Source organism: Tachyglossus aculeatus, unplaced genomic scaffold (assembly GCF_015852505.1).
Source record: "Tachyglossus aculeatus isolate mTacAcu1 unplaced genomic scaffold, mTacAcu1.pri scaffold_75_arrow_ctg1, whole genome shotgun sequence".
Taxonomy (NCBI): domain Eukaryota; kingdom Metazoa; phylum Chordata; class Mammalia; order Monotremata; family Tachyglossidae; genus Tachyglossus; species Tachyglossus aculeatus.
In genome coordinates, this window is record NW_024045092.1 from 1,121,817 (window position 1) to 1,193,905 (window position 72,089).

The following is a 72,089-nucleotide window of genomic DNA, read 5'->3' on the forward strand; positions in this document are numbered from 1 at the left end:
GCGGAGAGAAGTGGCTGCACAGCACACATCTACCTGTGCCCCATGGTTCCCCCTCCCTCCTTCTGCAACCATGTTTCTCAAGGTAGTTGGATTACTGCCGTAATCATAGCCCAGGAGAAGCCGATTCCTGTCCCCTCTCAGTCACCCTCCAGGGCCACGATGAGCTCAAACAATTAATTAATCATATTTATGGAACACTTACTTTGTTCAGAGCACTGTCCTAAACACTTGAGAGAATACAATATGGCAATATAAAACACACGTTCCCTGCCCACAACGAGTTTACAATCTAGAGGAAGGGACTAGACATATAGACCGTCTCTATATGTTGCCAACTTGTACTTCCCAAGCGCTTAGTACTGTGCTCTGCACACAGTAAGTGCTCAATAAATACGATTGAATGAATGAATGAATGACTACATTAATATGTGTAAGTAGGTCATTTATAATATATAATTTGAAGACATGATGAAGCAATCATCTCAACTCCCATAAACGCAGGATGGGTGGAGAGTGGAGATGGCAGCACTACAGAGATCACAGACCACTCAGGGTCACATTGGAGGTGGAGGCAGCACACAGCAGAGCAGTAAAGACAAGTTCCCTGCTCCTCCTATCTGCTTCCACACCTCTCCCTTAACTGACCTCTAGCTTCCCACATCATCTCCCAAACGTATCCTCTCTGCCCTACCTCCCTGCTCCGTTCCTTACCTCATGGCTGTTCTTATCTCACAGAATCAGATGACCTCATTCCCTTTGCCAATCGTCCCAACCATTGTGATAATCCCCCATCTCAGACTTGTGCCCTTCTCTGGAGGTGTGAGGAGACCTCGGGAAGGGCATACTCATTTATGAGAAGGTTCAGGGGACGGAGTCCCTTAGAACTGAAGCCTCAACCAAGGCCTGGGTCAGGGCTAGCCTGGGTGGACTGAGCATGCTCAGTGTGATCTCTGCGACCTAACATCACCTCTGTTCAGTGGCCCTGGTCTCTGTTTCACTGTCTACATTCCAGAAAAGAAAGAGTGTGAACGAAGCCAACCACAGTCTGCAGGAAGGTGGAGGTTCCCACAGTCAGGAAGAGATTTGTGTGCACCTCAGACTCTTTCGTGGATCATCGGAGGGAGAAGTTGGGGTATCAGAGTTAGGGATACAAGTCCTAGAGATAAATATTCCTATGGCTTTGGAGCTAGGACATGAGATGATCAATCAATTGATGGAGCTTTCATTGAGCACTTACTGTGTGTAGAGCACTGTGCTTGAGATATGGGAGAGTACCATACAATAGAGGTGGTAGTTGTAATCCCTGCCTACAAGGATCTTATAGTTTAGAGGGGGAGACAATAAAATAAAATACAGATAAAGGAAGTGACAGAGAAATGTGCCTGTAAGTGTTATGTGTCTGAGGATGAGGTGAATATCAAGTGCTTAAGGGGTACAGATCCAAGTACATAGGTGTTGTAGAAAGGAATAGGGGAGGGAGGAAAGATAGTCTGTGAAGAACGACCCTTTGGAGGAAATATGGTTTAAGCATGACTTTGAGTCAGCTGCTTTCCCCCTCGTTCCCACAAGGATAGGGTGCCCAAATGGCCTGATTTGGCTAGTACCATTTAGACTGGTCCCAGCTTCCTGCAGGCACAGCCACCTGATGCCCCGATACAGCCTGGCCAAAGTGACTCCATGTGCTAGGGTTGTGGTGGGGTTTCATAGTGTCCATATCCAGAATATTATCTGGTCCAGAAAAGCAGCCAGAGAAGCCACAGCCAGAGAAGCAGGGGTTGAAGTGTCTTTCTCTTAGCATTAAAGTTCTCACTGTGCCCTGGGGCAAGGCTGGTCTGAGAATGGGGGACAGGGAGGGGGACTGAGCATGCTCAGCATGTTCTCTGTGACCTGACATTACTGTCCAGTGGCTGTGTTTCGTAGTTCACCACCAACATCCCAGAAGTCACCAAGGGTGGACAGAGTGAACCATAGGTCGCAAGGAGATGGGCAAACCCTCCAGAAAGTAGGAACTGGATAAGCTTATATCAGCCTCGTAAGATAATATCATCCCAAGCACTTAGCATTGTACCTGGGACAAAGTAAGTGCTTAGCAAATATCATAAAGAAAAAATTGAATTAAATGAAAAAAAAAACTGGAGGTCTTCACGGTTGGGGAGAGCTATGCCCTAGAACTCGAACTCACATATCAGCCCCTTGGACCATAGTGTATCATCAGAGAGCATATCTTGGGACACCAAAGTTGGGGATAGATGTCCAAGAGGATGTCCAAAGTTCATCTAAGGGCCTTAGGAGCTGAACCAGAGAAAGAGCAATAGTGTCACCGAGGATGTCACTACAGCATGGCCTAGTGGCTACAGAGCATGAGCCTGGGAGTTAGAAGATCATGGGCTCTAATTCTGGCTCTGCCTCTAGTATTCTGTGTGACCTTGGACAAATCATTTCACTTCCCTGGGCCTCAGTTACCTCATCTGTAAAATGGGGATTAAGATTGTGAGCCCCACATGGGACAGGGCTCACAATCTCCAGTGGCTACCAATCAATCTGCGCATCAGACAGAAACTTCTCACCCTGGGCTTCAAGGCTCCTCATCACCTCTCCTCCTCCTACCTCACCTCCCTTCTCTCCTTCTACAACCCAGTCCGCACCCTCCGCTCCTCCACCGCTGATCTCCTCACCGTACCTCGCTCTCACCTGTCCCGCCATCGATCCCCGGCCCACGTCATCCCCCGGGCCTGGAATGCCCTCCCTTTGCCCATCCGCCAAGCTAACTCTCTTCCTCTCTTCAAGGCCCTTCTGAGAGCTTACCTCCTCCAGGAGGCCTTCCCAGACTGAGCCCCTTCCTTCCGCTCCCCCTCGTCCCCCTCTCCATCCCCCCAATCTTACCTCCTTCCCTTCCCCACAGCACCTGTATATATGTATATATGTTTGTACATATTTATTACTCTATTTATTTATTTATTTATTTTCCTTGTACATATCTATTCTATTTATTTTATTTTGTTAGTATGTTTGGTTTTGTTCTCTGTCTCCCCCTTTTAGACTGTGAGCCCACTGTTGGGTAGGGACTGTCTCTATATGTTGCCAACTTGTATTTCCCAAGCGCTTAGTACAGTGCTCTGCACACAGTAAGCACTCAATAAATACGATTGATTGAATGATTGATTGATTGAGTTCACCAAGGGAGTGAGTGTAGATAGAGAACGGAAGGGGACCAAGAACTGACAATTGAGGAACCCCTACAGTAACGGGATGGGAGGGGGAGGAAGAACCCGAAAAAGAGAGTGAGAATGAACGGCCGGAGAGATAAGAGGTGAACCAGGAGAGGAAGGGGTCTGTGAAGCCAAGGTTGGATAGGGTGTTGTGGAGAAGGGAGTTGTCCACAGTGTCTAAAGCAGATGAGAGGTCGAGGAGAATTAGGACAGATTAGGAGCCGTTGGATTTGGCAGCATGAGGTCATTGGTGACATTTGAGAGGGAAGTTTCCGTGGAATGTAGGGGACGGAAGCCAGATTGGAGGGGGTCAGGAGAGAGTTGGCATTGAGGAATTCAAGGCAGCGGGTGTAGCCGACTCGTTCAAGGAGTTTGGAAGGGAATGGTAGGAGGGAGGTAGGGCGATAACTGGAAGAGGAGGTAGGATGAAGAGAAGGGTTTTTTAGGATGGGGGAGGCGTGGGCATGTTTGAAGGCAGAGGGGAAGGAACCAGTGGAGAGTGAGCGGTTGAAGATGGAAGTTAAAGAGGGGAGGAAGGACGGGGCGAGGGATTTCATAAGATGAGTGGGAATGGGGTCAGAAGCACAGGTGTCCGGAGTTGCACTTGAGAGAAGGGAGGAGATCTCATTTGAAGATATTGCTGGGAAGGATGGGAGAGTAGTGCAGAGAGTTGACAGCCGGGGGTTTGGAGAAGGGGGAGGAGTGACTTTGGGGAGCTCAGACGTGATGGAGTTTTATTTTATTTCATTTTTCATTTACTTCATTTTATTAATGAAGTAGGAGGCCAGATCTTTGGGGGTGAGGGAAGAAGAAGGGGGAGGAACAGGGGGCCTGAGAAGGGAGTTAAATGTACGGAAGAGCTGACGGGAATGATGGGCATGGGTGTCAATAAGGAAGGAGAAAAAGTTTTGTCTGGCAGAGGAGAGGGCAGAGTTAAGGCAGGAAAGGATAAACCTGAAGTGATCAAGGTTGGCTTGGGGTTTAGACTTTTGCCATCAGCGTTCCGAAGCACGAGCATAAGAGCGAAGGAGGCGGACAGTGGCAGTGATCAAGGGCTGTGGGTTAGAGGACCGAAAGTGGCGAAGGGAAAGGGGAGTGAGAGAGTCGAGCTGAGTAAAGAGGGTAGAGTTGAGAGCAGTAATCTGATCACCAAGATATTTATTGAATACTTACTGTGTGCAGAGCACTGTACTAAGCGTTTGGAAAGTACAATTCGGCAACAAATAGAGCCAATCCCTTCCCAACAACAGTTTCACAGTCTAAAAGTGGGGGGATACAGACAACGAAACAAGTAGACAGACGCCAATAGCATCAATATAAACTAATAGAATTATATATACACGTCATTAATAAATAGAATAATAAATATGTACATATATACACAAATGCTGTTGGGGCGGAAGTGGGTTGGGCAGAGGGAGGCAGTTAGGGCGATGGGGAGGGGAGGAGAAGCAGAGGAATAGGGGAGTTCAGTTTGGGAAGGCCTCCTGGAGGAAGTGAATGGGATGAACACAGATAGATAATTAGGTAGATAATAGATAGATAATTAGGTAGATGGATGTTCTAACAAATGTTCTGTCCCTCTTGCTGTAAATATTGCAGTCCATGTATTTTCTATTGCTTTTCAGTTTTTACTGTTTATCAATCTTATACATCTGTAGACTTTCCCTTCTCTCTTTCCTTGTTCTTACATTGTGAGTCCCCTGGGGGCCTGGAACTGTGTTTAATTTTCACCTGTACAATTTTTCCAGACACTTAGTACAAGGTTCTACATTCTCTTAAGAGCTCAATCGATACCATTACTATGAATACTACTACTATGATGATGATCTCATCATCACACTGTTTCCATCTTCTCTACACTCACCTTCCCCTATCTCCTCTTCCATGTTGCTCTACAAGCTATTGACACCAGTTTGTACCGAATATTTAAGCCAATGAATTTCCATGGAGGTCTCTTTCAGGATGCTGATTTTCTTGCAATTCAGCCTTTAGCTCTTCCTGAATTCTGCCTCCTCCTGTTTTATGTCCATGTGGTCTCCATCAATCACAAGCCCAGTTCTTCCAACCAGATCCTTGCCCACCTAGCCTTGGCCAACACCATCATCCTCCTCACCAGTGGAATCTTAGAGACCTTGTCAGCTTGGGGGTTGAGAAATTTCCTGGACAATGTTGGCTGTAAAATCCTTATGTACCACTACCGAGTAGCCCGGGGTCTTGCCATTTGCATCACCTGCCTCCTCAGCATGTTCCAGGCTTTCACCATCAGTCCCATCACTTTCCGATGGGCAGGAATCAAAGTCAAATTACCCAAGTGCACCCTCCCCTTCTTCCTTCTCTCCTGGATCCTCAATATGCTCATGTAATTGGATATGCCGATATTCATGATAAACTCCCAGAACAACAAGTTTTCAAATCATGTAGGATCTCAAATATTGCTCAAAATTCAGTGACAGTGAAGAATCCACCCAGGTAATTACAGTGGTCCTTACCATGAGGGATCTCTTCTTTGTGGGGCTCATGAGCTCAGCCAGCAAATGCATGGTGTTTGCCCTGCACAGACACTATCAGCAGGTTCAGCAGCTGCAGGGGAACAGCCGCTTCCCCAGAGCAATGCCTGAGGTCAGAGCAGCCAAAGCAGTCATCTCCCTGGTCACCCTTTATGTCCTCCTCTATGGACGACAGACCATCTTGCTGGGTGTTTTAATAAACTTGAAAGAAAAATCTACTATGCTCGTGAAAGACCACATCGTATTTGAACTCACCTTTTCTGCCGTGAGTCCATTCCTGATGATTCACAGTGACAGGAGAATAAGGATATTTGTGAAGAGGCAACCTCCCATATCCAACCTGTTGCCTTCTACATTCCCAGAGTAGACACCTGCCCTCCCCGAGGATTCCCCTCAATACTCCCATATTACAACCCAGCCGACACATGTCACTCCTCTAATGCTAACCTTCTCATTGTACCTGTGTCGTCTATCTTGCCTCCGACCTCTCTGTCATGTCCTGCCTCTGGCCTAGAATGCCCTCCCTCCTCAATCCAACAGACAATTATTCTCCCCCTCCTTCAAAGCCTTACTGAAGACACAGCTCCTCCAAGAGGCCATCCCTGGCTAAGCTCTCATGTCCTCCACTCCCCTTCCTTTCTGCATCACCTCGATTTTCTCCCTTTATTCATCTCTTCTCCCATCCCCACAGTACTTAGGTACATATTCACATAGGCGCCCGGGACTCCGTTCCCGAGAGGCCCGCCCGCCATCACACCGCGTGGCCCCCGCTGCTCCCGGAAGGATCCTCTCCTCAGAGCGCCCCCATAGACGCCCCCTGCTTCCACCCCCTCACGTAAGCGACCTTCCTCAAAGTGCCCCCCATCCCCTCCTTCCCGGTCCGGACCTGACTGACTCTCCCCGCCCCAGGGAAAAAGGCCCTTGTTATAACCAAGGTACATTAACGACAACCTCATTCGCACCTACTCAGCCCTCCCATGTTATTTGGCTGTTCACTCCTCTCCCCATCTATCTCTACTCCCTGACTCCCCTTAACAGGTCCACCCTACTCCGGCGCATAATAGTTTGTATCTGTTCTCTGTGACGTCATTATCTGCCAATTTTATTATTGCCATAGCATGTTAATCGTTAACTACCCCCTGTGATGCCATTGCCTGTTTATATCATTGCTACTGTTTTATCGCTTCTGCATCTCAATTGTTAACCTCCCGCTGTACTGTCACTCGCCCTGTTGACCTCACCATGAACTTTCAATTCCCTTGCTCCCAAATGCCATTCCTATTCCTCACCTTCCCCTTCCCCTCTCCCACCCAGCTTTATCCCTCCCTCTCCCCCACCAAGACCACTCCCCCTCACCACATACCAAGGATCCCTCTGTACCAGCACCAATCCTCCTCTCCTCCCTCTCAGCCCCCTCCCTCCCCTCCTCCCCGCCCCCACCCCATCCCAGTTCTCCTTTCCCATCTCCACTCCACTTCCCTCTCTCCCCGCCTAGGCCCCCGCCAGCTCATCCCAATCCAAACCCTCCCCACCCCTCACACCCTTCCCCCTCCCTCCCCTCCCTCGACAGCTACTGCCAGGTGTGGCCTCTGGAGAAAGATCCCTTTCGTCCTGGACCTATTCCAGGATGAGAAGCAACGTGGCTCAGTGGAAAGAGCACGGGCTTGGGAGCCAGAGGTCGTGGGTTCAAATCCCGGCTCCGCCACTTGTCAGCTGTGTGACCTTGGGCAAGTCACTTCACTTCTCTGGGCCTCAGTTACCTCATCTGTAAAATGGGGATGAAGACTGTGAGCCCCACGTGGGACAACCTGATTACCTGTGAGAACAGTGCTTGGCACATACTAAGCGCTTAAAAATACCAGTATTATTATTATTATTATTCCTTTCCAGCTCGCTACTCCTCCTCACCCTAATTGAAACATGGCTGTCTCCGGACGACACGGTCTCTTCTGCTGCTCTCTCCAGTGGAGGCCTCTGCTTCTCCCTGTCCCCCAGCCTCACCGGAAAAGGAGGAGGTGTCGGTTTCCTTCTCGCCCCCCAATGTCTCTTTCGCACTATGCCTCCTCCCCCTTCCCTTTCCTTCCCTTCCTCTGAAGCCCACATTATTCGCCCCTACCACCCCCTCCAGATTCTTGTAGCCGTCATCTACCACCATCCCCGGGCCCCACCTCCAACTTCTTTACCGATTTTGACCCCTTCCTTACCTTACCTCTCTCCTTTTCCATGCCCACTCTGATCCTCGGAGACTTCAACATCCACATGGATATCCCTGGTTACTCCTCTGCCGCCCACCTTCTATCTCTCCTTGACACTGCCAACCTCTTCCTCGACTCCACCTCGCCCACTCACCAACTTGGTCATACCCTCGACCTCATCATCTCCTACCGCTGCACTGTGTCCACTCTCACCATCTCTGAAATCCCTCTCTCTGATTATAATCTTCTCACCTGCCTCCTCACTCACACTCCTTTCCCCTGTAAATCCATATTACTCCCTCACAGAGATCTCCTCTCTCTTGACCCCATCCATCTTTCTGAGTGCCTCACACCCCACCTTGTCTCCATCTCCTCTCAACCCAATCTTGATGATCAGATTACTTGTTCTCAACTCTACCCTTTCTACTCAGCTAGACTCACTCGCTCCCCTTTCCCTTCGCCGCTCTCGTAGCACAAACCCACAGCCCTGGATGACTGCCACTGTCCACCTCCTTCGCTCTTATGCTCGAGCTGCTGAACGCTGTTGGCGAAAGTCTAAACACCATGCCAACCACGTTCAATTCAAGTTTATCCTTTCCTGCCTTAACTCTGCCCTCTCATCTGCCAGACAAAACTATTTCTCCTCCCTTATTGACACCCATGCCCATTATCCCCATCAGCTCTTCCGTACATATAACTACCTTCTCAGGCCCCCGGTTCCTCCCCCTCCTCCTTCCCTCACCCACATAGATCTGGCCTCCTACTTCATTAATAAAATTAAATCCATCAGTTCTGAGCTCCCCAAAGGCACTCCCCTCCCTTCTCCACCCCGCCGTCTTTCGGCATCATTATCATCATCAATCGTATTTATTGAGCGCTTACTATGTGCAGAGCACTGTACTAAGCGCTTGGGAAGTACAAATTGGCTACATATAGAGACAGTCCCTACCCAACAGTGGGCTCACAGTCTAAAAGGGGGAGACAGAGAACAAAACCAAGCATACTAACAAAACAAAATGAATAGAATAGATCTATACAAATAAAATAAATAAATAAATAAATAGAGTAATAAATATATACAAACATATATACATATATACAGGTGCTGTGGGGAAGGGAATGAGGTAAGATGGGGGGATGGAGAGGGGGACAAGGGGGAGAGGAAGGAAGGGGCTCAGTCTGGGAAGGCCTCCTGGAGGAGGTGAGCTCTCAGAAGGGCCTTGAAGGGAGAAAGAGAGCTAGCTTGGCGGATGGGCAGAGGAAGGGCATTCCAGGCCCGGGGGATGACGTGGGCCGGGGGTCAATGGCGGGACAGGCGAGAGCGAGGTACGGTGAGGAGATTAGCGGCGGAGGAGCGGAGGGTGCGGGCTGGGCTGTAGAAGGAGAGAAGGGAGGTGAGGTAGGAGGGGGCGAGGTGATGGAGAGCCTTGAAGCCCAGCACCCAGCCCAGCCCAGCAGTGAAGCCAGCACTCTCTGCTACTCTCCCATCCTTCACAGCAGTACCCTCAGAGGAGCTCTCCTTCCTCCTCTCAAGTGCTACCCCGGCCACCTGTGCTTCTGACCCCTTTCCCTCTCATATCATGAAATTTCTCGCTCCGTCCCTTCTCCCCTCCTTAACTTCCATCTTCAACTGCTCACTCTCCACTGGTTCCTTCCCCTCTGCCTTCAAACATGCCCATATCTCTCCCATCCTAAAAAAACCCTCTCTTGACCCCACCTCACCTTCTAGTTATCGCCCCATCTCCCTCCTACCATTCCTTTCCAAACTCCTTGAACGAGTCATCTACACACGCTGCCTCGAATTCCACAACACCAACTCTCTCCTCGACCCTCTCCAGTCTGGCTTCCGCGCTCTACATTCCACGGAAACTGCCCTCTCAAAGGTCGCCAATGACCTCCTGCTTGCCAGATCCAACGGCTCGTAGTGTATCCTAATCCTCTTCGACCTCTCAGCTGCCTTCGACACTGTGGACCACCCCCTACTCCTCAACACGCTATCCAACCTTGGTTTCACAGACTCCGTCCTCTCCTGGTACTCCTCTTATCTCTCCGGCCATTCATTCTCAGTCTCTTTTGCAGGCTTCTCCTCCCCCTCACATCCCCTTACTGTGGGGGTTCCTCAAGGTTCAGTTCTTGGTCACCTTCTGTTCTCGATCTACACTCACTCCCTTGGTGACCTCATTCGCTCCCACGGCTTCAACTATCATCTCTACGCTGATGACACCCAAATCTACATCTCTGCCCCTGCTCTCTCCTCCTCCCTCCAAGCTCGCATCTCCTCCTGCCTTCAGGACATCTCCATCTGGATGTCTGCCTGCCACCTAAAACTCAACATGTCCAAGACTGAACTCCTTGTTTTCCCTCCCAATCCCTGCCCTCTCCCTGCCTTTCCCATCTCTGTTGACGGCACTACCATCTTTCCCGTCTCACAAGCCCGCAACCTTGTTGTCATCCTCTATTCTGCTCTCTCGTTCACCCCTCACATCCAAGCGGTCACCAAATCCTGCCGGTCTCAGCTACGCAACATTGTCAAGATCCGCCCTTTCCTCTCCATCCAAACCGCTACCCTGCTCGTTCAAGCTCTAATCCTATCCCGTCTGGACTACTGCATCAGCCTCCTCTTCTATCTCCCATCGTTTTGTCTCTCCCCACTTCAATCCATACTTCACGCCGCTGCCCGGATTTTCTTTGTCCAGAAACGCTCTGGGCATGTTACTCCCCTCCTCAAAAATCTCCAGTGGCTACCAATCAACCTACGCATTAAACAGAAACTCCTCACCCTCGGCTTCAAGGCTCTCCATCACCTCGCCCCCTCCTACCTCACCTCCCTTCTCTCCTTCTCCAGCTCAGCCCGCACCCTCCTCTCCTCTGCCGCTTATCTCCTCACCGTGCCTCACTCTCGCCTGTCCCACCGTAGACCCCCGGCCCACGTCATCTCCCTGGCCTGGAATGCCCTCCCTCCCAACATCCGCCAAGCTAGCTCTCTTCCTCCCTTCAAGGCCGTACTGAGAGCTCACCTCCTCCAGGAGGCCTTCCCATACTGAGCCCCCTCCTTCCTCTCCCCTCCTCCTCCTCTATCCCCCCCACCTTACCTCCTTCCCTTCCCCACAGCACCTGTATATATGTATAAATGTTTGTACGTATTTATTACTCTATTTATTTATTTTACCTGTACATATCTATTCTATTTATTTTATTTTGTTAATGTTTTGTTTTGTTCTCTGTCTCCCCCTTCTAGACTGTGATCCCACTGTTGGGTAGGGACTGTCTCTATATGTTGCCAACTTGTATTTCACAAGCGCTTAGTACAGTGCTCTGCACACAGTAAGCGCTCAATAAATATGATTGATTGATTGATTGATTGATATTCATTTGTAATTTATTTATTTATATTAATATTTGCCTCCCCCAGTAAACTGTAAGCTCACTGTGGGCAGGGAGCATGTTTGTTATATTGTTGCATTGTACACTCCCAGGCACTTGGTACAATGCTCTGCATACAGTACTTGCTAAATAAATATGATTGATTGATTGATTGTTTGATTAATCTCATTATGGGTAGTGATCTAGTCTACTAACTCTATTGTTCTCTCCCAAGCACTTAATAAAGAATTCATTTCACACAGTGGCAATTAATAAATAGAATTAATCAATTGATTGACTCTATGAGCTTAGTTTAATGTACTGAGCCCTTGGAAGAGTACAAAAGTATTTCATTTCCTCAAGGGTAACTTAATGGAGGAGTCAGCCTGACAAAACTGATTTCCAAATTGTGAGAGGAGAAGCTTGAACAAAGACCAAATAGTCAGTAATAGAAGATACTAGAAGAATAGAAGAAGAGAAGATAATAGAGAGGCAGAGTGGCTTAGTGGAAAGAGCACGGGTTTGGGAGTCAGAGGTCATGGGTTCTAATCCCTGCTCCACCATTCATCAGTTGTCAGTTGAGCAAGTCAGTTAACTTCTCTGTGCTTCAGTTACTTCATCTGTAAAATCGGGATCAACACTGTGAGCCCCACGTGGGACAACCTGATTACCTTGTATCTACCCCAGCACATAGAACAGTGCTTGGCGCATAGTAAGCGCTTAACAAATAACATCATCATCATTACTATCAGTAATATAGATTTATATATCAGAATAAACACAAAATGAAGCATACGAGATAAGTGCTTAGGTTTGTGCTCTGTCTATAGTAAGTGCTCATGGCTCAGTGGAAAGAGCACGGGCTTTGGAGTCAGAGGTCAGGGGTTCAAATCCCGGATCCGCCAATTGTCAGCTGTGTGACTTTGGGCAAGTCACTTAACTTCTCTGTGCCTCAATTACCTAATAAGTAAAATGTGGATTAAGACTGTGAGTCCCCTGTGGGGCCACCTGAGCACCTTGTAACCTCCCCAGCATTTAGAACAGTGCTTTGCACATAGTAAGCACTTCATAAATGCCATTATTATTATTATTATTATTATTATTATTATTATTTGTCTGATTAATGGATTTTAAGACTTTTCTTGAATATATTGCAATGCGTGTGTGTGTGTGTATGCATGTGTGTGACCTTGGGCAAGTCACTCCTCTCCTCTCTGCCTGTTACCTCATCTGTAAAATGGGGAATAAGAGTATGAGTCTCATGTGAGACAGGAATTGTGTCCAACCTGATTAACCTGTATCTTTGAAGAGTATTTGGTACATAGTAGGCACTTAAAAAGTACCATGGCTGTTCTTATGGGACATTTCTACCAATTCTATTTCATTATTCCCACCAAAGCACTTAATAAAGTACTCTGCACGCAGTAAGTGCACAGTAAAAAGCATTGACTGACTGATTGATTGATGTAAGATGATGGAAAGTATGAATCAGTAAGATGCGGAGAGACCCAAGTTTGGTCCCTGGCAGATCTAGGTTGTGGGTGAGAGCAAGGATGTCCCCAGGGCTGCAGGATATGGCACCGAGGATGACCTGCCTCTCCATGGGCAACTCTGATGGTTAATTAGCAACAGGTAATTATGGGGCAGAGAACAATACTTATCTTGTCTAACCTTGATGGGCAACAGGGAGCGTAGTCTGAGCACTTCCAGGTTTATCCCAGTCTCAATGTCAGAGAAGATTAGTGAGCTTTCCACACACATGAACACAGACACACAGAAACACACTGATCACACTTTGAGGGAGGGGAAAGATGAGGAAAGCTGCTGATAAATGCAGCTTCAGGCTTGTCCTGCCCAGAGTCTGATTGCCCATGAGCTGCTCTCCCAGCCAGCATGAGCGATGGAAATGGTTGAGTAGGATAAATCAGGCTTTCTCTGTTGCTGCTGTTTTGGGCTTTCCATAGAAACTCTGGGGCGTCAGACTCGAGCTCTGGGGTGGGGGCTAGGGATGGTCACCCCTGAAGAACCTTCTCCCATGGTTCCCACCTTCCCATTCCCAGGACCGTGCTCTTCAGCATTAGACTGGATTCCCTCTTCACTGATGTCTCAGAAAATAATCGGTTTCTAATCTTGATCTATAGGAGATGAAGTATAGCCATAGAGATGGCCACTATGAGCTCAGAGCAGCTCCCAGGTGTCAGTTGTCTGGGAGGACTGCGAAAGAAAGAGGTGGATAAACAGCACACATCTCCTTATGCTCCGTGCCCCCTCCCTCCACTCCATGCCTTCCTCCTTCTGCAGCTGTGTTCCCCAGTGCAGCGGGGCTGCAGTGACCATGGCCCGGGAGAAGATGATCCCTGCCCCCTTTCAGCCACCCTCCAGGACATCCCTGACCGAGCAACGATTCTAGCTCCCACTGGAGCAGGACGCGGGGTGGGCAGAGATGTCAGGGCCACCGAGATTGCTGCTTCACCCCAGGGGGCAACATCAGAGGTGCAGACAGCATAGAACACAACGATTAATGGCAATGCCCTGCTCCTCCTGTCTGTTTCCACTTCTCTTTCCTATCTGAGCTTCAGTCTCTCACTCCATTACTCTTTCATCCTCCAAACACCCCACTTGCCACCCTTCCCTCGCCGATTCCTTCCCTCACTGTTGTTCTGAAATAACAGAATTAGCTGACTCCATCCCCCTTTGCCGCTCGTCCTAGTGAGTCTGATAATCCCCCCTCTCAGATCATACCCTTCTCCCCAAAAAATGGTGCGGAGAGGGGAGACCCCAGCAGAGGCATCCTCACAAAAGGGGTGGTTCATAGGGGTGGGGTCCGGCAGGGTCTTTCTTCCTCTTCAAGCTCTCTGAGCAAGTCATCTACCACCACTGTCTCAAATTCCTCTCCTCCAATTCTCTCCTGGACCCCTTCCAACCTGACTTCTGTCCCCTTCCCCCGACTGAAACCACCCCCTAAAAAGGTCACCAATGATCTCCTACTTGCCAAATACAATGGCTCCTACTCTATCCTAAACCTGCTCGACCTCTCAGCTGCCTTTGGCACTGTGGACAACCCCTTTCTCCTGGATACGTTATCCAACCTTGGCTTCACTGACTCTGTCCTCTCCTGGTTCTTCTGTTATCTCTCTTGCCATTCATTTTCAGTCTCCTTCGTGGGCTTTTCCTCTCCCTCTCACCCCCTTACTGTGGGGGTCCCTCAAGGTTCAGTTCTTTGTCTATTTTCCATCTACACTCATTCCACTGGAGAACTCATTTGCTCCCACGGCTTCAACTACCATCTCTATGTGCATGATAGCCAAATCTACTTCTCCTCCCCGATCTCTTTTCCTCTCTTCAAGCTCAGATCTCTTCCTGCCTTGAAGACATCTCTACTTGGATGTTCTCCCGTCACCTTAAACTTAATATGTCCAAAACAGAGCTCCTTATCTTTCCTCCCGAACTCTGTCCTTTCCCAGACTTTCCCGTCACTGACGATGACACCACCATCCTCCCCATTTTACAAGCGCGTAACCCTGGCATCATCCTTGACTCCACTTTCTCAGTGAACCCACATATCCACTCCGTCACCAAATCCTGTCAGTGTCACCTTTACAACATCAGCAAGATCCGCCATCTAAACCGCTACCATGTTAGTACAGTCACACATAGTATCCTGCCTAGTTTACTGCATCAGCCTCCTTTATGACCTCCCAACCTCCTGCCAGGATTATATTTCTGCAGAACCATTCAGGGCATGTCACTCCCCTCCTCAAAAATCTCCAGTGGTTATCTATCCACCTCCTTATCAAACAAAACTCCTCACTATTGACTTCAAAGCACACCATCGCCTTGCCCCCTCCTACCTCACCTCCCTTCTCTCCTACAACCCAGCCTGAACACTTCACTCCTCTGGTGCTAACCTTTTCACTGTGCCTCAATCTCCCCTGAATCATTGCCAACCTTTGGACCATGTCCTACCTCTGGCCTGGAATGCCCTACCTCCTCAAATCCACCAGATAATGACTCTGCCCTGCTTCAAAGCTTTCCTGAAGGCACATTGCCTACAAGAGGTCTTCCAAAACCTAAAACACATTTTGTCTCATCTCCCACTCCCTTCTATGTCACCCCAACATGTTCCCTTTGTTCTTCCTCCCACCCCCCACCACAGCACTGATGCATATATCTGTAATTTTATTTAATTATATTGATACCTGCTTACTTGTATTGATGTCTGTCTCCCCCTCTCTAGATTGTGAGCTCGTTGTGGACAGGGATTGTCTCTCTTTATTGCTGTATTGTACTTTCCCAAGCGCTTAGTACAGTGCTGGGCACACAGTGAGAACTCAATAAACAAGATTGAATGATTGAATTAATAAATTTTAGGATTATAACGCCAACTGTGCCTTGGGGCAAGGCTGGCCTGACTAGGATGTGGGAGGAGGGAGACTGAATGTGCTTTCTGTGATCTGTCATTACTGTTCTGTGGCTGTGTTTCATAATTCTCTGTCCAAATACCACAAGTCACGAAGGGTGAATAGAGCCAACCACAGGATTTAGGGAGATGTCCCAAACCTCTGGAGAGGAAGAACTGGATAGGTTTACATTAACCTGATCAGTTACTATCAACCTGATAAGCTTATATCAACCCCAGCACTTAGTAGAGTATCTGCAGTACCCGGAACACTTAACAAATGCCACAAAGAAAAAATGCAATGAAATTAAAAACCCTGGAAGTTCTCATAGGTTGGGGTAGCGGTATGCTGGAACATGAGCTCAGATATCAGTTCCTTGGATTGTCAGAGGGCATAACTTGGGCCATCAGAGTTGGAGATGTATGTCCAAGAGGGAAGTGGTCGCACAGTTCCTCCAGGGACTTTTAGAGCTGGACTGGAGAGAGAGCACTAACTGATTGGATGCTTGGTCTGACCCAAGATGCCTTTGAAGCATGGTCTGGGACTCAGAAAATCATGGATTCTAATCCAGACTCTGCCACCTGTCTGCTGTGTGACCTTGAACAAGTCACTTCACTTCTCTGTGCCTCAAGTACCTCATCTGTAAAATGAGGATTGAGACTATGAGCCACTTATGAGGCAGGAACTGTGTTCAAACCAATTAGCTTGTATCCACATCATCATCAATCGTATTTATTGAGCGCTTACTGTGTGCAGAGCACTGTACTAAACGCTTGGGAAGTACCACACCAGTGCTTAGTACGTTGTCGGGCACATAGTAAGCTAAACAAATATCACACAACTATTATCATTATTATTATTACTGCTGTCCTTTATTTACTAGGAAGGGATCCCAGCAGATGCCACCCCCAATCTGGAACCCTAAAATAACAGGTTTCAGTGATCGTACCTCTTGCAGAACTACACAAAACATTAGGGATTTTTTTTCTTTTTCATGCCCTGTCAAATCTGTTGGATGCCCTTAATAGATAGATAGATAGATAGATAGATAGATAGATAGATAGATAATCTAGCAGAGGTCCTATCCTTCTTGCTGCAAATTTCACTGTGCATTTCCTTTCTGTTGTTTTTCAGTTTTTACTGTGTATTATTCATCCATCCGTAAGCTTCCCCTCCTCCCTTTTCATATTCTTATATAGGGATCCCCTAGAGAACTAAGAATATTATTTAATTTTCACCTACACAATTTTCCCCAACACTTAGTACAGTGTTCAACATTCCATTAAGGGATCAATCAATGCTATTTATATGACTAGTACTACTACGATGCTAGCTAACTAAACGCTTTCTCTCTCTTTATCGCACCCTCTCCAACTCCTCCTTTACACTTTCCTTCCTTTATGACTCTCTTCCTCCACGTTGTTCTATAAGTTATTGCCTCCAGTTTGAACTGAATATTCAGGCCATTCAGCCTTGGGCTTCCGGTGAACGTCTTCCTCCTCCTGTTCTATATCTGTGTGATCTCCACCAGTCACAAGCTCAGCTCCTCCGAATTGATTCTCACCCACCTGGCCTTGGCTAACACCATTATCCTCCTCACCGGTGGAATCTTAGAAACCTTGTCAGCTTGGGGGCTGAGAAATTTCCTGGATGAAGTTGGATGTGAAATCATTATTTATCTTTACCGAGTAGCCCGAGGTCTTTGCATATGCACCACCAGCCTCCTGAGCATCTTCCAGGCCATCACCATCAGCCACGGCACCTTCTGGTAGGCAGGAATCAAGGCCAATTGCCCAAGTACATCCTCCCCTCCTGTACTTGTACTGTACTTGGGTTTTCAATCTGCTCATAGACCTGGATATACCGATATACATGAGAAGCCCCCAGAGTAACATTGGTAGTGTACAAACCATATTAGATCTCAAATACTGCTGCAAAGTCATCGAAAGTGCAGAAACCACCTTGGCCTTTACGGTCATGCTCTCTTTCCGTGATCTGTTCTTCGTGGGACTCATCTGTGTGGCCAGCAGGTACATGGTATTTGTCCTGCACAGACACCACCGGCAGGTTCAGCACCTCCATGGAACCGGACGCTCCCCTAGGGCGATGCCCGAGGTCAGAGCAGCCAAGAGACTCATCGCCCTGACCACTCTCTACGTCCTCCTCTATAGAAGATAGACCACCATGCTGAGCATTTTAGTCAACATGAAAGGCAAGTCACCTCTGCTGATGAAGATCCACCTGGTATTTCTACTCACCTTCTCTGCCTTCAGTCCCTTCCTAATTATTCAAAGTGACCTTAGGACATTCTGGGAAAGGTAATCACCTGCCCCCAATCATCTGCCCCCAACCAAGATCCCTCCTAGTGTTCTAGGGTGGTTGCCCGCCCTCCCCAACTCCTCCTGTGAGCTCTGGGGATGAGTGGGTAGAATATGGGCCTGGGAGTCATAAGCGCCTGGGTTTTAATCTCAGCTCTGCTATTTCTGCTATGTGATCTCGGGCAAGTCACTTCACTTCTCTGGATCTCAATTTATCTCATATGAAAAATGGGGATTAATACTGTGACCTCCATGTAGGCCAGGGACTGTGTCCAACCTGATTAACTTTTATCAAGCCCAGCACTTAGAGCAGTGCTTGGCACATAGTAAGCACTTAACAAGTACTATAATCACAATTATTATTTTAATAGATGATTGGATCATAGCATGCTTGGTTGTGGGTATCACTCATTCCATGCATTTATTGGTATAATAAATAGCAATGTCCCCTTTCCTCAGCTCTTGTGTATATTTGTACATATTTAGTACTCTATTTTATTAATGATGTATATATATATCTATAATTCTATTTGTCTTTTTCTATGGTATTGACACCATCTACTTGTTTTGTTTTGTTGTCTGTCTTCCCCTTCTAGACTTGTGAGCCCGTTGTCGGATTGTCTCTGCTGCCAAATTGTACTTTCAATGCGCTTAGTACAGTGCTCTGCACACAGTAAGCACTCAATAAGTACAATTGAATGACTCAATAAGGACTGGTCTGAACTTTCGTGCTCCTCTTCCCGGCCAAATTACAAACCCCTCTACCTGGTCAGTGCATGGATCTCTGTGGGTGAGAGCTCCCCAGGTTCCCCAGCTTGGAGACATACTCCACGACCAGAATCTCCCAGGAAACAGATCACAGTAGAGGCAGCAGTCAAGGCATTAGAGATGCTAGGAAGGCTGATCAGGTGTTATGGAGTTTCAAATCACTCACTGGCTTTTGGGAAATGGTTCAGAATTTTCTGTTGCAGATAAAGCTGGTTATGGAACGTTCCTGAAGGGCTCCAGTATCTCCATAATCAGTCAACAGCTAAACGGACTACCCCTTATTCTGAGACTGTCAAATCTTTTATATTGTTTGTCCTCCTGGATAGAACGCAAACACCTTGATGGCAGGGACTATTCCTACTTAATCTACTGTGCTCATCCCAGTGCTTAGTGCTTTTCACCCAGGCAATATTATTAGACTGTAAGTCCCTTAATAGAATCCGCTCCTCCACCACTAATCTCCTCACTGTACCTCGCTCTCGCCTGTCCCGCCATCGACCCCCGGCCCACGTCATCCCCCGGGCCTGGAATGCCCTCCCTCTGCCCATCCGCCAAGCTAGCTCTCTTCCTCCCTTCAAGGCCCTGCTGAGAGCTCACCTCCTCCAGGAGGCCTTCCCAGACTGAGCCCCTTCTTTCCTCTCCCCTCGTCCCCCTCTCCATCCCCCCGTCTTACCTCCTTCCCTTCCCCACAGCACCTGTATATATGTATATATGGTTGTACATATTTATTACTCTATTTATTTATTTATTTATTTATTTTACTTGTACATTTCTATCCTACTTATTTTATTTTGTTGGTATGTTTGGTTCTGTTCTCTGTCTCCCCCTTTTAGACTGTGAGCCCACTGTTGGGTAGGGACTGTCTCTATGTGATGCCAATTTGTACTTCCCAAGCGCTTAGTACAGTGCTCTGCACATAGTAAGCGCTCAATAAATACGATTGATTGATTGATTGATTGATACAAAGAAGTTTAAGTCTACATAAGTGCATAAGTGCTGTACACACAATAGGTGTTCAATAAAGATCATTGTCTGGTTGTTTGATTCATTGTAAGAGTGCCTTCTTCTACAGTGTCATGTACTATTTTACATTTCCTCTATATCTGCTAAGGGCCAAGCTCAGTATTCAGTTAGTAGTGTCACTGAAGATAATGAGCAGGAGAGTGAGTGGAGTAATGATTGATCATGAAAACGATGATGATGATGATGGAGAGGAGAGGAGCAAAGAAATACATGAAAGAAAGTTGCTGATTCTCAGAACTAGGCTGAAGGAGGGGATACAAACGAGTCATGTGTCACCATCACTTGAGGAACCATAAACATACATAAATGTTAGACGTTGCTTCAATGTTTGAGAGCCACATATCCAAATTTTTAAAAGTCCAAATTTTGCATTCCTTCTCTCTTTCTCCATCCCTACACCAATTCACAGGGACTTCAGTATCCACACTGAGGCTCAAGACAACCTTCCAGTGGACTGCCTCCTCTCACTCCTCAACTCTACCGAACCTCTGCTCTACCCCACCTAACCCACTTATCAACATGGACACACTCTCAAATTAATCTACTCTAGTTATCGTACAATCTCTAACCTCGATAACTCTGAACTTCCACTCTATAACCATAACCCCCTCTCCTGAATTTTCTCCCATACACCCACTCCTTACAAACCTTTCCTCTTCCTACACAGAGAAGGCGAATATCCTGACTCCCTCCAATGCTCCAACGCTATCATGCCCTATTAGGTCTTCAAAACCAACCTACCCTCCCTTGACAAACAAATCAATGCCAATCTACACTTAAACATAACATGTCCAGAGAGCTGGCGTTAAGGAATTTGAGGCAGCGAATGTAGAAGGCTCGTTCTAGGAGTTTGGAAAAGAAGGGTAGGAGGGAGATAGGGCAATACCTAGAAGGGGAGGTGGGGTCAAGAAAGAGTTTTTTTAGGACGGGGGAGACGTGGGCATGTTTGAAGGCAGAGGGGAAGGAACCAGTGGAGAGTGAGCGGTTGAAGATGGAAGTTATGGAGGGTAGGAGGGAAGGGACGAGAGTTTTCATAAGATGTGATGGAATGGGATCCAAGGTACAGGTGGATTGAGTAGCACTTGAGAGGAGGGGGTAGATCTCATCTGAAGATACTTCTGGGAAGAATGAGAGAGTAGAGGAGAGGGTTGGGGGTGGAGAAGGGGGAAGGGTGGCTTTGGGGAGCTGAGACCTGATGGAAGTGGTTTTACTAGTGAAGTAGGAGACCAGATCGTTGTGGGTGAGGGATGGAGGTGGGGGAGGAACAGGGGGTCTGAGAAGGGAGTTAAATGTATGGAACAGCTGAAGGGGATGATGGGCATGGGTGTCAGTAAGAGAGGAAAAATAGTTTTTCCTGACAGAGGAGAGGGCAGAGTTAAGGCAGGAAAGGATAAACTTTCCCGTTTACTATTTCCTGTTATAATAAAGTGAACAAGTTTGGCTTGGTGTTTAGACTTTCGACAGCAGCGTTCAGTAGCTCGAGTGAAGGAGGCCCACAATGTCCGTCATCCAAGGCTGTGTGGGTAGCGAGCGAGTTAAGTTGAGTAGAGAGTGTGGTTGAGAGCAGTAATCTGGTCATCAAAAGTGGGTAGAGAGGATAGGGAGGCGAGGTGTGATGTGATGTGCTGAGAAAGATGGATGGGGTCCAGAAAGCGGAAGTCTCTGTGAGGGTAGTAACAGATTTAAAGTGGGGAGGAGTATGAGTGAGCAGGCAGGCGAGAAGGTTATGATCAGAGATAGGGACTTCAGAGTTTATGAGGGTGGAGAAAGTGCAGAGGTAGGAGATGATGAGGTCGTGGGTGTGACCAAGTGGGTGAATGGGTGAGGTGGGGTGGAGCAGGAGGTTGGCAGCGTCCAGGAGAGATAGAAGGCAGGCGGCAGAGGAGTCACCAGGGACATCCATGTGGATGTTGAAGTCTCTGAGGATCAGTTTACATGGAAAAGGAGAGAAAGAAGGTGAGAAAGGGGTCAAAATCGTTAAAAAAATGTTGGAGGTGGGGACAATTGAGGAGGTCTACAAGAATCTGGAGTGGGTGGTAGAGGCGAATAATATGGGCTTCAAAGGAGAGGAAGGAAAGGTTAGGGGGAGGGGAGATTGTGCAAAAGCGACATTGGGATGCGAGAAGGAAGCTCTTCTCCTCCTCTTTTTCCGCTGAGTCTGGGGGAGTGGGAGAAGAAGAGGCCTCCGCTGGAGAAAGCAGCAGAAGAGACCGTGCCATTCAGTGTGAGCTATGTTTCAGTCAGGGCGAGGAGGAGGAGGGAGCAGGAAAAGAACAGGTCAAGGATGAAAAGGAGCTTACCTATAATGGAGTGGGAGTTCCATAGGCCACACAGCAGCAGCTGTGGAGGGAGGGGAGGGTGGGAGAAGGGTGGGAGGGGAGGGAAGTGTTTGGACTGGAATGAGTTGGCGGGGGCCTGGGCGTGGGGAGGGCGAAAAGGGATGATGATGCTGGGATGAGGCGGTAGTGAGGAGGAGGAGAGGGAGGGGGTTGGAAGGGAGGGGTTGAGGGTTGGCGCTGGTACAGAGAGATTCTGCGGAGGGGATGGGGGAGAGGGGTGTGAGCGGGAGAAAAGGAGGGAAAGAGCTGGGTGGGAGAGGAGAAGGGGAAGCTGAAGACTGGGAAGGGCAGATGGGAGCAGGGGAATTGATAGTTCATAGTGAGGACAGCAAGGTCAATGACAGCACACCGAGTAGTGAACAATAAACATAAAGTAGCAATAATAAAATAAGTAAATGACATTACAGAGAGCAGTTAACAATTAACATGCGATAGCATTAATAAAATAAGCAGATGATGACATCACAGAGAGCAGTTAGCAATTAACATGCGATGGCAATAAAACAAGCAGATGATGGCATTATAGAGGGCAGCTAACAATCAAAATGCAGAAGCAACCATAAAATAGACAGATAATGCCCACAGCAGAAGCGTGACTTGTCCGTGGGTCAGTCAAATCAAATTAAAAAGGCTAATGGCAAGGAGAGTCCAGGGGCTCTTGGCAGAAATGTCTCCGAGGTGGTTGAGGATGGAGTCCTATGGATGGCAGTTCTGGAGTAGGGCGGAACTGTTAAAGGGGGTCATTCATTCATTCATTCAATCGTATTTATTGAGTGCTTACTGTGTGCAGAGCACTGTACTGAGCGCTTGGGAAGTACAAGTTGGCAACATATAGAGATGGTCCCTACCAACAGTGGGTTCACAGACTAGAAAGGGGAGACAGAGACAGAGAACAAAACATATTAACAAAACATATTAACAGAATAAAATAAATGGAATAAATATGTACAAGTAAAATAAATAAATAAATAAATAGAGTAATAAATACGTACAAACATATATACATATATACAGGTGCTGTGGGGAAGGGAAGGAGGCAAGGCGGAGGGGATGGAGAGGAGGAGGAGGGGGAGAGGAAGGAGTGAGCTCAGTCTGGGAAGGTCTTCTGCAGGAGGTGAGCTCTCAGTAGGGCATTGAAGGGAGGAAGAGAGCTAGCTTGGCGGATGTAGGGAGGGAGGGCATTCCAGGCCAGGGGGATGATGTGGGTCGGGGGTCAACGGCGGGACAGGAGAGCGAGAACGAGGCACGGTGAGGAGATTAGCGGCAGAGGAGCGGAGGGTGCGGGCTGAGCTGTAGAAGGAGAGAAGGGAGGTGAGGTAGGAGGGTAGTAGGTGATGGGGAGCCTTGAAACCAACAGTGAGGAGTTTCTGCCTGATGCGTAGGTTGATTGATGGATCATGGGAGAGAAGACGCCTGGGAATAGGAGTAAACAGCCAAATAGCATGGGTGGGCTGCCTAGGTGCTAATGAGGTTGTCGTTAAAGTAACTCAGTGATAACTAGGGCCTTTTTCCCTGGGGAGGAGAGGGGAGGGGAGAATCAGTCATGTCTGGAACGGGAAGGAGGGAGTGTGGGGGCTCCTCAAAGAAGGTCGCTTACGGGGTGGTGGGGATGGGAGCAGGGGACACAATGTCCCACGACCCAGTTGGCTACTTGGACAGAGGGAGGTCGCTTTGAGGGGTGAGTCTAGTAATGATGAGAGAGGATGGGGGCCCAGTCCAGGGGCCTCGGTGTCCTCGGGCGGGGTTGCAGAGGTCTGGGAGGGGGACGGCCACGAGCCCAGCCGCGGGTCATAGGAGCCCGATAGCAGGCTGCTCGGGGAGGGAGGGAGATCACCGGCCCTCGCGGCAGCGTCCGGAGGAGAAGGATCCATCTGGGAGCAGGGGCCCCGCGCTGTGATGACGGGCGGGCCTCTAAGAATCGTGGATTCCTCACCCTGCTGTCCAAATGATCTTCACACAAAACCTCTCGGTTTTCATCTTCCTACTACTTAAAACTTTGGCAAACTCATTCACTCCCACGGCTTCAACTATCAGATGACACCCAAATCTACATCTCCTCCCCCGTTCTCTCTCCTTCCCTCCAGGATCGTATTTCCTCCTGACTTCAGGACACCTCCAACTGAATGTCCGCCAGCTACCTAAAACTCAGCATGTTCAAGACTGAGCTCCTTAGACTCCCTCCCAAACCCTGTCCTCTCCCTGACTTTAATAATAATAATAATAATGTTGGTAGTTGTTAAGTACTTACTATGTGCCAAGGACTGTTCTATGCCCTGGGGAAGATATAAGGTAATCAGGTGGCTCACAGTCTTAATCCCCATTTTCCAGATGAGGTAACTGAGGCACAGAAAAGTTAAATGACTTGCCCAAAGTCACCCATCTGACAAGTGGCGGAGCCAGGATTAGAACCCATGACCTCAGACTCCTTAGCCCGGGCTTTTTCCACGGAGCCACGCTGGACTTTACCGTCACTGTGGATGACACTACCATCCTTCCTTCTCACAAGCCCACAACCTTGGTGTCATCTTTGACTTGGCTCTCTCATTCACCCCACACATGCAATCCATCACCAAAACCTACCATTCTCGGCTTTAAAACATCGCCAAGATCCGTCCTTTCCTCTCCAACGAAACCACCACCTTGTTGGTTCAATCTCTCATACTATTCTGAATGGATTACTGCATCAGCCTCCTTTCTGATCTCCCATCCTCCTGTCTCACCCCCTTCAGTCTATACTTCACTCGGTTGACCGGGTTATCTTTCTATAGAAATGCTCTGGGCATGTCACTCCCCTCCTCAAAAATCTCCAGTTGCTGCCTATCAACCTTCGCGTGAAGCAAAAGCTCTTCACTATTGGCTTCAAAGCTCTCCATCACCTTGCCCCTTCCTACCGCACTTCCCTTCTCTCCTACATCCCAGCCTGCACACTTTGCTCCTCTGCTGCTAACCTCCTCACTGTGCCTCGTTCTCACCTGCTCCGCTGTTGACCCCTTTCCCTCGTCCTACCTCTGGCCTGGAATGCCCTCCCTTCACACACCTGCCAAACTAGCTCACTTCCTCCCTTCAGAACGCTACTGAGAGTTCATCTCCTCCAGGAGGCCTTCCCAGACTAAGCCTTCCATTTTTTTCCTCTGTTCCTTCTCCCCTCCCCACCATCCCCACTCTCTCCCTCTTCCCCACCTCGTTCCCCTCCGCACAGCTCTTGAGTATGTTTGTATATTTTTATTACTCTTTTATTAATGAGGTTTATATAGCTATGATTCTATTCATCTATTTTGATGGTATTGACATCTGTCTACTTGTTTTGTTTTGTTGTCTCTCACCCCCCTCTAGACTGTGAACCCGTTTTTGGGTAGGGACCTTCTCTATCTGTTGCCAAATTGTACTTTCTAAGCGCTTAGTAAAGTGCTCTGCGCACAGTAAGTGATCAATAAATATGAATGAATGAATGAAAACCTCTAATGGTTGCTTAACCATATCCACCTGAAGGAGAAACACCTGCCCTTTTTCTTTAAGACCCTATATCTTCTCTCTCCATCCTACTTTACCTCACTGATCTCCCACTACTGCTGAGCCAACAAGACTTGCTCCTATAACACCAGCCTACTCACAGTTCTTCAATTTTGTAATTTTTCACTGCAAACGTTCTGCCGACATCCTCCCTATGGCTTGGAAGTCCCCTCCTCTTCGTTTCCAACAGATGACTACTCTCCTCTCTTTCAAAGACAAACTAAAACCACAATTTCTCCCAGAAAACTCCCCTGACTATACCTTAACAAGTTTTATGTATCATTTTGGCATGAACCCCTTGAACACTTAGATTTTCACCCTGTTGCATACCACTTATGTAAATATCCTCTTGCCATTTTAATGTTTTTCTCCGCTTATAGTTTGTGAGCTCCTTGTGGGCAGGAGCTTACGAACTCTACGAACAGGAGCTTACAAACTCTATTGGACTGTAACTCTTCCAAACAGTAAAATGGTCTTCACACACTACAAGCAACATGAATATCATTGGTTTGCTGATGGTTGGAAGAGGATAAGAAATCTGAACCATGGAAATAACATCACGGTGGATGCAGGCTTGGGTCTTGGCAAAGATAAGGATGGGAAGGGATGTTCCCAGGACAGCTGAATATGGTACAGGGACTGCCTTGTCCTTCCATGGACATCTCTGATGGTTAATTAGTAGCACATAATTAAGAGGAGAGATGTGGGCTAATCCTCTCCCAGCTCTGTGAGCAACAAGGAGCCTGTGTATTTCCAGAGATATCCCAGTCTGTGCTCAGTCACACACACACACACACACACACACACACACACACACACACACACACACACACACACACACACACACACACACAAACTAATCACTCCCTGTGGGAGGGGAGAGGTGAGGAAAGCAGGTAATAAATTCTCTGTCAGCCTTCTCCTGCCAGAGTCTGACTGCCTTCGAGCTGCATTCCCAGCCAGCACAAGCAATGGATTAGGGATGAGTAGGATAAGGCCATCTCTCTGTCAGTGCGATTTTCAGGCTTTCCTTAAGAACTCTGCAGCTTCAGATTGAGGCTCTGGAGAAGCAGTCAGGGCTGGTACCCTTGAAGAACCTTCTCCCAGGTTCCCACTTTCCCATTCCCAGGACATTTGGAGCAAAAGATCTTCAGTATTAGACTGGAACCCCTCCTGGCCGAGATCTCGGGGAAAGAATCAGTTTTAATCTCGATATGTAGAAGGCAAAACGTTGCCGTACAGATGGGCACTACAAGCTCATAACAGCTCCCAGTTGTCCCTCAGATATCGATTGGCTGGGAAGACTGGGACAAGGAGAGGTGGCTACAAAGCGCTCATCTCCCTGCGCCCCACGGTGCCACCCCCCTACTTCTGCAGCTGTGCTTTCTGGTGTAGCTGGGTTGCAGCAACCATGGCCCGGGAGAAGTTCGTCCCTGTCCCCTCTCAGCCACTCCCCTTGACACCTAACCAAGCAATGATTCCAGCCCCAGCTGGAACAAGTAGGGAGTGGGCAGTGATGGCAGGGCCACAGTAATCTCCACTTCAGCGCAGAGAGCCACACTGGAGATGGAGACAACACAGAACAGAGCAATAAAGGTGGGTGCCCTGCTCCTCCTGTCTGTTTCCACGTCTTTCTACTATCTGAGCTCCAGTCTCTCACTCCATTATCCTTTCACCTTCCAAACATCCCCACTCTGCTCTCCAGCGCTTGCCTATTCCTTTCCCTTGTGAGGCAACATGGCATAAATGGATAGAGCTTGGGACTGGGAATCATCCTGGGTTCTAATCCTGGCTCCACCACATGCTTTCTATGTGACCTTGGGCAAGGCACTTAACTTCTCTGGGCCTCAGTTACTTCATCTATAAAATGGGGATTAATAGTATTCTCCCCGTGTGGGACAGGAACTGCATCCAACCTGATTTACTTGTATCCACCCCAGTGCATAGAACAGTGCTTGACAGCACTTAACAGGTACCACAATTAATTAACTATTATTATGCTCAGTCGTGCTCTCTGGGACCCGACATTACTGTCGGATGGCTGTGCTTTGCGCTTCATTCAGTCGTTCAATCGTATTTATTGAGCACTTACTGTGTGCAGAGCACTGTACTAAGCGCTTGGGAAGTACAAGTTGGCAATATATAGAGACGGTCCCTACCCAACAGTGGGCTCACAGACTAGAAGGAGGAGACAGACAACAAAACAAAACATATTAACAAAACAAAATAAATAGAATAAATATGTACAAGTAAAATAAATAAATAAATAGAGTAATAAATACGTACAAACATATATACAGGTGCTGTAGGGAGGGGAAGGAGTTAAGGCGGGGGGGAGGGGGAAGGGGGAGAGGAAGCTTGGGGCTCAGTCTGGAAAGTCCTGCTGGAGGAGGTGAGCTCTCAGTAGGGCTTTGAAGGGAGGAAGAGAGCTAGCTTGGTGAATGTGCGGAGGGAGGGCATTCCAGGCAAGGGGGATGACGTGGGCCGGGAGTCGACGGCGGGACAGGAGAGAACGAGGCATAGTGAGGTGATTAGCGGCAGAGGAGCGGAGGGTGCGGGCTGGGCTGTAGAACGATAGAAGGGAGGTGAGGTAGGAGGGGGTGAGGGGATGGAGAGCCTTGAAGCCGAGGGTGAGGAGTTTTTGCCTGATGTGTAGGTTGATTGGTAGCCATGGGAGATTTTTGAGGAGGGGAGTAACATGCACAAGGCGTTTCTGCACAAAGACGATCCGGGAAGCGGCTTGAAGTATGGATTAAAGTGGTGAGAGACAGGAGGCTGGGAGATCGGAGAGGAAGCTGGTGAAGTAATCCAGTCGGGATAGGATGAGAGATTGAACGAGCAGGGTAGCGGTTTGGATGGAGAGGAAAGGGCGGATCTTGGCCATGTTGCGGAGCCGAGACCGGCAGGTTTTGTTGACGGATTAGATGTGAGGAGTGAACCAGAGAGCGGAGTCGAGGATGACACCAAGGTTGTGGGCTTGTGAGATGGGAAGGATGGTAGTGCCGTCTACAGTGATGGGAAAGTCAGGGAGAGGGTAGGGTTTGGAGGGAAGATAAGGAGTTCAGTCTTGGAGATGTTGAGTTTTAGATGGTGGGCAGACATTCAGATGGAGATGTCCTGAAGGCAGGAGGAGATACGAGCCTGGAGGGAGGGAGAGAGTGCAGGGGCAGAGATGTAGATTTGGGTGTCATCAGCGTAGACATGACAGTTGAAGCCGTGGGAGTGAATGAGTTCACCAAGGGAGTAAGTGTAGATAGAGAACGGAAGGGGAACAAGAACTGACCCTTGAGGAACCCTTAAAGTAAGGGGATAGGAGGGGGAGGAGGAGCCCACAAGAGAGACTGAGAATGAACTGCTGGAGAGATAAGAGGAGAACCAGGAGTGGAGAGAGTCTGTGAAGCCAAGGGTGGATAGTGTGTTGGGGAGGAGGGGGTGGTCCACAGTGTCGAAGGCAGCTGGGAGGTCGAGGAAGATTAGGATAGAGTAGGAGCCGTTGGATTTGGCAAGCAGGAGGTCATTGGTGTTGTTTGAGAGGGGAGTTTCGGTGGATTGTAGGGGACGGAAGCCAGATTGGAGGGGGTCGAGGAGAGAGTTGGCGTCGAGGAATTCGAGACAGTGCGTGTAGAGGACTTGTTCAAGGAGTTTGGAAAGAAATTGTAGAAGGGCGATAGGGCGATAACTAGAAGGTGAGGTGGGGTCCAGAGAGGGTTTTTTTTTAGGATTGGAGAGACGTGGGCATGTTTGAAGGCAGAGGGGAAGGAACCAGTGAAGAGAGAACAGTTGAAGATGGAAGTTAAAGAGTGGAGAAGGGACGGAGCGAGAGATTTCATAACATGAGAGGGAATGGGGTCGGAAACACAGGTGGCCGGAGTAGCACTTGAGAGGAGGGAGGAGATCTCATCTGAGGATAATGCTGGGAAGGATGGAAGAGTAGCGGAGAGGGTTGAGAGCCGGAGGGTTGGAGAAGGGGGGCGGTGACTTTGGGGAGCTCAGACCTGATGGATTTAATTTTATTAAAGAATTAGGAGGCCAGATCGTTATGGGTGAGGGAAGGAGGAGGGGGAGGAACAAGGGGCCTGAGAAGGGCTTTAAATGTACAGAAGAGCTGACGGGGATGATGGGCATTGGTGTCAATAAGGGAGGAGAAATAGTTTTTTGTCTGGCTGAGGAGAGGGCAGAAGTAAGGCTGGAAAGGACAAACTTGAAGTGAACAAAGTTGGCATGGTGTTTAGACTTTCACCAGCAGAGTTCAGGAGCTCGAGCATAAGAGCAAAGGAGGTGGACAGTGATAGTGATCCAGGGCTGTGGGTTAGTGGTACGAGAGCGGCGAAGGTAAAGGGAAGGGACCGAGTCGAGCTGAGTAGAGAGGGTAGAGCTGACAGCAGTAATCTGATCATCAAGACTGGGTAGAGAGGAGAGGGAGGCGAGGTGGGGTGTGAGGCGCTCAGAAAGTTGAATGGGGTCAAGAGAGCGGAGGTCTCTGTGAGGAAGTAATATAGATTTACAGGGGAAAGGAGTGTGAGTGAGGAGGCAGGTGAGAAGGTTATGATTAGAGATAGGGATTTCAGATTTGGTGAGGGTGGAGACAGTGCAGCAGTAGGAGATGATGAGGTCGAGGGTGTGACCCAGTTGGTGAGTGGGCGAGGTGGGGTGGAGAGTTTAACTCCGCCAGGAGGCCTGCCCATAATGAGCCCCCTTTTTCCTCTCCTCCTCCCCTCTCCATCGCACCCTCCCGCCCAACAGCACTTGTATATAATTGTACATATTTATTACTCTATTTGTTGTACATATTTACCACTTTTATTAACGATGTACTTATAGCTATAATTCTATTTATTCTGATGGTTTGACACCTGTCTACATGCTTTGTTTTGTTGTCTCCTACTTCTAGACTGTGAGCCTATTGTTGGTTAGGGACCATCTTTATATGTTGCTGACTTGTACTTGCCAAGCACTTAGTACAGTGCTCTGCATACAGTAAACGCTCAATGAATACGATTTAATGAATGAATGAATGTGTTTATAACCTCTGTTATATTGTGCTCTCCACGTGCTTAATACAGTGGTCTGCACATTGTAAGTGCTCAATAAATAGGATTGATTTCTTGTTTTATAATAGTTATGGAATTTGTTAAGCATTTACTCTGTGTTGTACCCAGGAATAAATTCAGGATAATTATTCCTGTTATTATTTTCATTATTCTATTTGTTAAGTCCTGTGTGCTAAGCCCTGTACTAAGTATTAGGATAGATAAAAGATAACCAGAACAGACTAGCGGTGTGATCCAGTGAATAAAGCATTGGCCTCTGAGTCAGAAGGACCAGGGTTCTAATCCTGGCTCCACCACTTGTCTGCTGCTTGACCTTGGGCAAATTACTTAACATAATAACAGTAATAACAATGACTTTTTTATGTACTTATTATGTGCCAAGCCCTGTTTTAAAACCTGGAGTAGATACAAACTAATCCAGTTGTACCATGTGTGGCTCAAAGTCCTAAGCCCCATTTTACAGATGAGGTAACTGAGGCACAAAGAAGTTAGGCTACTAGTCCAAAGTCGCGCTGGTGACAAGTGGCGGGGCCAGAATGAGAATCCACTACGCCTGACTTCCAACCCCAGACTCTCTCCACTAAACCAGGCTGCTTCAACATGTCAACATGTCAAGATGTGGGACACAGACCCTGTCCAACCTGATTAACACTGTCTCCAGTGCTTAGAACAGTGCCTGGCAAATAGTAATCACTTAACAAATGACATAAAAAATGGGGACACTGAGTCTCAGTAGGAGGGAGGTAGAATCTAATCCTCATTATACAGGTGGGAAAACTGAGGCACAGAGTCCTTAAATGAGTTGGTCAAGGTCACACAGCCGGTAGGTGGGAGAGCTGTAATTAGAACCCAAATCTTGTGACTCCCAGACCTGTGCTCTTTCCATTAGGCCAGGCTGCTTCTCTTGTGCCTCAGGTTTCTCCACTGCCAAATGGGGATACAATTTTCCCTCTCCCTTCTTCTTAGATGGTGAGCCCTATATGGAAGAAGGACTGTTTCCTATCTGATTAGCCTGTATTCTGGTATTTAACACAATGCCTGGCACATGGAGAGCTATTAATGAATAAAAATATTTTTTTATCTTCTCACTAGAAATGAAAGGGATGTATACGAGAAAAGATATAAAGTTTCTTATATACATTGACACAGTATTGTAAGTGATATTCAATTATAAGTCCAATGAACTGGTCACTGAACCTTTCTAAATATTATTTACGATGCTTCATTTTGCAATCAATTCAGGGAAATATTCTTCATTCCCAGGATAGAAAATAGGAACAACGTCACTGAATTTGTTCTTTTGGGTTTGTCTAGGGATAGAAATTTACAGATATTCTTCGTTGGGCTGTTCCTCTCCTGTTACATTGCAATCCTCAGAGGGAATCTCGTCATCTGCATCACCATCAGAGGCAGTTCCCTTATCAAACAGCCCATGTACTTCTTCCTCTACCACTTGTCCCTCATGGATCTCTGCTACACTTCCACGGTGACTCCCAAACTAGTCAGAGCCTTGCTTTCTGAGAAGAAAACCATCTCTTTCCCTACCATGCACTTATTTGGTGGGGTGAAGATCTTCATTCTCGTGGGGATGGCCTATGATCGCTATGTCGCCATCTGCAAACCCTTACACTATATGGTCATCATGAACAAGCAGCGATGTGTCGCAGTGGTTGGGTGCTGGGTAGGAGCATTTCTCCATTCCTTGGTCCAGTTACTCCTTGTCATTTTTTTGCCCTTCTGTGGCCCTAATAAGATTGAACACTATTTGTGTGATTTTCAACCTCTCCTGGAACTGGCTTGCTCAGATACTTACGTGACTAGATTTTTATTCCTCGGCAATACAGGGACAGTTGTGTCGGTTTCTTTAGCAATATTGGTCTTCTCTTACGTCATCATTTTAGCCAGTCTGGGTACTCACTCTCTGGAAGGACGTCACAAAGCCCTCTCCACCTGTTCTTCCCACATCACCATTGTGGCATTGTTTTTCTTGCCCTGCATCTTCATTTACCTCTGGCCATCCCAGACCTTCCCAGAGGATAAGGCGTTTAATCCGTTTTACACCATCATCGCCCCCATGTCTTACACCATCATCGCCCCCATGTTCAACCCGCTCATCTACATGTTGAGGAACAGAGAGATGAAAACAGCCATGAGAAAGGTGTGGTGTAGGAAGCCGCATTTGGAGGGAAAATCAGGCAGGTGAAATGGATGTCCGCATGTCCTGTCTTTCCCTCCTGCATTTGGCTTATTCTACCCACCCAGCTCTTCTCTGTACAACATCCCAGCTTTTCTCCCGGGGAGAAACCTGGAAAGGAGAATTCCTTTCAGGGGAAAGGAGAATTCCTACTGTTTAAACATCCCTTTCTCCACCTCAATGCCTATATTTAATATATCCATCCATTATATTATGCCATTTCAAATAAAATACTTTCAGGAAATGGAATAATTCCTGCTTAATGGGATGGAAAGCTAATTACGGCCTTCAGTTGATGTTAAAATTAATTCTAAGTTCCTAAGGAGAGGGAGTTTTATCTTTGATATGAGCTGTGCAGATTTGGGTTTTAGCAGTTATAGTTTTTACTAAATGCTTCTGTGCAAAGCAGATTTCTCAGTGGGTTCTACTCATACAATTGCCTCAGTTCCTCCTTGCTGGGAAATGAGGCATAGAAGGGGGTTTGAAAACTATTTTCATATGTGGGAGGACAGCATATATAATTTCAAATGGGAGGAAGTGTTCTCAGTGGAAAGACCACAAGACTAGTAGTCAGAGGATTTGGATTTAATCCTGTTTCTGCCACCTGCCCGTTGTGTGACCCTGGACAAGTCAGTTACCTTCTTCCTGATACCTCATCTGTAAAATGGAAACTGAGACTCTGAGCCCCATGTGGAATCTAGACTATGTCTAAAATGATTATTTTATATCTACCCCAGTAGTTAGTACAATGCTTGGCACACAGTAAGCACTTTAAAAAGATGACTAGAAAATCATCTTTACGATCCTTAGTGCATTTTATTGATGGATAGTATTGCTAAGGGACTAATTCATCAGGCTGAGATATTTCAAACACATTGGGGAGTCCTGGAATTGTTCAATGGAAGGGATTCATTTGAGATCACTTTCTTCATTGAAGGAAAGGGGGCAATATTCTCAGTGGTACCTTCTTCTGAAATTGAAACCATGATGTGAGGATTTAGGACTCGAAAGAAAAAGAAATTCAGAATAGGGAGATGGCTGACTTTAAATAAGATAAAATGGAAAACCTACTAGAATGGAAGCTAAATACTGGGAAAAATAGCTTTCAGAATGATTGAGACAATGTGCATATCCATGGAATTTGAAAAATATCATGTAGAAGTTAGAGGAGCAATAAGGAACTATCCCCCTAAGAATGTTCAGATATCTTTGTTGCAGTTTTATATTATAATGTGGAAGGCAATATGTCCCTCACTTGGCAGGTAGACAATCAGTAGTGTACTGTCAAAAAGATGAATTTTGCAAGCATGATACATGGTAATAGGGTCAGAGTTTTTCTTCTTGTTTTTCTAATGGCATTTGTTAAGTTCTTACTATGTGTCATGCACTGTACTTAAGCACTGGGGTAGATACAAGCTAATCAATTTGAACAGAGATCGTGTCACACACGGGAATAACAGGCTTAATCCCCATTTTACAGGTGATGTAACTGAGGCACAGAAAAGTTGATTCACTTGCTCAAGGTCAAAAACATTCATTCATTCAATCATATTTATTGAGCACTTACTGAGTGCAGAGCACTCGCAAAGCGTTCGCAAAGTTCAATTTGGCAAAAGATAGAGACGTTCCCTACCCAAGAAAAGGACACAGCTCCTACCGATTCCCTGGCCCTTATAATATCCTCTGGGCCAGGCCGCAAGAGTTAGAGCTATGATTCAAACTAGTGCTTTGGTTGGAATTTGGCCTAGATTTCAAGTTGTTTTTAGATCCCGAGAGAACTGGAATGGAATGTCAACCCCGGCTTCCTTTAAGGAGCATGGCGTGGCATGTATCCATACAGTAAGCACATAACAACTATGATAATAATAATAAAAATGAAGATCACTTACTTGCCGTGTGACTTTGGGCACGTCCCTTAACTTCTCTGTGTTTCAGTTTCCTCGTCCATAAAATTGGGATTCAATACTTGTTCTCCTTCCTACTTTGACTGTGTGTCCTTTGAGGAACAGGGACAGTGTCTGAGCTGATTATTTTATGTCTACCCCTATGCTAAATGCAATGTTTGACACATAGTGAGCAAGTACCATAATGATTATTAATATTCCCTTGGGAAAACAGTGCTAGGTGATAGTACCACAGTACATGAGCTCGGGAAGGGACGATGTTAATCAATCAATCAATTGTGTTTATTGAGCATTTCCCGTGTGTAGAGCATAAATTTATTTCATTCAGTTGTATTCATTGAGAGCTTACTGTGTGCAGAGCACTGTACTAAGCACTTGGAAAGTACAATACAACAATAGAGTCAATCCCAGCATACAGTAGTCTTCAATGAGTCTTATTTATTCATTCATTCATTCAATCGCATTTAATGAGCGCTCACTGTGTGCAGAGCACTGTACTAAGCGCTTGGGAAGTACAAGTTGACAACATATAGAGACGGTTCCTAGCCAACAACGGGCTCACAGTCTAGAAGGGAGAGACAGACAACAAGACAAAACTTGTCGACAGGTGTCATCATCAAAATAAATAGAAGTAAAGCTAGATAATAATAATAATAATAATAATAATGATAATGGCATTTATTAAGCGCTTACTATGTGCAATGCACTGTTCTAAGAGCTGGGGTAGATACAATTTAATCTGGTTGTCCCACGTGGGGCTCACACTCTTATTCCCATTTGTCAGATGAAGTCACTGAGGCACAAAGAAGTGAAGCACCTTGCTCAGGGTCACACAGGAGACAATTGGCAGAGCCGGGATTGGAACCAATGACCTCTGGCTCCCAGGCACATGTTCTATCCACTAAGCCACGCTGCAGTGCTCCGGGTCTCAGAGGGAGTCAACGACTTCCCTCATACCCTCCAATATTCCTGTCCCTTTTGTAAAGGTTCTATATAGTTACTGGAGGTCTAAGAGAAGCAATAGTTGGAGACGTGATATTTGTTAAGTGCTCACTATGTGCCAAACATTGTACTTAGCACCGGGGTAGACGGAAAATAATCAACTCAGACAAAGACTCTGTTTCTTATAGGACTCACAATCAAAGTAGGAAGGAGAACAGGTGCTCAATCCCCATTTTACGGATGCGGAAATGGAAACATAGAGAAGTTAAGAGATGTGCCAAAGGTCACATGGCAAGCAATCTTTATTTTTATTATTATTATAGTAGTTGTTATGTGCTCGCTATATGGATACAAGACGCCCCATGCTCCTAAAGGGAAGCTGGGGTTGACATTCTGTTCCAGTTCTCTCTAGAAATCTAGGCCAAAATCCAACCAGAGCCCTTGTTTGAATCATAGTTCTAACTCTTGCGGTCTGGCCTAGCGGTTATAACAAAGGCCTGGGAATCAGAAAGAACTGGATCCTGTGTAGGGACCGTCTCTATCTTGTGCCAAATTGTACTTTCCAAATGCTTAGTACAGTGTTCTGCACTCAGTAAGCGCTCAATAAATATGATTGAATGAATGAATGTGTTTGACCTTGAGCAAGTGACTCAACTTCTCTGTGCCTCACTTACATCACCTGTAAAATGGGACACGGGCTCTGTTCAACTTGATTTGCTTGTATCTACCCCAGTGCCTGACAGATAGTCAGCATTTAACAAATACCATTAGAAAAAAGACAAAAAGAAGAAAAACCCTGACCCTACTACCATGCATCATGCTTGCAAAAATCATCTTTTAGACAGTATACTACTGATTGTCTACCTGATAAGTGATAGGCCAATTCCCTTCCACATTACAACATAAAGCTGCAACAAAGATATCTGAATATTCTCATGGGCTAGCTCCTTACCGCTCCTCTTATTTCTACATCATATTTTTCAAACTCCATGGATATGGACATTATTGTATACATCATTCTGAAAGCTACTCTTCACAGTATTTATCTTCCATTCTAGTAAGGTTTCCATTTTATCTCATTTACAGGCAGCCGTCACCCTATTATGTTTCTTTTTCATACGAGTCCCAGATCCTCACATCATAGTTTCAACTGCAGAAGAACGTACCAAAAAAACACTACCCTCTTAACTTAAATGAAAACTATGTTCTCAAATAAATCCCTTCCATTGAGCAATTCCAAGACTACCGAACTTGTTTAAAAGAGCTCAGCCTAATGAATTAGTCCCTTAACAGTATTATGGACCAATAACATACATTATGCAATGTAAAGATGATTTTTTAATCATCGTTTTAAATGCTTACTGTGTGCCAGTTACTGAACTAAGCGCTGGGATAGAAATAAGATAATCATTTTGGACACAGTCTAGATTCCACATGGGGCTCAGAGTCTCCATTTTCATTATACAGAGGAGGTAATGGAGGCCCACAGAAAAAAGTTAAGTAACTGGCACAAGGTCACACAGGACACAAGTGGCAGAAACGGGATTACAACCCAAATCCTCTGGCTACTAGATTTGTGCTCCTGCCACTAAGCACACTACTTCCCATTGAAAATCGTAAATGCTGCCCCGCCCCCCCTTGTCTGAAAAGAGTTTTCAACCCCCGTTCTGTGCCTCATTTACCAGCAAGGAGGGACTGAGGCAATTGTATGAGTAGAAGCCACTGAGAACCCTGCTTTGCACAGAAGCATTTACTAGAACTACATCTACTAAAACCCATATCTGCCATTGCTGCACAGCACACATCAAAGACGTAACTCCCTCTCCCTAGATGCTTACAATTAATTTTAACATCAACTGAAGACCCTAATAAACTTTCCATTCCATTAAGCAAAGTGATATTCCTTTTCTTGAAAATATTTTATTTGAAATGACAAAGGATAATGGATGGCCGGATTAAATATAGGCATTGAGGTGGAAGAAGGGATGTTTACAGTCCGATAGACAGTAAGAGTTCTTACTTCCCCTGAGCCTAGGAGAAAACATGAGTTGATTGTACACAGAAGAGTTAGGTGGATAAAATAAGCCAAATTCAGGACATAAAGACAGAAGATGTGGATATCCATTTCACCTGCCTGATTTTCCCTTCAAACGTGGCTTCCAACACCACACCTTTCTCATGGCCGTTTTTATCTCTCCGTTCCTCAGCGTGTGGATAAGGGGGTTGAATATGGGGGCAATGATGGTGTAAAACAGAGCAAACACCTTATCCTCGGGGAACGTCTGGGCTGGGCAGAGGTAAATGAAGATGGAGGGCAAGAAAAGCAATGCCACCACGGTGATGTGGGAAGCGCAGGTGGAGAGGGCTTTGCAAAGTCCTTCCGAAGAGTGGGTCCTCAGACTGGCTAAAACGGTGACGTAAGAGAAGACCAAGACTGCAAAAGTAACCAACGCTATTGTTCCTGAACTGGTGAGGACTAAAAATCCGGTTACATATGTAAGAAATGCTCCTCCCCAGCACACTGCAACCACTGTGTCATACCGCTGCTCGTTCATGATGACCATATAGTGTAAAGGTTTGCAGATGGCTACATAGCGATCGTAGGCCATACCCATGAGAATGAAGATCTAAACCCCTCCAGATAAGTGCATGGTGAAGAGTTGTATCATGCAGTGTTCGAAAGCGATGGCTTTCTTCTCAGACAGCATATCTCTCTTACCAGTTTGGGAGTTACTGTGGTAGTATAGCAGACATCCATGAAGGACAAGTGGCAGAAAAAGAAGTACATGGGTTGCTTGAAGAGGGGCCTCCATTTGATGGTGATGAAGATGAAGAAATTGCCTAAGAGGATGACAATGTAATAAGAGAGGAACAGTCCAAAGCAGAATATCTGCAAATTTCTATCACTGGACAGACATAAGAGAACAAATTTGATGACATTGTTCCTGTTATTTTCCATCCTGTGAATGAGGAGTATTTATCTCTAATGATTGCAAAAGGAAATGTCATAGTATGTACAAAGTTGCAATAGTTTTTATTATACGTGATTATAGGCTCACATAAGCCTTATAACAAAACTGCAACAGGTGACATATTGGCAAAACTGGGAGCTTTCAAATCCAGATTTTCATATCTTCTCTATTCAACACATCTGTCCTTCGAGTGATAACATTCTGCAAATTGAGCAACATTCAAGTCCTGTCCGTAGTAAAAAAAAAATACCAAGGAAAGTATTGGCCAATGCCTTTCAAATGAATTTTAAAGTCTCGGTTGCCGTACCTCATTCTATTAGAAATAGCCAGCCGAAATATAACATTTTTGACTCATTTCAAGCTATTTCACATTTGAATTGGGAAGAAACTGCATACTGATATATAGAAAATCATGTTCTGTCACTGTTAGACTTCAGAGGAGTTGATGTGTTTGGGATTCCTTTAAAAACTGCCTGACGGTACTAGAATGTCTTCAGAGAATGATCTGAGGGGAGAAACATCATATTTCCTTTTACAATTCTTTCTTCGTATGTCACTGACTGACTTTTGAAATGACAAATAAAAAGAAGTGATTGATATTGTGTCAAATATTTAGGATTTTTTCTTACAAAGTTTGAGGATGGCAGACACAAGACACCATACTAACATAGAAAGGGGGTGATTCAAATCTGAAATGTGAATTTAGTCCAGATGAGTTCCTCCAGCCAAAGATACAGTTTAAAGAGCTTCATCCTATGTGCTAAAATAAGAACATATATGTGAGTTTCAAGGACCTTATGACAATTTCCCAGCAAATAAATGCTAGAACGAACATAATTTTATCCCAAGAGAACATATCTCTTAGCCAGGAATATCCACCAGTGCTTGCCAAGGAAATACTCTCTTGCTCAAAAGCAAACCTCGTTTTAGGCAGGGAATTCATTAATTCAATCATATTTATCGAGCACGTACTGTGTGCAGAGCACTGTACTAAGTGCTTGGGAAGTACAAATCAGCAACATATAGAGACAGTCCCTACCCAACAATGGGCTTACAGGAATTTCGCTGTTTATTGTATTGTACCTGCCCAAGAGCTTAGTACAATGCTCCGTGAACAGTAAGAGTTTAATAAATAAGACTGAATGAATGAACAAAATGGTTTTTTATACCTAGAACTAGAAGACAAAAAGAATAAGTATGGCAAACATACACCCCTACCGTCTTATTGAAGGATTTCTCAGTGGTTCTATGGTCAATTTACCAGTTCCTTTTTTGGGAACCAGTAAAGATTTTCAGGGCTACAAAGAGAGCACTGCTGGATCTTTCACTTGCTTAAAAAAAATGAAGTACTTACACAGGAGCAACCTCTTAGAAACTGGTGGTCCCGAGTATCAAGTAGCTTCTGGTTTTCATGAGCAAGACTAGGGAAAAGTCTCTCTGACGTTTTCCTTCATCCAGTTGGCTCTGAGCACAGAAAACACTCAATGAGGCTGAGCCAATAGCTCCCATCCTTGATTCCACTGATGCCCAGAGTAGAAACTGTCTTGGGACAATCTTTGCAGAATAGACTCCATATATTTAAAGGCACCTAAAGGACCAGGAAATTACTCCCCTCCTCAAAAGTCTCCAGTGGTTACCAATCGATCTGCGCATCAGGCAGAAACTCCTCACCCTCGGCTTCAAGGCTCTTCATCACCTTGCCTCCTCCTACCTCACCTCCCTTCTCTCCTTCTACAGCCCACCCCGCACCCTCCACTCCTCTGCCGCTAATCTCCTCACCGTACCTCGTTCTCGCCTGTCCCGCCATCGACCCCCGGCCCACATCATCCCCCGGGCCTGGAATGCCCTCCCTCTGCCCATCCGCCAAACTAGCTCTCTTCCTCTCTTCAAGGCCCTACTGAGAGCTCACCTCCTCCAGGAGGCCTTCCCAAACTGAGCCCCTTCCTTCCTCTCTCCCTCGTCCCCCTCTCCATCCCCCCATTTTACCTCCTTCCCTTCCCCACAGCACCTGTATATATGTATATATGTTTGTACATATTTATTACTCTATTTATTTATTTATTTATTTATTTTACTTGTACATATCTATTCTATTCATTTTATTTTGTTAGTATGTTTGGTTTTGTTATCTGTCTCCCCCTTTTAGACTGTGAGCCCACTGTTGGGTAGGGACTGTCTCTATATGTTGCCAATTTGTACTTCCCAAGCGCTTAGTACAGTGCTCTGCACATAGTAAGCACTCAATAAATACAATTGATGATGATGATGTTGCCAACCTGTACTTGCCAAGCGCTTAGTACAGTGCTCTGCACACAGTAAGCGCTCAATAAATAGGATTGATTGATTCCTGGGAGGACTCCATGGAGGAAATCTGGAAACTTGCCCCATCTCTATTGATATTTGTTAAGCTCTTACTATGTGACAGGCACTGTACTAAGCATTGGGAAGATGGAAACTAATCAGGCTGGACACAGTTATTGTGCCACATGGGGCTCACAGCATTAATTCCCATTTTACAAATGAGGTCACCGAGGCACTAAAAAGTTAAGTGGCTTGCCCAAGGTCTCCTAGCTGACAGGTGGTGGAGCTGGTATTAGAACTCACTCCCAGGGCCATTCTCTATCCAGTATCATCGGAAGTATCAGAACCAAACAAAATCACAATAATAATAATAATGATTGTTATATTTGTATGTATAGTATCAGAACCAAACAAAATAACAATAATAATGATTATTGTTGTATTTCTTAAGTACTTACTATATGTGCCAGTGCCTTTTGAGGGCTGGAGCTAACATGACTTTTTTTTGTCCATCCAGAAATCTTGTCTCATGCACTTAATTTGCATTTTAGTTAACTGTTTGACATCTGCCACCATTCCATCTCAGTCTTCTGTTTCTGAGCTCTGATTGAGGCAGACATATTATAAGGAGAGATTTTCTCCCTTACCCATCACTCTTACTGGAAACAGTCATTGGGAGCCACACAGCTGAAATCAGGCAGGTTCTGGGCAGCAGGCATTTATGAAGTTAAGGATTTAATTTCTTCGAAAGATATCAAAGATAATCTTGGATTCTTTTCTCTCCCAGTTTCTTTAATTACGATATTTTCTTTTGGTAAACCCCTCTAGAAGATGCAGAGTAACAAGGGCAATATATATCCAACCTTTATCCTTCCTAAATCTTCTCTTCCACCTAACTTTCCATAACAACGGACAGCACAGATACCCTCCCCGTTTCTAACACCCACAATTGTGGGTTTATCCTTTATTCCTCTCTCACTCTCCATAGTCATGTATATCCAAATCCTCCTTAAGAGATTCCTTCCCCCATAAGTCCAGGTACCTGGAGGAAGTCAGGAGGAAAGTTGTGAGTAATGGGGTCAATGCAGGAGAGGTGAGAGCAAGGCACAGTGAGAATCAAACAATCATATTTATTGGGTGCTTATGTTATGCAAAGCACTATACTAAGAAAAGAGTATAAGAGTCAGTGGTCACATTCCCTGCCCACAAGAAGCTTACAGTCTAGGGGGGGAGGACAAACATTAGTATACATTAAAAAATTATCGATATGTTCAAAGGTGGTGGAAGGCTGAGGGTGGGGTAAGTAAAATTGTGAATCCAAGTGCAAAGGTGATGAAGAAAATGAGAGGGAGTCGGGAAAATGAGGGCTTAGTCAAGGAAAGCCTCTTGCACGAGATGTGAGTTTAATAAGACTTGGAGGTGGGTAAAGCGGTGGTCTGTAGTATATAAAGGAGGAAGAAGTTCCAGGCCAGAGGCAGGATGTGGGCGAGGGGTCAGTGGTGAGACAGATGAGATCAAAGTTCAGTAGATAGGTTGGTGTGAGAGGATCGAATTGTGCATGCTGGGCTCTAGTAGGAAATGAGAGGTAAGATAGGAGGGGACAAAGTGACTAAGTGTTCAAAATCCAATAGTAAGGAGGCTCTGTTTGATGCAGAGGTGAATGGGCAAGCACTAGAGGTTCTTGTGGAGGGGTGAAACATGGATAGAATGGCTTTGTAGAAAAAATGATTCAGGCAATGGAGTGAAGTGTGGACTAGAGTGGAGAGAGTGAGGAGGAAGGGGGGTCAGCATGGAGGCTGATGCAGTAATCAAGGAGAGATAAGAAGAGCTTGGATCAAGATTTTAGCAGTTTGGATGGAGAGGAAAGAGCAGAATTTAACGATGTGAGAAGGTAGAACTTATAGGATTTGGTGACAGACTTAAAATGTTTGTTGAATAAGAGAAATGAGTTGAGGAGAAGGCCAAAGTTACATCCTTGTGAGACAGAGAAGCAACATGGCCTAGTGGATAAAGAACAAGGCTGGGAATCAGAAGGATCTAGGTTCTATTTCTGGATCTGCCACATGGCTGCTGTTTGACCTTGGGCAAGTCTCAACTTCTCTGGGCCTCAGTCTCCTCAACTGTCAAATGGGGATGAAATGCCTGTTGCCCCTCTTATTTAGACTGTATGTATGTGTCAGGGAATGTGTCTACCAACTCTGCTACAATATACTCTCCCCAGTCCTTAGAATAGTGCTTGACTCATAGTAAGCACTTAACAAACACCCACAAAAAAGGAAGTTTGGCTTATCACGCCTAACGCCTGGGCATCATACAAAGATGGGCAACTAGAAACTTCACCCTGCTATGTAACGTAGGGCTTTGCAGATCGCAATGTAATGAGTCATAAGCCATTCCCACTAGAATGAAGATCTCAACCCCGCCAAAGAAATGCACAGCAAAGAGTTGAGCCATAGAGTTGGACAAAGAAATTGTTTTTCTCTCAACAAGTAGGTTTCAGATCATCTGGGGAACAATGGTGGAGGCATAGTAGAGATCCATGGCAGACAACAAACTGAGAAAGAAATACATAGGCTGGTCGATCAGATGGCTACGTCTGATGGTGTGAAAATGAGAAGAGTTCCCAAGAAGACTATAAGCTATCATGTTAAGAGCAGGTCAGAGCACAGTGCTTGCACCACCAGGTTTAGGGAAATTCCCATGAGAACAAATTTAGTGACGTTGCTGTCCTTGTGTTCAGTGAAATCAATGAGGGGGCAAGAAAGCTTTGAATGATCTGAAATAATACCAAATATACAAAATTGATCATTTGTTTTCTATGTCTGGTTCATGTAAGTGATTCTTTACCTTATAGGACTGTGGTTCAAATCTCAGCTCCATCATGTACCTGCTGTGTGACCTTGGGCAAGTCACTTCACTTCTCTGGGCCTTAGTTTCCTCATCTAAAAACTGGGTATTAAGTACCTGTTCTCCCTTCTACTTAGACAATGAAGCCTATGTGGGATCTGTTTACCGTGCACTTACCACATTGCTTAGCACAGTGCTTAGCAAATACAGGCACAATTATCATCATCAATTATTATTAATAGATTGCTATGTTAGAATATTTTCATTCCAATTCAGAACTTCAATTCAACCTGACTGCTGCACCACTAAGCAAATTGCAATCATTTCTACAAATAGCAAAATAGAGAATGAAACAAAAATATTCCAATTGCTAAATGTTTCAAGAGGAATCCCTTCAGATACAAGAAGAGGTTCGTCATACCGATCCCTTTCAGAAGTGTTCATTTACCGATCCCTTTCAGAAATGTTCATTTGATGAATTGGCCTGCAGAGTGAGGGAGTAAGATGACTCACAAGATCTGCAATCCACAGAAGGTTTACTGGGGCATCTGTAGAAGTCCAGGGGAAAGACCTGACTTCCTGCCGACTGCCATCTTGGCTGCCTCCTCCCAGTCTTCTCCCCAACACGTTCAACCCCTGGCAGCTGAGCTCCTCATCTTCACTTTGGTCACTGCCCAGTGGTGGTGTAGCATATTTAGTTGGTTGTAAGCAGCTTATCTCAACCAATAGCCTAGGTTGGCATCTGTGGCCAGGAGGATCCCAGTGAAATCCGCAGCCTTGAGTGGCTTTCCACCGGCCAAGAAATTTGGCAATGAGAATAAGCGTGGCCTAGTGGATCGAGCATGGACCTGGAAGTTAGAAGAACCTGGGTAATAAACCCAGTTCTGCCACTTGTCTGTTGTGTGACCTTGGGAGAGTCACATAACTTCTCTGTACCTTTGTGACAACATCTGTAAAATGGGAATTAAGACTTGTGAGTCCCATGTGGAATGGGGACTATGCTCAACCTGATTACCTAGTACCTACCCCAGTGCTTAGCACAGTGACTGGCACATGGTAAAGGCTTAACAAATACCATAAAAAGAAGAATGAAGAAGAGAAAAGATTTGGAAGAGGAGGAAGAGAAAGAGGAAGAGGAAGAAGAAGAGGTCCCCTATAAGAATTTCCAAGGCTTGAAACTTCCTTTTGAACTAAACAAGAATGACATAGAAAAACAGAGAGATAGCATATTTCCAAAATTCTCTTTACCTTTTAGATGAAAAAATTCCAGTTATGTAGAGTACACGGACTTTTTTTTCTGGGGAAAAATATTCTAGAAAGGCTGATTTCCATGCCCCAGGATGGCTAGTAAGGCTTGTGTGGGAAAGGGGATAAGACTCTCCTACAGTGAGGTTTCTAAACACTGCACCTGTCAGCTCTGAACAGGTATTTAGGGACGGCTGTGGTAGCGCAATTTTTAAGCATCCACTTCCTCCTTCTTGGTCATCATCCACATGAACAGCAATACCTGAACATTGGGTCTGAGCAGCTGTGATGGAAAGTTCCTCCCAGGACCCTGTCAGTCGTGGCTAGTCATGAAGAGAGTCCATGTGGCAGAGAAAATTATTGCAACGTCTGAACAGACCCTGGTGTGTTTAGGGGGGTGAATGAATATAATTCTTTGTCTCATGGGCCAAAGTCTTGAAAGTCTTGTTCTGCCCATGTAAAATTACTTTAATGAATTGCCCCCCTCTAGTCAAACATTAATATTCTTTTCCTTGAAATGCAGCCTCTGAGGGCAGGAAAGATGTCTGTTCATTGTTGTATTGAACTCTCCCAAGTGCTTGGTACAATGCTCCGGACACAGTAAGCACTCAATAAATACATTAGACTGACTGACTGACAGATCCATCTTACTCTTGAGCCAGGCAAAGTGCCCGTCGCTCCTAAAGAACAGAAATGAACTCTTAGAAGCCAAAATGGCCTGAGCCTGCTGAGTAAATCTTTCTCATCCTCCTAAGCTCAAGAAGAACAGAAACGGTGTTAGGTGGCACGGACGTCTCTGCTGAACCAGCCCAAAAAATCCTCCTGAAAATACTTAAAGGCATCTGAAGACTCAAGGGAACCAGTCTCCAGGGGACCTCATAACTGTCCAGCTATGAACTCTAGCTAATGAGTCTAATGAACTAGGTATCCGTTTCATCATCTGATAAAGAAAGCTTATTTATTTTCCTTTCCAGTTGCTTCCTTGCTAATTCAGGTAACCAAATCTCAGTTACTTTACATACTAAGAAATGCATAAAAGCCAAGTTAAATAATAATGGTATTTGTTAAACACTTCCTATGTGCAAAGCACTGTTCTAAGCGCTGGGGGGATATAAGGTGATCAAGTTGTCCCACATGGGGCTCATAGTCTTAATCCCCATTTTACTGGTGAGGGAACTGAGGCACCGAGAAGTTAAGTGTCTTGCCCAATGTCACACAGCTGACAAGTGGCAGAGCTGGGATTAGAACCCATAACCTCTGATTCCCAAGCCCGTGCTCTTTCCACTGAGCCACACTGCTTCATCATGATGAGTTTTTTTCCTCATCTCCTGCAACTCACCCTTCCACTCTCTCTCTCTTTTTCTTAATGGTATAAATTAAGTGCTCACTATGTGCCAGACACTGTACAAAACACTGGAGAAGATAAAAGATCATCAGGTAGGACACTGTACATGTCCCACATGGGGCTCACAGTTTTAATCCCTATTTTATAGATGAGGTAACTGAGGCACAGAGAAATGAAATGACTTGCCTAAGATCACACAGCAGACAATTGGAGAAGTCAGAATTAGAACCCAGGCCTGTGCTCTTTTGACTAGGCACACGGCTTCTCTTTTTCCTTATCCCTTCTAGCTCCCTTCATTTTTATACTACGTATATTGTTGCTGCTTTCTACTAATCAGTTCCTTCCTTCTTGCTTCATCTCAGCCTCCCCTCAAATCCTCTTGATCTAGTGCTCCCCTAAACTCTTTGAAGAGGTACAGGTTTGTCCTGAGAGAGCAAAACATCTCATTCACTTAATTGAAATCAGGTGCTCGGTGGCCAGGTTAACATGAGAGATCTGATGGATTTGGATTGTCAAATCCCTGAGGGACAGAGTCAGGGTCCAATTCCCATCTGTGGATTTTCTCCCAGACCTTAATACAGTGGCCCACACAGTGAGTGCTTAATAAATGCTGTTACTGCTACTGTAAACCATTCCTTTGATTTCAAATGTTAGAAAGAGTCAGTATCTTCTTGCAAATGTATCTGTTCAGGTCTTAATTCCTTGATAATGTTGTGTTCTTGATGACCGTGACAAGATTCCATCATAGAACACCCTATAAATGCAGACAATTTGCTTTCTCATTGATTAATCTCTATACGCAAGTTCCCATTATTGCCTAATACCATATGCACGTGGCTGGTTAATTAGTGGTGCTTGAATCTTTTCTGGCCGTTTGTGAACTACCATGGGCTTAGGTTGTAATAGGTTTGTACTTTAAAGCTAAAAAGAACCATCACTGTAGGCTTAACCTAAATATTAGTTATAATCTAAACCTAGGAATAGTCAGACAGTGTATAAAGACAGAGAGAAAGAGAGAGGGAGGAAAAGAGGAAGGGAGAGAGAGAGAGAGAGAGAGAGAGAGAGGGAGAGAGAGACAGAGAGAGACAGAGAGAGAGAGAGAGAGAGAGAGAGAGAGGGAAGAAGGGAGAGAGGGAGAAAGAGAAAATGTATTCGTTCAAAGGTAGCACTCTCACCTATTATATTGCTATACTGTACTTTCCCAAGCTCTTAGTACAGTGCTCTGCACATAATAAAGGGCTCAATAAGTACAATTAATTGATTTCTGGGTTCAGAAAGTATATAAATACATATATTTATGGTAGGGAAATAGGAAAGAATAAATGATCTGTTTCCAATTCTGCTCTGAGAGATTAATATAGTCCCCTTTTTTAGTAATGGGAAATTGGATAATAACAATAACATTAATGATAATAATATTCATTCAGTGCTTAGTAGGTGTCCAGTACTTTGCTCAATGTGGGGGTAAAGACAAAATAAACAGATGGACATACTTCTTGTGCTAGGCAGGTATCACAGTCTAAAGGGTTGGGAAATAGGTTTCTGATTCAGCTTTTCAGATGAGGAAACTGAGGCAAAGAACAGTTAAGCAACTTGTGGACAGTCACACCTGGGACTCCTAACTCTGAATCCTGTACTTCTTTCCATTTGGCTACACAATTAGATTAACGGGTTCCAGTCATAATACCTTCCAAGGTAATGCCTACTTCCTTTCATCCAGTGAGGGAGAAAAAATCATCCAGTCTTACGAATCTTAAAGGCAAAACAGGGACAGAATGCAAGCAGTTCTCCTCTAACAATTTCCTTCAAGATTAGATTTCATGTGAATTCACGCTGGGTTTGCAAGCTTTAGCATATTAACAATCATAATTAATTACAATTATTTGTTAAGCACTTACTTTGTGCAAGGTACTGTACTAAACTCTGGAAACTAGTTTTCTAACGTTATGGAGCCAGTGTCAGAAGTGTGAGGGTGGAATTATGGTAAATGCAGGCAGGGCTTATGCAACATTTGCACAGCAAATGAATTTTTCAGGTCTGAATATTTTTGAAAGTTATTTGCAAAGGTAACTTACTGTCTCACCAAGAGGAACCATTATGCCACAAGCACGTTGAAATGAATCACACAAACCACCTGCTTTTATATTTTAATTACTAAATGATGACTGTTCTAGAAGCCATTACACATGCAAATGACTATCATTGAAAATTATTCTCAAGAAAGACATGAAGATTTCCACGATCTTGAAGATTTTGGAAGAGGGGAAGCCTTGGCAGAAGCAGACCATAGAATGGTTGATAGCAGTGTGATGTTAACGCTGCCACAAACAGAGGGGACATGCTGATGATCATTTGATCTACACTATATCAAGGATCATGTCTACCAACTCTGTGGTACTGTACTAGCCCAGGCACTTAGTACATTGCTCTGCACACTGAAGGCACTCAATAAATACCACAGATTGATTGGTACAAGAAGGGGGCCTGGAAATACAACCTGTTAGTGTGTTAATCTGGAATAATGTTAATGCTAATTCATTCATTCAATCGTATTTATTGAGCACTTACTGTATGTAGAGCACTGTACTAAGTGCTTGGGAAGTACAGATGGGCAACATATACAGATGGCCCGTACCAAACAACGGGCTCACTGTCTAGAAGGGGGAGACAAACAACAAAACAAAACAAGTAGATAGGTGTCAATACCATCAGAATAAATGGAATTATAGCTATATATACATCATTAACATAGTGAATATAGTTAATAATTTCAAATGAAACAGAGTAATAAATGTGTACAAATATATACAAGTACTTTGGGTAGGGGAAGGGAGTAGGGAAAAGGGGGGTGGCAACAGGGAGGGGAGGAACAGGAGGAGAGGAGAGTTAATGCACAATGCTATGCTAAAATGTACAGAAAACATAAGAAATGGAAGTCGATTTTATGCATGCATTTTCTTTCTGATAACACTTTCCTACACCATACCTTTCTCATGGCATTTTTCATGTTGGTGTATCTCACCGTGTAGATGAAGGGGTTGAACATGGGGGTGATGATGGTGTAAAAGAGGGCAAACACTTTATCATTGCTGACGGAATAAGCCACGGGAATATAAAAACAAGATGAGGAGCAAGAAAAACATGAGTGCCACGGTGATGTGCGAACCACAGGTAGAGAGAGCTTTGTGCCAACTCTCTGTGCAATGTTTTCTCAGGACAGATAAAATGATGAGATAGGAAATGACCAAGGTAAACGAAAGTTAGTAGAAACAGAACACCAGTGATTGCAATGATTAAGACGTTGACAAAATAGGTCTCAGTACAGACGAGCTTCAGCAGAGGAAGCACATCACAGAAACAGTGGTCAATCTGATCGGGGCCACAGAAAGGTAGCTGTACCATGATGAAAATCTGCACGATCGAATGCAAAAAAGCCCCTACGAAAGAGGCCAAGACCAACGTGTGGCAAGCCTGCCGGCTCATAACCATCAGGTAGTGGAGAGGCTTGCAGATGGCGACGTGGTGATCTCTTGGCATCGCTGAAAAGTGAGCGCCAAAGGGTGGCACCATGCAGGAGGTGCTTTTTCTTTCCACCAATAGGTCTGCGATCATCTTAGGAGCAACTGTGGACGTAAGGCAGAGGTCCATAGTGGACAAGGGACTGAGGAAAATGTACATAGGCTGCTAAGATGGCTGTTTCTGATGGTGATGAGGATAAGAAGGTTGCCCAACAAGATGGCTAAATAATAGAGTGCGAACAACACGAAAGAAGTTACCTTCCCCTCTTGGTTTGGGAGCAGACCCCAGAGAACAAACTCTGTGATGTTGTTTGAATTCTCCATCAGGTCGGCCAATGTGATGAGTGTACAGCAGGTGGATATTTACCTGAATCAGCCAATTGAGAAATATCTAGCATTACTAATTTTGAAACACTAGCTCAGAACACAGGTTCTCATTCTGAATAGAAATGGAGGGACTACTATACTATTAAGAATACATTAAAATATGATAATAATGATGACCATGATTATTATGAAGGGAGTGAGAAAGGCACTAGGAAGTTTCCAGTGCTATGCAAAATTAGGTAATAATAATAATACTAATAATGGCATTTATTAAGCGCTTACTACGTGCAAAGCACTGTTCTAAGCTCTGGGGAGGTTACAAGGTTGTCCCACGTGGGGCTCACAGTCTTCATCATCATTTTCCAGATGAGGCCCCTGAGGCCCGGAGAAGTGAAGTGACTTGCCCAACGTCACACAGCAGACATGTGGGGGAGTCGGGATTCGAACCCACGACCTCTGACTCCCAGGACCGCGCTCTTTCCACTGACCAACGCTGATAATCAAAGCAGGTAGGCACAAAGTAATCAACTCAGACACAGCCCAGATTTGGTCAAGTCCCTTATTTTCTCGGTTCCTCAATTTCTTCATCTGCACAATGAGGGTAAAATACCTGTACCCCCTTCCTCTTAGACTGAAAACCGCCAGGAGATATTTTATTCCCATTGTGCAGATGAAAAAACTGAGGCAATGAAAAGTTAAGGAGCTCACCCAAGGTCCCACAGCAGGCAAATAGCACAACTAGGATTGAAAGCCAGAGTCCTGGGCTCTAACTAATTAATACCTCATCCCTTAATATTTGCTGAGATCATTTCTCTAAGTGAAAACATACTAGAAAGGTCATTGGATCTCCCACAATTCATTGTTTAGAAATTCACTGTAAGCAGTTCAAGATATAAATGGAGTCTATAACGTTTCTCAATCTCACTATCATTAAGTATTCTAAGGATGCATTTTTTTCACCAGCTTTTACAAGTTCAATATTACTTGGTAGTTATATAGAGATTCTCCTAGTATTTCCACGTATGAGGAAATCTGACATGCAGGTTGCTTTGCACGCAGTAAGTGCTCAATAAATACAACTGAATGAATGACTGCCAGGGCCAAAAAGAAAGAGAATTAAAGAGAGATGCTTAAGCAGTCATAAAAACAGAAAAATAAAGAGAAAGAGATAAAGGAGGCAGGGCAGGAGAGAGCTGTCTGATAAACTTAGATTCATCCTAAGAAGAGTCCTATTTACAAGACTATTCAGGTACAGCCTTACAGTAATATAAAAATAAAATATTTGACAAGTGAATAGCTGTGGGTAGAACATTCCAGAGGCGTGATCTGGGAAACAGAGTGAAGTATGGACCAGAGGAAAGAGAGAAAGGAGGCTGGGAAATCAGTGAGGATGGCTGGTAGAGTAGCTATGTCAGGATAAGACAAGTGCCTAGACCAGTGTGGTGGTCATTTGGGTGAAGAGGAAGAGGCTGGTTCTGGGAATGTTGTAATAGTAAAACAAAAGCATTTGTCAACAGCCTGAATATTGGGGTTGAAAGAGAGGGAGGAGTTGAAGATGTTGCTTATGTGGCATTATTCTTACGTAGGTAATGCATCCATAAACATGATTTCAGCTACTCCCTGATAACCCCAAACATGACCTCCCACACCCTAGCCAATCTCTCATCTCCTCCTGCATCCATATCATGTCCATTTGTCCAAGTCTAAAATTAAATTTCTCAGCTTCCCTTCTAATCCTCTTCTCTTCCATTCTGTCCATCTATAATCAATCAATCAATCAGAGGTATTTACTGCACACTTACTATGGGAGAAAAATATATACTAAACGTTTAGGAGAGTACAATAGATTTGGTTAACAGGAAAACAGTAAGGGAAATACATTAAAATAAAGTACAGGTAGGGGATGCAATGGTATATGCATCAGTGCATCAAACCCCACCTCGCCCCCCTATCCTAGCTACCCAATTTTGATGACGAGAGTACTGCTATGAACTCCCCCCCTCCACTCCATTCAACTCGCTCACTCCTCTTTCTCTTTGCTGCTCTCGTACCACTTGCCCACAGCCTTGTATCACTCCCACTGTCCGTCTCCTTTGCTCCTATGCTTGAGCTGCTGAACGCTGCTGGCAAACGTCCAAATACCAAGCCAACCTCGTTCATTTAAAGTTTATCCTTTACTATCTAAACTCTGCCCTCTCCTCTGCCAGGCAAAATTATTTCTCCTCCCTCATTGATACCCATGCTCATCATCCCCATTAGCTGTTCCATATATTTAACACCTTTCGCAGGCACCCTGCTCGTCTCCTTCCTCCATCCCTCACCCCCAGCGATCTGGCCTCCTACTTCATTAGTAAAATTAATCTCCATCAGGTCTGACCTCCCCAAAGTCACTCCTCCCCCTTTTCCATCCCCCCAGCTCTCAACCCTCTTTGCTACTCATCCTTCCCAGCAGTATCTTCAGATGAGATCTCCTCCCGCCTCTCAAGTGCTACTCCATCCACCTGTGCTTCAGACCCCATTCCCTCTCATTTTATGAAGTCTCTCGCCCCTCCCCTCATCCCCACCTTAACTTCCATATTGAACCGCACACTCTCCACTAGTTCCTTACCTTCAAACATGCCCACGTCTCCCCATCTTAAAAAACCTTCTCTTGACCCCACCTCCCCTTATCGCCCTATCTCCCTCCTACTCTTCCTTTCCAAATTCCGAGAACGAGTCGTCTACACCCGCTGCCTCGAATTCCTCAACGCCAATGACCTCCTTGACCCCCTCCCATCTGGCTTCTGTCTCCTACACTCCACAGAAATTGCTCAATCAAAGGTCACCTATGACTTCCTTCTTGCGAAATCCAACGGCTCATACTCTATCTTAATCCTCCTCGACCTCTCAGCTGCCTTCAACACTGTGGATCACCCTCTTCTCCTCAATACGCTATCCAACCTTGTCTTCACAGACTCCGTCCTCTTCTGGTTCTCCTCTTATCTCTCTGGCTATTCATTCTCGGTCTCTTTTGCGGGTTCCTCCTCCCCCTCCCATCCCCTTACTGTAGGGGTGTCTCAAGGGTCAGTTCTTGGTCCCCTTCTGTTCCCTATCTACACTCACTCCCTTGGTGAACTCAATCGCTCCCACGGCTTCAACTATCATTTCTACGCTGATGACACCCAAATCTACATCTCGGCGTCTGCTCCCTCTCCCACTCTCAAGGCTCATATTTCCTCCTACCTTCAGGACATCTCCATCTGGATGTCTGCCCTCTATTCAAAACTCAATATGTACAAGACTGAACTCCTTATCTTCCCTCCCAAACCCTTCCCTCTCCCTGACTTTCCCATCACTGTCGCCGGCACTGCCATCCTTCACATCTCACAAGCCCGCAATCTTGGTGTCATCCTCGACTATGCTCTCTCATTCACCCCGCACATCCAATCTGTCACCAAAACCTGCCGGTCTCACCTCCACAACATTGCCAAGATCCACTGTTTCCTCTCCATCCAAATCGCTACCTTGCTGGTTCAATCTCTCATCCTATCCCTACTGGATTACTGTATCGGCCTCCTCTCTCATCTATCATACTCCTGTTTCTCACCACTTCAATATACACTTCACACTGCTGTCCGGGTTATCTTTGTGCAGAAACGTTCTGGGCATGTTACTCCCCTCCTAAAAAATCTCCAGTGGCTGCCTGTTAACCTAAGAATCAAGAAAAAGTTGCTCACTCTCGGCTTGAAGGCTATCCATCATCTCACCCCCTCCTACCTCAACTCCCTTCTTTTCTTCTACAGCCCAGCCTGCACCCTCCGCTCCTCTGCCAATAACCTCCTCACTGTCCCTCGTTCTCGCCTTTCCTGCCGTCGACCCCCGGCCCACGTCCTTCCCATGGCCTGGAATGACCTCCCTCCACACATCGCCAAGCTAGCTCTCTTCCTCCCTTCAAAGCCCTACTGAGAGCTCACCTCCTCAAGTAGGTCTTCCCAGATTGAGCCCCTTTTTTCCTGTCCTCCTCCCCATCCTCCGCCCTACATGCTTCCCCTCCCAGCAGCACTTGTATATATTTGTACAGATTCATTAATGTAATTATTTAATTCGCACATATTTACTATTCTATTTATTTCATTAATGATGTGCATATGGCTTTATTTGTATTTGTTCTGACGATTTTAACTCCTGTCTACGTGTTTTGTTTTGTTGTCTGACTCCCCCTTCTAAACTATGATCTCATTGTTGGGTAGGGACCATCTCTATGTTGCCGGCTTGTACTTCTCAAGCGCTTAGTACAGTGTTCTGCACACAGTAAGTACGACTGACCCAATGAATGAATATGAGGATATGTGCAATACCGTCTGGGAGTGAGGGTTGGATGAGGCTCAAAGTGCTTAAATCTCCATTGACAACGTTACCCTCCTCCCAGTACCTGAAAGTAACATCCTTGGTGCCTTCTTCAGTTTCAGCCCATATGCCACGTTGTTTCCTAAATTGTCTTCCTCTTTACTGTAAGCTCAATGAGGACAGGGAACATGTCTACCAACTCTCTTACATTGTTTGCTCCCAAACACCTAGTACAGTGCTCTGCACACAGTAAGTGCTCTGTAAATGTAATTTATTGATTGATTGATCTTTATGAAACTAAGTACTTTTCCTCTCTCCTCAAAACTCTCCAATGTTTGCCCACTTCTCCCTGCATCAGACAATAAACCCCTACCATTGGTGTTCCCCATTTTACATATTGGCCCTTCTAACTTGCTACACTCCAGGTTTTTTTGTTTCATTTTGGTTTTTATGGCATTTGTTAAATACTTACTATATGCTATGTACTGTACTAAGCCTGGGAGAGAGACAATCTAATCGGGTTGGACACAGTCAATATCCCACATGGAGCTCACAGTCTTAATCCCCACTTTACAGAAGAGGTTACTGAAACACAGGGAAGTGAAATTAGGTGCCCGAAGTCCAAAGCAGACAAGTGGTGGAGCTAGGATTTGAAGCCACATTCTCTCACTCCTAGGTCCGCACTCTATCCACACAGCTATGCTGCTTATCAATTGATACTCTTCCTCATCTAGAATCTTTGCCCTGTTCCAGTCTATCAATCGCAATTATTGAAATCTCCTATCTCTTGCTCTCTCTGCCCCCACAGCTTGAAATTTCTTTCCTCCACAAATCCATCAAAACTCAACAATCTACATGTTAATAGCCAGCCTAAAATCCCACCTTCTCCAAAAGCCTTCCCCAAATTTTTTAACCAACCACTGAGTGGCATAAACCTCACAGCCAACTCTAACACTAGTGCATTTATTTCTAAACCAACCTCAGCAAGATATAAATCTTCTAACCCATGTTTAGCATTTTAATGCGATATTCAGATATTTTGTTTTGACTTCCCACTTAGTAAATATTATTATGCCTGTTTCCCTTATAGAGGCGGCAGTTCCTGTAGACAAGGAATGTGTCTTCTGCTCCTATCAGCTTAGCACTGTACATTGTTCTCAGCAGGATCTCAATAAAAACATTACTACTACAGCTACTACTGTTACTACTTCTACTTCTAAATGAGACACAGATATTTCAGAAAACTTACAGTTTTGGTATCTACCAACTCCAAGACATTTAACTGGCTTCTCCAACTCTTTCATTCATTCATTGCATTGTATTTATTGAGCGCTTACTGTGTGCACAGCACTGTACTAAGCGCTTGGGAAGTACAAGTTAGCAACATATAGAGATGGTCCTTACCCAACAACGGGTTCACAGTCTATAAGGGGGAGACAGACAACAAAACAAAACATGTGGACATGTGTCAAGTCATCAGAATAAATAGAAGTAAAGCTAGATGCACATCATTAACAAAATAAATAGAATAGTAAATATGTACAAGTAAAATAAATAGAGTAATAAATCTGTACAAACATATATACAGGTGCTGTGGGGAGGGGAAGGAGGTAGGGCGGGGGGGGGCGGTAGGGAGGAGGAGAGGAAAAATTCCCTCGCTCCCAACTGCCATTCTCATTTCTCACTTTCCCCTTCCCCTCTCCCACCCAGCCTTTTCCCTCCCTCTCCCCCATCAAGACCACTCCCCCTCACCCCCTACCAAGGATTCCTCTGTACCAGAGCCAATCCTCCACTCCTCCTTCATAGCCCCCTCCCCCCCCCCCCCGCCCCCACCCCATCCCAGTTCTCCTTTCCCATCGCCACCCCTCTTTCCACTCTCCCCGCATAGGCCCCCGCCAACTCATCCCAATCCAAACCCTCCCCACCCCTCGCACCCTTCCCCTTCCCTCCCCTCCCTCATCAGCTACTGCCAAGTGTGGCCTCTGGAACCCCCGCTCCGTTATAAGTAAGATCCCTTTCATCCTGGACCTATTCCTTTCCAGCTCCCTACACCCTCTCGCCCTAATTGAAACATGGCTGTCTCCAGACGACACGGTCTCTTCTGCTGCTCTCTCCAGTGTAGGCCTTTTCTTCTCCCACTCCCTCAGACTCACCGGAAAAGGAGGAGGTGTCAGTTTCCTTCTCGCTCCCCAATGTCTCTTTCCCATTATCCTTCCTTCCCCTTCCCTTTCCTTCCCTTCCTTTGAAGCCCACATAATTCGCCTCTACCACCCCTTCCAGATTCTTGTAGCAGTCATCTACCGCCCCGCCCCTCGGCCCCACCTCCAACTTCTTTACGGTTTTGACCCCTTCCTCACCTTCCTTCTCTCCTTTTCCATGCCCATTCTGATCCTCGGAGACGTCAACATCCACATGGCTATCCCTGGTGACTCCTCTGCCGCCCGCCTTCTATCTCTCCTTGACGCTGCCAACCTCTTGTTCCACCCCATCTCGCCCACTCACCAAATTGGTCATACCCTCGACCTCATCATCTCCTACCGCTGCACTGTGTCACCCTCACCAACTCTGAAATCCCTCTCTCTGATCATAATTTTCTCACCTGCATCCTCACTCACACTCCTTTCCCCTGTAAATCCATATTACTCCCTCACAGAGATCTCTGCTCTCTTGACCCCATCCATCTTTCTGAGCACCTCACACCCCACCTCGCCTCCATCTCCTCTCTACACAATCTTGATAATCAGATTACTGCTCTCAACTCTACCATTTCTACTCAGCTAGACTCACTCGCTCCCCTTTCCCTTCGCCTCTCTCGTACCACTAACCCACAGCCCTGGATCACTGCCACTGTCTGCCTCCTTCACTCATATGCTCAAGCTGCCGAATGCTGCTGCCGAAAGTCTAAACACCATGCCAACCTCGTTCACTTGAGGTTTATCCTTTCCTGCCTCAACCCAGCCCTCTCCTCTGCCAGACAAACGTATTTCTCCTCCCTTATTGACACCCATGCCCATCATCCCCGTCAGCTCTTCTGTACATTCAACTCCCTTCTCAGGCCCCCGGTTCCTCCCCCTCCTCCTTCCCTCACCCCCAACGATCTGGCATCCTACTTCATTAATAAAATTCAATCCATCAGGTCCGACCTCCCCAAAGTCACTCCCCACGCTTCTCCAACCCCTCAGCCCTCAACACTCTCTGCTACTCTCCCATCCTTCCCAACAGTATCCTCAGAGGAGCTCTTCTCCCTCCTCTCAAGTACTACTCCGGTCACCTGTGCTTCTGACCCCATTCCCTCTCGTCTCATGAAATCTCTCGCTCCGTACCTTCTCCCCTCCTTACTTTCAATCCTCAACTGCTCACTATCCACTGGTTCCTTCTCCTCTGCCTTCAAAAATGCCCATGTCTCTCCCATTCTAAAAAAAACCCTCTCTTGACCCCACCTCACCTTCTAGTTATCGCCCCATCTCCCTCCTACCATTCCTTTCAAAACCCCTTGAAAGAGTCGTCTACACGTGCTGCCTCGAATTCCTCAACACCAACTCTCTCCTCGACCCCCTCCAGTCTGGCTTCCGTCCCTTACATTCCACCAAAACTGTCCTCTCAAAGGTCACCAATGAGCTCCTGCTTGCCAAATCCAACGGCTCATACTCTATCCTAATCCTCCTCGACCTCTCAGCTGCCTTAATCACTGTGGACCACCCCCTCCTCCTCAACACGCTATTCAACCTTCGTTTCATAGACTCCGTCCTCTCCTGGTTCTCCTCTTATCTCTCCGGTCGTTGATTCTCAGTCTCTTTTGCAGGCTCCTCCTCCCCCTCCCATCCCCTTACTGTGGGGGGTCCTCAAGGATCAGTTCTTGGTCCCCTTCTGTTCTCGATCTACATTCACTCCCTTGTTGACCTCATTCGCTCCCACGGTGTCACCTATCATCTCTACGCTGATGACATACAAATCTACATCTCTGCCTCTGCTCTCTTCCCCTCCCTCCAGGCTCGCATCTCCTCCTGCCTTCAGGACATCTCCATCTGGATGTCTGCCTGCCACCTAAAACTCAACATGTCCAAGACTGAACTCCTTGTCTTCCCTCCTAAACCCTGCCATCTCCCTGACTTTCCCATCACTGTTGACAGCACTACCATCCTTCCAGTCTCACAGGCCCGCAACCTTGGTGTCATCCTCGACTGCGCTCTCTCGTTCACCCCTCACATCCAAGCCGTCACCAAAATCTGCCGGTCTCAGCTCCACAACATTGTCAAGATCCGCCCTTTCCTCTCCATCCAAACCGCTACCTTGCTCATTCAAGCTCTCATCCTATCCCGTCTGGACTACTGCATCAGCCTTCTCTCCGATCTCCCATCCTCTTGTCTCTCCCCACTTCAATCCATACTTCATGCCGCTGCCCGGATTGTCTTTGTCCAGAAGCTCTCTGGGCATGTTACTCCCCTCCTAAAAAATCTCCAGTGGCTACCAATCAATCTGTGCATCAGGCAGAAATCCTCACCTTCGGCTTCAATGCTCTCCATTACCTCGCCCCTCCTACCTCACCTCCCTTCTCTCCTTCTACAGCCCACCCAGCACCTTCCGCTCCTCTGCCGCTAATCTCCTCACCGTGCCTCGTTCTCGCCTGTCCCGCCCTCGACCCCCGGCCCACGTCATCCTCCTGGCCTGGAATGCCCTCCCTTCCAACATCCGCCAAGCTAGCTATCTTCCTCCCTTCAAGGCCTTACTGAGAGCTCACCTCCTCCAGGAGTCCTTCCCAGGATGAGCCCCCTCCTTCCTCTCCCCCTTGTTCCAATCTCCATCCCCCTCGTCTTGCCTCCTTCCCTTCCCCACAGCACCTGTATATATGATTGTACATATTCATACTGTATTCATTTATTTTACTTGTACATATCTATTCTATTTATTTTATTTCGTTAATATGTTTGGTTTTGTTCTCTGTCTCCCCCTTCTAGACTATGAACCCACTGTTGGGTAGGGACCGTCTCTATATGTTGCCAACTTGTACTTCCCAAGTGCTTAGAACAGTGCTCTGCACACAGTAAGCGCTCAGTAAATACGATTGATTGATTGATTGATTGATTGAAAAAGGTGACTAAGCCTGGGAAGGCTTCCTGGAGTAGGTGAGCTCTCAGTATGGCTTTGAAGGGAGGAAAAGAGCTAGGTTGGCGGATGTGCGGAGGGGGACATTCCAGGCCAGGGGGATGACGTGGGCCAGGGGTCGATGGCGGGACACGTGAGAACGAGACACAGTGAGGAGGTTAGCGGCAGAGGGGCAGAGGGTGCGGGCTGGGCTGTTGAAAGAGAGGGGAGGTGATGTAGGAGGGGGCGAGGTGATGGACACCCTTGAAGCCGAGAGTGAGGAGTTTTTGCTTGATGCGTAGGTTGACTGGTGGCCATTGGAGATTTTTAAGGAGGGCAGTACCATGCCCAGAACGTTTCCTGAAGGCAGGTTAAAACTTCTATTTCAGTATTAAAACAACACCAGAAAAAACGTCTGGACTTGACAGCCATATTCGCAACAGAAAAACATTTACGTCATTTGATCTCAACAACTGTCCCTTTAATTCATTCAGTCAGTCAATCAATAAATATTAATTGGGCACTTACTGTGTGCAGAGGACTGTACTAATTTCTTGGAATGGTGCAACAACCGACTCTCAGATTTGATTTCCAGGCATTCCTGGTTGAGAGGCAGATTTTAGAGAGTAGCAAAGGTTTGAACCTTTTGAGCTGATGTTTGTCGTGCAATTATCTCTTCACTCCCGAAACAGCAATAGCTGTTCATAACAGCAGTCAGTATGCCTCAGAACCCACAGACTTTGGAGTTTCTGTGAAAGCCTGTGTTAAGTGGATAGAGAGGGATATTTAGAGGGAAATATTTAAATTCTCTTCAGGGATCTTGACAGTTATGCCTGAGAGTATTTCACACCTGTGTCTTCTGAAAGGTTGGGTAAACCATTGTACCGTGACACCCCAACCACCCAACTCGTGCCCTACCTCCTTTCCCTCCCCACAGCACTTGTATACGTTTGTACAGATTTATTACTCTATTTATTTTACTTGTACATATTTACTACTCTATTCATTTCGTTAATGATGTACATATAGCTATAGTTCTATTTATTCTGAAGGTTTTGACACCTGTCTACATGTTTTGTTTTGTTGTCTGTCTCCCCCTTCTAGACTGTGAGCCCGTTGTTGGGTAGGGACCATCTCTATATTTTGCTCCCTTGTACTTCCCAAGCAGTTAATACAGTGCTCTGCACGCTCAATCAATATGATTGAATGAATGAATGAATCAATTAGTTGCAGTATAGAACTAATCTTTGATTCACAGGGGATCTTAACACAGCTTTTAAGCCTTCCTTACTCATGTTTACAGTCCACTTCACATGCACAGTAGTGGTAATAATATTAAAGTTCTTACCGTGTACTCTACTACTGTTCAGTACTGTACTAGGCCTTGAGAGAGGTGGGAATTAGACAAGGTTCCTGTCTCATTAGGGGATCATAAAGCACCAGTTTTATACATCATGTTGTTTCATTAAACTTTCAAAGACAATCCTTGATTAAAATAATTATATAGCAATAATAATAATAACTGTGAGATTTGTTTAAACACTACTCTGTGCCAAACACTGTGGTAAGCTCTTGGATAGATTCAAGGTAATCATTCTCGTTAGGTGTTTTCAACTTTAATACTAATCTCGGTAAGGATAGTTTGGAATGCAATGAGATATATTGGTGATAATTAATTTTTAAATTACAAGTAATTTTTAAGGGAAAAGTCTCTTAGAAAGAGTCTTTTAGGCAATAATCCCATTTCAAAGATGAGAAAATGGAATTACAGAGAAGATGAATGTCTTATTCAAGGTGAAACAACGGAGGGCTGTTCAATTTGAAATTAATATGCAGATTTCTGCCCCCAAAGACCTTGCTGTCACTCTGCTCAATACCTGTTCCGTAAAAAGTGGCTTGCTGACCTTGAACCTCATTTAAGTGGGTGCACCCTTATTCTAGTATTCAATCACTGGTATTTTGTGAGTGTTCCTTCTGTGAAGAATACTGTCCTAAGTGAATGGAAGAATACAATAGAGAAGCGGTGTGGCTTAGTGGAGAAAGAGCACGGGTTTGGGAATCAGAGGTCGTCGGTTCTAATACTTCCTCTGCCAATTGTCAGCTGTGTGACTTTGGGCAAGTCACTTAACTTCTTTGTGTCTCAGTTACCTCATGTTTAAAATGGGGCTTAATATTGTGAGCCCCACGTGGGACAACCTTATTAGCTTGTATCTACTCTAGTGCTTAGAACAGGGCTTGGAATATAGTAAGCGCTAAACAAATGTTATTATTATTATTATTATTATTATTATTATTATTATTATTATCACTGGGCATGATCCCTGCCCTTACGTTGCTGACAATTTAGTGGAGGAGACTAAAATAAATCACGGTAGAGGGAAGCAACGTAGTGTGCTGGGATGTTATACTGTTCAAACTTGTTATGATTTGGGTGGAGCACCGAGTGAATTTTAATAACCTGTTGAGTGCCCCGCACAAGAAATTAAATACAATAGGAAAGTTGCCATGTCTATTCAATTCAACCTTTCCTTCCATTGGAGGTCAAGGTTCTCGGACTTTCCAGCTCAGATAGGAAGAAGTCGGGGTTTGAGTGGTAGTAGCAGCTGCACTCTCACCTACCTTGCAACATCGTCTATCTACATCGATCAATAATGTCATATTCACTGAGCATTTACTGGATGCAGGGCACTGTACTAAGCGCTGGGGAAGAGAAAATTTAACAGAGTTGTAAACACATTCCCGGCCCACAGTGAGGTTACAATCTAGAGGTTTATAACAATCACGGTCAGCAATGAATCCTTCTTCCCTCCTCCACCCTCTGCCATGCTGTAGCCCTCAGCTCTATGCTCAAAGAAGTGCCATCCTGAGCCCTCTCATAACCATCATCATCATGATCAGCACTGAGCCTCTTCTGTACCAGTTGTTTAAGGGCACAGGGTAAAAGTAAGAGGCAAGGCTCCTGCCCTCATGGAACTTACACTCTAAAGAGGTAGAGGAGAAAACACAAAGTAATCAGTTAATCAGTCAACCAACAAGCAGAGCAATGCAGAGCACTGTTCTAGTGACCTGGGAGAGTACAGTGAAGTTTTTGTTTTGTTTTATTTAGTTTTAATAGTATTTGTTATGCACTTGTTATATGCCATGCACCATTCTAAGCACTGGGGTTGATACAAGTGAATCAGGTGAGGTACAGTCCCTGATCCGCAAGAGATTCACAGTCTAGTAAGAGGGAGAAACGGTATTGAATTCCCATTTTGCAGTTGATGATACTGAGACACAGGGAAGTTATGTAACTAAGCCAAGGACACACAGCAGGCAAGTGGTGGAGCCAGGATCAGAATTTGGGCCCTCTGGCTTCCAGACCCGTGACATTGCCATGCTGCTTCCTACCATGAAAGGCAGGATCCCTGTTCTCAGTGATCTTTCAAACTAAAAGGGAAGACATATAAACTCATTTACAGGTAGGAGGAAGACAAAAATGGAAAGATAGATATGAAAATGAGTAACTGCTTCAAAACTAAAGGATGTAATTCAGTCTTTATAGAGGCCGTTACTGTTTGTGCATGTAAGTGTACGGATGCAAATGTTGGAATTACATGACTTAAGGAGAGGAAAATTATCTGGGGAAATTGCCCAGCATAAAATAGCTAGAAGAGAGCATAACTTCAGAAAGATATAAATATCTTTGTTTAAGGGTCAAACTCTGGCCTGGAGAAGAAGCCCATATATTTGAGGAGGGAGAACATGGAAGGAAAGTATAGAGCAATGAACTGCATAGCTAAGCCTGTGCTCTGCCCTTTATTAGGCAGTGATAATTCAATGACAACAATTCATGCTAACATTCACTGGGTTGGGCATGATTTTAAAAAATCTAACACATCAGCCCTTGACTGTTGTTGCTTCTTGCTTTGTCTATAATTACTTTAAACTGATCCAGACCTCTCTGACTGCTACATATCAAAATAACTGACTGATAGTTTCTTAGCTATGCCCCACTGCACCACACTGGTCAATCAATAGCATGTACTGTGCAGAACACCGCATCAAGTGCCTGGGAGAATACAACAGAACTAGAATACATGATGCATTTTGGGTAAGACAAATCTCTTGCAGTCCTACCACAGGAATGCTGTCAGAAGCCTAGGAACACAGGAATTTACAAAGCCCCCTCAGGGACAAAGTTTCTCTGCTCTACTTTGCTTCAGAAATAGACACATGAAATCAGGACACTTTCTGAAATTTACATTCTGAGACAGTAGGGAATAATATCAAACAGTGTCAGCAGTGAGAATCAGAAAGAACAAGTGAGAAGAAAGATAGGCAAAAAAAAAAGAAAGCTTCTGATGAGGGAGAGGAAAAATAAGGTGACCTGTGCTTCCTGTTGTTTCTTCTTTCTCCCAACCTTCCAGTCTAATGAATTTGGAAGCTTAGGAAAATTACAGGACGAAGCTAGCCCCTAGAGAGTCCTCTGGACCACTGGGACCAACTGGGGATTAGTTCTCTTGGCATGACCCTGGGTTACCATTCTGGCAACTCCAGAAATGATTCAATCTCTAGACAAAAGAGCAGGTGCCCTAAGAGACCCATTGTTTATCTGAGTGGCTACAAGCTGCGATGGGAAGATCTCCTTTTGGTACAGTGCCATACCATTTTAGGGAACCCTGCAACGGTCCTTGCTGGGATAATAGAGCAATGGTTAAAATCATTAAAATTCCTTGGGAAACATAAAACATGTGACCTGCAGATAGTAGGGAGTGGACAGAATTTTTTTTAGTGCTTACTTTATGTTAGGGACTGTATTAAGTGCTGAGGTAGATACAAGCTTATCTGGTTGGACACTGTCCGTGTCCCTCATGGGGCTCACAATCTTAATCTCCATTTTACAGAAGATGTAACTGAGGCCCAAATAATAATAATGATAATGGCATTTGTTACGTGTTTACTATGTGTGAAGTACTGTTCTCAGCACTGGGGGGGATACAAGGTGATCAGGGTGTCCCCTGTGGAGCTCACAGTCTTAATCCCCATTTTACAGATGAGGTAATTGAGGGAACAGAGAAGGTAAGTGACTTGCCCAAAGTCGCACAGCTGACAAGTGGCGAAGTCAGAATTGGAACCCATGACCTCGGACTCCGAAGCCCAGGCTCTTTCCAATGAGCCACGCTGCTTCTCAAAGAAGTGAAGAAGTTACGTGACTTGCCCAAGGTCCCACAGCAGACAAATGGTGGATTAAGAATTAGAACCCAGGTCCTCCTAATTTACAGGATGGTGCTCCAGCCATTATACCATGCTGCTTTGGTGTGAACAAAGAGATTAGGGTATGATGAAGGACATTCTTGACTGTGAGCCAGTTGTGGGCAGGGATTGTCTCTCTTTGTTGCTGAATTGCACTTCCCAAGTCCTTAGTACAGTGCTCTGCACACAGTAGGTGCTCAATAAAAATGGTTGAATGAATTAATGGGAGCGTGCGATGGGAGTCACAAGCAAGAAAACTTTTATTTCCCCCCAGAAAGCACCCTCCTCGACCACAGCTTCCTGATGACACTTTTCATCTCTGTATTTCTCAGCGTGTAAATGAGAGGGTTGAACATAGGTACAATTATGGTGTAAAACACAGCAAGTACTTTTTCTTCCATGAAGGTGGTGGCTGAACCGAAGGTGGTGGCTGAACCTAAGTAGATGTAGATGCACAGCCCAAAGAATAAGACCACCACGGTGATATGGAGAAGCAGCGTGGCTCAGTGGAAAGAGCACAGGCTTGGGAGTCAGAGGTCATGGGTTCTAATCCCGGCCCCGCCACTTATCAGCTGTGTGACTTTGGGCAAGTCACTTAACTTCTCTGGGCCTCAGTTACCTAATCTGTAAAACGGGGATTAAGACTGTGAGCCTCACGTGGCACAACTTGATTACATTGTATCTACCCCAGTGCTTAGAACAGTGCTCGGCATATAGTAAGCGCTTAATAAAAACCATCATTATTATTCCTTTCATGTGGGAACTGCAGGTTGACAGGGCTTTACACCGACTATGAGGGGAGCATGTTCATAGAGAAACTATTACGACTATGTAAGAAATAAGCAACACTGCAAAGGTCAACATGGCTATCATTCCTGTATTGCCCATCATCAAGAGGACTACAAGGACTACAGAGTATTTGTCAGTGCAGGCGATTTTCAGCAGGGGATTCACATCACAAAAATAGTGATCAATCATATTGGGACCACAGAAGGGGAACTGGAGGTTGAGGAGTAATTCAGCCATCAAATGCACAAATGCCACCACACAGTTGAGAAGCAGCATGCGTGTGCCAGACAGCTCGTGACGACCATATACCGTCATGACACCGCAGTGGCTTGCAGATAGCCACGAAACGATCATAAGCCATCCACACCAGAATGAAGATCTCTACACCGCCAAAGAAGTGAGAAGCAAAAAGCTGGGTCATACAGCTGGGGAAGGAAATGGTCCTCCTCTCCACCATCAAGTCAGCGATGAGTTTAGGGGAGATGGTGGAGGTGTAGCAGAGATCCTCAAGGGACAAATAACTGGGAAGAAATACATCGGCTGATTGATTAGGTGCCTGAACCGGCTGGTGAGGAGAATGAACAGATTTTCCATCCCAATGCCAATTATAAGTAGTAGAAACAGCCCGAAGCAGATAACCTGCACCGTAGGATTGGGGGAAAGTCCCAAGAGAATAAATTCTGAAATATTGTTCTGGTTCTCCTCCCTTATTGACACCCATGCCCATCATCCTTGTCAGCTCTTCTGTACGTTTAACTGCATTCCCAGACCCCCTGTACATCCCCCTCCTCCATCCCTCACCCCCAACGATCTGGCTTCCTACTTTATTAGCAAAATTAACTCCATCAGGTCTGAGCTCCCCAAAGTCACTCCTCCCCGTTCTCCATCCCCACTGCTCTCAACCCTCTCTGCTACTCTCCCGTCCTTCCCAGCAGTATCTTCAGATGAGATTTCCTCCCTCGTCTCAAGTTCTACTCCAGCCACTTGTGCTTCTGACCCCATTCCCTCTCATCTTATGAAATCTCTCACCCCTTCTCTCCTCCCCTCTTTAACTTTCATCTTCAACCGCTCACTCTCCACTGGTTCTTTCCCCTCTGCCTTCAAAAATGTCCATGTCTCCCCCATCCTAATAAAACCCTCTCTTGACCCCACCTCCCCTTCTAGTTATCGCCCTATCTCCCTCCTACCATTCCTATCCAAACTTCTTGAACGAGTCGTCTACACGCACTGCCTCGAATTCCTCAACGCCAACTCTCTCCTCGATCCCTTCCAATCTGGCTTCCATCTTCTACATTCCACCAAAACTGCCCTCTCAAAAAAGGTCACCAATGACCTCATACTTGTCAAATCCAACGGCTCCTACTCTATCCTAATCTTCCTCGACCTCTCAGCTGCCTTCGACACTGTGGACTACCCCCTTCTACTCAACACGCTATCCAATCTTGGATTCACAGACTCCATCCTCTCCTGGTTCCCCTCTTATCTCTCCGGCCGTTTTATCTTATCTCTTATCTCTCTTATCCTTATCTCTTACCTCTTATCTCTCTGGATGTTCATTCTCAGTATCCTTTGCGGGCTCCTCCTCCCCCTTCCATGCCCACCGGGTCCTCATGGCTCAGAGGCCAACAGTCCCAACCACAGCAACTTCCATAGCCTTCCCGACATTCTAAACTTTGTGGAAGAATTGGTGCCAGTGTGTGAGTCATTCCTGGCCTGACTGGTCCAGAGCACAGGAGAGAAGCCCCCAGCATCACCATAATCATCATCACCATCAGTAGTATTTATTGAATGTTTACTGTGTGCAGAGCAGTGTTCTATGTGCTTGGGAAAATACAGTACTTCAGACACAATAGACAGAGCAAACATAGTACCTGCCCTTAATGAGTGTACAGACCATGAAAAAGAATGAGACATTAATATAAATAGATAATTTATAATGTATGATGTATAGACATATATACAATGTTTTGGGGCTGCGAGTGGGGTGACTATCAAATGCCCAGATGTCTCAGATCCAAATGCTTAGACAATGCAGAAGGGAAAGTCAGGGAAAGAGGGTTTAACCAGGGAAGGCCTCTTGAAGGAAATATGACCTCAATAATGCTTTGCAGGTGAAGAAAGTGATGGTCTGACAAATTTGGAGCAGGGAGGGAGTTCTAAATTCGGGCATGGGTTGGAGGGATGTGGGAAAGGGGATGGATGTGTGATAGACAAGATCAGGATGCAACAAGTAAGCTGGCACTAAACTATATCCAATCTGATGATCCTGTACCTACTCCAGTGCTTCGTATAGTGCTTGGCACCTAGTAATTGCATAACAAAATACCAATATTATTGTTACTGATCTCCTTGAGCTATAGGGCACAGGATGGTCTGGTTCAGTCTTATAGAGGTTTGAGCCTACATGTCTTGCCAGTAACACTTGGATAGTATTAAAGGAGACTTCATTGTGGTCCCATTATGAAAAGGAGTGCATGGCAAACCCTCCTTATAAAGACTAAGAGCAATACTATTCCAGCTTCCAAACTGCTGGCCCTTGCTAGAGGCCTTTGGGCATCTTCGGAGTGAAGGAGAAGGGAGGAGATGAACTGGGCCCCGAGAAGAAAAAGTTGTCATAGTAGTGTTCCTAACTACACCAAAAGGAGAAGAGGTAAGTGGCTTGAGGCAAGACAACCCAGATCTCCTCCCTCCTCTCAAGTGCTATTCCGGCCACCTCTGCTTCTGACCCCATTCCCTCTCATTTTATGAAATCTCTCGCTCCGGCCCTTCTCCCCTCCTTAACTTCCATCGTCAACCGCTCACTCTCCACTGGTTCCTTCCCGTCTGCCTCCAAACATGCCCATGTCTCTCCCATTCTAAAAAAACCCCTCTCTTGACCCCACCTCACCTTATAGTTGTCGCCCTATATCCCTCCTACCAATCTTACCAAACTCCTTGAACAAGTCATCTATACACGCTGCCTCGAATTCCTCAATGCCAACTCTTTCCTCGAGCCCCTCCAATCTGGTTTCTGTCTCCTGCATTCCAAGGAAACTGCCCTCTCAAAAAAGGTCACCAATGACATACTGCTTGCCAAATCCAGCGGCTCCTTCTCTATCCTAATCTTCCTCGACCTCTCGGCTGCCTTCGACAATGTGAACCACCCCCTTCTACTCAACACGTTATCCAACCTTGGATTCACAGACTCCGTCCTCTCCTGGTTCTCCTCTTATCTCTCTGGCCATTCATTCTCAATCTCTTTTGTGGGCTCCTCCTCCCCCTCCCTTCTCCTTACTGTAGGGGATCCTCAAGGGTCAGTTCATGGTCCCTTTCTGTTTTCTATCTACACTCACTCCCTTGGTGAACTCAATCACTCCCACGGCTTCAACTATCATATCTACGCTGATGACACCCAAATCTACATCTCTGCCCCTGCTCTTTCTCCCTCCCTCCAGGCTCGTATCTCCTCCTTCAGTACATCTACATCTGGATGTCTGCCCGCCATCTAAAACTCTACCTGTCCAAGACTGAACTCCTTATCTTCCCTCCCAAACCCTGCCCTCTCCCTGACTTTCCCATCACTGTTGACGGCACTACCATCCTTCCCATCTCACAAGCCCGCAACCTTGGTGTCATCCTCCACTCCCCTCTCTCGTTCACCCCTCACATCCAATCTGTCACCAAAACCTGCCTGTCTCACCTCCACAATATCGCCAAGATCCGCCCTATCCTCTACATCCAAACTGCTATCTTACTGGTTAAATCTCTCATCCTATCCCAACTGGATTAATTCATCAGCCTCCTCTCCGATCTCCCATCCTCCTGCCTCTCTCCACTTCAATCCATTCTTCACGCCGCTGCCCGGATCGTCTTTTTGCAGAAAGGCTCTGGACATGTTACACCCCTCCTTAAAAATCTCCAGTGGCTACCAATCAAACTATGCATCAGGCAAAAACTCATCACCCTCGGCTTCAAAGCTCTCCATCACCACACCCCATCCTACCTCACCTCCCTTCTCTCCTTCTACAGCCCAGCCCGCACCCTCTGCTCATCTGCCGCTAATCCCCTCACTGTGCCTTGTTCTCACCTGTCCCGCCGCCGACCCCCGGCCCACGTCATCCCCCTGGCCTGGAATGCCCACCCTCTGCACATCCACCAAGCTAGCTCTCTTCCTCCCTTCAAAGCCCTACTAAGAGCTCACCTCCTCCAGGAGGCCTTCCCAGCCTAAGCCCCCTCCTTTCTCTCCCTTTTCTCTCCCTCCCCACCCCACTGCTTTTCCTCCTTCACCTCACCACAGCACCTGTACATATGTATATATGCTTGTACGTATTTATTACTCTATTTATTTATTTAACCTGCACATATTTACGCTGTTTATTTTATTTTGTTAATATATTTTATTTTATTGTCTGTCTTCCCCTTCTAGACTGTGAGCCCGCTGTTGGGTAGGGACTGTCTCTATATGTTGTTAACTTGTACTTCCCAAGAGCTTAGTACAGTGCTGTGCACACAGTAAGTGCTCAATAAACAAGATTGAATGAATGAATGAACAACCCAACCTCCATTCAGAGATTTGAGTTTATTTATTATTTCCCCTGTATCTGTGCCCAGAATGAGCCCAGACTTTTATGTGCCCAGACTTTTATGTTCATGCCCCAGATGATCTGAACCCAACAAAGAATTCCTGTCCCCTTATCAGTCTCCCTCTTGTTACCCAAAAATTTTCATAAATGAAAGAATTAATTTCACTTTCCTGCTCCACAGCTTCTTCATGGCATTTTTCACCTCTGCTTTTCTCACAGTGTAGATGATGCGTTTCAACATGTGGGTGATGATAGTGTAAAAGATGGCCACCGACTTGTCCACAGGGAGAGTGCACACGGGTCTCATGTACATGAAAATGCATGGAAAGAAGAAGAAAACGACTTTGACAATGTTGGAAACACAGGTAGAGAGGGCTTTCCGTCTCCCTGCAGAACTGTGAGTCCTCAGGGAGTGCCAGATGCCTATGTAAGAAAATACCAGTAGGAGAAAACTTAATGTACACATTGTCCAACCGTTGGCCACGACCATCAGGCCGCAGATCTGATGTCAGTGTCAGTGTCAGTGCAAGCAAGCTTCAACAAAGGGAACAAGTCACAGGTGAAGAGTTCGATTACGTTGGGGCCACAGAATGGCAATTGGACTATGAAGAGGAGCTGGATGGTTGCATGAAGGAAATTCTCTGTCCAGGCCACTCCCACCAGCAGGCCACATACGCGCTGAATCATGATGGCAATGTAGTGCAGGGGCTTCCAGATGACCACGTCGTGGTCGTGGACCATCACCATGAGAAGTACCATCTCAGCACCAGCGAACAAATGACCTGCAAAGAGCTGTGACATGCAGTAACTGAAGGAGATCGTTTTACTCTCCTGCAGCAAATCTATAATCATCTTGGGAGCCATACAGAATGTATAGCAGGTATCTATGAAGGACAAATAAGCCAGAAAATAGTACACGGGGGTGCCCAGAGTTTGACTAGCCTTTATGGCTATGACGATGAGCAGATTCCCCATCAAAGTGACTAGATAGGATAAGAGAAAAATGACAAAGAATGTTCTCTGAATCTCCGGACTTTGGGTAAAACCCAGGAGGATGAATTCGGTCACATTATTTTTTTCTTCATTTTTTCCATGAAGGACATGTGTTAGAATTGGTTTATCTGGAAAGAAAATAAAAATCTAATCCATATTGGCATCATAATGACCAAATAAGAAGACATTTGAAGATTCTTTATTGTAGAATTTTTGACAGATTTCCAGAAAGATTATGCTTAAAGGGACCGCCAAGTTTCAACTCTTCTAATCACACAGTCACATAGCAGCACTGATTGAGTATTTAAGGATCAGCTCTGTTCAGAAGACAAGGGAGGAGAAAACTCACTTCCTGTCCTTGAAGAGTTTTCCATCTAATAAGGAGGTACCACAAATATAAAAGAATATGAATGTGCATTACAGTACAACTTCACATAAACTGGATCCTTTTTTATGGAACTTGCTAAGTACTTACTATGTTCTGAGATACAAACGAATCAGGTTCATTCATTCAATCATATTTATTGAGCGCTTACTGTGAGCAGAGCATTGTACTAAGCGCTTGGTAAGTACAAGTTGGCAACATATAGAGACGGTCCCTACCCAACAATGGGCTCACAGTCTAGAAGGGAGAGACAGACAACAACAAAAAATATATTAACAAAACAAAATAAATAGAATAGTAAATATGTACAAATAAAATAAATAGAGTAATAAATTTGTACAAACATATATATAGGTGCTGTGGGGAGGGGAAGGAGGTAGGGTGGGGGGTGGGGAGGGGGAGAGGAAGGAGGGGGCTAAGTCTGGGAAGGCTTCCT

At 45.7% G+C, this 72,089-nt stretch overlaps 1 protein-coding gene and 3 pseudogenes across 1 annotated transcript; 2 read left to right on the plus strand and 2 right to left on the minus strand.

The window, feature by feature from the left end:
* The first annotated feature begins 5,146 nt into the window (after positions 1-5,146).
* On the plus strand, positions 5,147-6,086 carry LOC119923981 (annotated as a pseudogene).
* Positions 6,087-13,612: 7,526 nt separating this feature from the next.
* Positions 13,613-17,999, plus strand: LOC119923982 (annotated as a pseudogene).
* Positions 18,000-23,666: 5,667 nt separating this feature from the next.
* Positions 23,667-38,685, minus strand: LOC119923983 (olfactory receptor 4P4-like). Its single transcript, XM_038743112.1, has 5 exons — positions 38,446-38,685; positions 38,128-38,353; positions 37,898-38,013; positions 23,850-23,996; positions 23,667-23,672 (listed from the first exon to the last, which is right to left on the minus strand). The coding sequence occupies exons 1-5, from the start codon at positions 38,683-38,685 to the stop codon at positions 23,667-23,669; spliced, it is 735 nt and encodes a 244-aa protein (XP_038599040.1).
* Positions 38,686-65,731: 27,046 nt separating this feature from the next.
* LOC119923984 overlaps positions 65,732-72,089 on the minus strand; it is a 15,885-nt pseudogene continuing 9,527 nt past the window's right edge.

What these genes read in the sequence shown, in the direction of transcription:
- LOC119923983 (XM_038743112.1), bottom strand. Translation starts at nt 38,685, where the DNA reads ATGGAAAATAACAGGAACAATGTCATCAAATTTGTTCTCTTATGTCTG. An exon ending in TTACGTCACCGTTTTAGCCA is followed by an intron (nt 38,014 to 38,127) that starts GTCTGAGGACCC and finishes ACCTCTGCCCAG; the next exon opens with CCCAGACGTTCCCCGAGGAT. An exon ending in TAAAAACGGCCATGAGAAAG is followed by an intron (nt 23,997 to 37,897) that starts GTGTGGTGTTGG and finishes CCCTGCTCCCAG; the next exon opens with ATGGATCCTTCTCCTCCGGA.